Source organism: Ipomoea nil, unplaced genomic scaffold (genome assembly GCF_001879475.1).
Source record: "Ipomoea nil cultivar Tokyo-kokei standard unplaced genomic scaffold, Asagao_1.1 scaffold1099, whole genome shotgun sequence".
Taxonomy (NCBI): Eukaryota; Viridiplantae; Streptophyta; class Magnoliopsida; order Solanales; family Convolvulaceae; genus Ipomoea; species Ipomoea nil.
Genome location: NW_017617527.1, coordinates 189,611 through 257,020, shown reverse-complemented (window position 1 = coordinate 257,020; position 67,410 = coordinate 189,611). Strand labels below are relative to the sequence as shown.

Below are 67,410 nucleotides of genomic sequence, written 5' to 3'. Positions count from 1 at the left end.
TGAAGATTAGTGTTTAGTTTACAACTTTTTTAAAAACAACTCTGGATGTTAATTACTTTCGACGTTTAAAATCTCATTCCTCATTAAAAAAATAATAAAAATGTTGTTTGTAAATTTGCTTCTAACTCTTCGTTTTTACAAGGAGAATTCTGTTTAGTTGACAACTTTGTTAAAAACACACCTCTGGGTTTAATTAACTTCTCGAATTTAAAATTCTCATCTCCATCATTAAAAAAAAATAAAAAAATGTATGTTGTCGGTGGTGTGTTTGTTATCACGCAATCTAACACATTCAGTGGTCCCTAGTGCAAACCTGGGCTCAAACATCGTTATTATTTGCTTTCCACCTGTGTTTTTACCAGAATGTTTTTGAAATTATATTGTAAGTATTTTCCTTTCTTAATATACTTGATGATTTTAGGTATGTTTCGTACATGTTTACACATTGAGAAATAGAATAAAAATCAAGTTAGGTTGGGTTGACAACTTTATAAACACAAGTATGGATTTGATTAACCCTACAATTAAAAATCATATTCCCTATTATAAACCGGTAACATTTCGATTGTAGATTTTCTAATAAGAGAAGTTAGAAAAGTAGCTCCTTGTTGGTGTTGTGTGTGTAGTGGGTTATCAACTTAGTCTCAGATGCGAGTCCCCCAATTCAAACCTGGTCAGACATGTAATTGGCTTAAGCGCCTCTTTTTTTTTTTTACCTGAAATTATGTTTGGTTGACGACTTAATTAAACATACACTATGATTTAATTACTCCGACATTGAAATAATCGTATCATTCTAATTAGTAGTTAAAAAGAAAAAAAAATGTATGTTGTGGGTGTGCAGTTGGTATCACGCAATCTAAACCATTAGTTGTCCTAGTGCAAACCTGGCTTCAAGCATTTATTTGCTTTCACCTTGTGTTTTGACCAGGAGATGCTTTTGAAATTATATTGGTAAGTATTTTCACTTTCTTAATGTATACTTGAAGATTTATGTATGTTCCGTACATGAGTTTAAAACATTAGAATGAGCAATAAAAAATCAAAGTTAGTGCCTTGGTTGACAACTTTATAAACACAAGTATGGATTTGATTACCCTACAATTCAAAAATCATATTTCTCTAATTATAAACTGGTAACATTCTGATTAGATTTCTTAATAAGAACGTCTAGAAAAGAGCTTGTCCTGTGTGGTGTTTTGTTATCACACTAGTTCATTAGATTTGGAGGTCCCCAATTCCAACCTGGAGCTCAGACATGTAAATCTTGTTTCTAAACTCTTCGTTTTTTTAAAAGGAAATTAGTGTTTAGTTGACAACTTTTAAAAACACACCTTGATTTAATACTTCTCGAGTTAAAAATCTCATTCCATTCATAAAAAAATAAAAAAATTTTGTAAATATGCAAGCTCTTCGTTTTTTTACAAGGAAATTTCTGTTTAGTTACAACTTTTTAAAAACACCTCTGGATTAATTACTTCTCAGAATAAAAATCTCATTCCATCATTTAAAAAAAAATAAAAAATTAGTTGTCTGGGTTGTGTTGTTGGTTATCACGCAAATCTAACACATTAGTTCCCTGTGCAACCTGGCCTCAAACATGTATTTTGCTTTCCAGCCTGTTGTTTTTACCAGAGGATCGTTTTGAAATTATATGGTAAGTTTCCTTTCTTAATTATACTTTGATTAGATTTTATGTATGTTTCGTACAGAGTTTACCACATTAGAAATGAGAATAAAATCATAGTTAGTGTTTTGCGTTGACAACTTTATAAACACAAGTATGATTTGATTAATCCCTACAATAAAAATCATATTCCCTAATTATAAACGTAAATTTCATTAGATTCTATAAGAAGTAGAAAATGTAGCTGTCTGGGTGGTGTGTAGTTGTTATCACACTAGTCTCATAGCATTGATCCCAATTCAAACCCTGGAGTCAGACATGTAAATTTGCTTATAAGCTCTTCTTTTTTTCTTTTTTACCTGGAATTAGTGTTTGGTTGACCGACTTATTAAAACATAACTATGATTTAATACTTCTGAATTAAAAATCTCATATCCATCATTAAAATCGTATAATTCTAATTTAGTAAGTAAAAAAAAATAAAAAATGTACTTTTCTGGTGTGTTGTTGTTATCACGCAAATCTAACACATTAGTGGCCTTAGTGCAACCTGGGCTCAACAGCTTATTTTGCCTTTCCACCTGTGTTTTACAGGAGATGTTTTGAATTATACTTGCGTAAGTATTTTTCCTTTCTTAATTATACTTTGATAGATTTTAGGTCTGTTCGTACATCAGTTTACAATAGAAATGAGAATAAAATCATACTTAGTGTTTGGTTGCAACTTATAAAACACAAGTATGGATTGATTACCCCTGCATTAAAAAATCATATTCCCTAATTATTAAACCGTTAACTTTCGATTTAGATTTTAATAAAGAAAGCTAGAAATGTTAAGTTTCTGGTGTTGTTGGTTATCACACTAGTCTCCATTAATTGGAGGTCCCAATCCAACCTTGCGGCTCAGACATGTAAATTTTTGTTTCTAAACTCTTCGTTTTTTTACAATGGAAATAGTGTTCTAGTGGACAACTTTTTTAAACACACTCTGGAGTTAATTACTCTCGATGGTTAAAATCTCATTCATCATAAAAAAATAAAAAAATTGTTGTGTAAATTTGCTTCTAAGCTCTTCGTATTTTTACAAGAAATTCTGTTTGGTTGACAACTTTTTAAAACACACTCTCGATTTAATTACTTCTCGATTATAAAATCTCATTCATCATTAAAAAAAATAAAAAAATTATTGTCTGGGTATGGTGTTGTTGGTTAGATCACGCAATCTAACACATTAGTGGTCTAGTGAAAACCTGGGCCAACAGTATTTTGCTTTCACTGTTTTTACCAGAGATGTTTTGAAATTATATTGGTAAGTATCTTTTTCTTAATTATACTTTGATAGATTTTAGGTATGTTTCGTACATGAGTTTACACATTAAAATGAGAATAAAAATCATATTAGTGTTTGGTTGACAACTTATAAACACAAGCTATGGATTTGATTAACCTACATTAAAAGTCATATTCCCTAATTATAAAACCGAACATTATCGATTAGATTCTAAATGAAAGTAGAAAATGTAGCTTGTTCTGTGTGTAGTTGAGTTATTCACACTAGTCTCATAGATGGAGTCCCAATTCAAACCTGGGCTCGACATTTAAATTTGCTTATTAAGCTCTCTTTTTGTTTTTTTTTTACTGGAAATTAGTGTATTGGTGTACGACTTATTAAACACAACTATGGATTTAATTACTTTCATCGAATTAAAAATCTCATTTCCATCATTAAATGTATAATTCTAATTTAGTAAGTAAAAAGAAATAAAAAATACATTTCTGGGTGGTTTGTTGCGTTATCACGCAAATCTACACACATTAGTGGTCCCTAGTGCAAACCTGGGCTCAAACATGTTATTTCTTTCCCACTTGTGTTTTACCAGGAGATGTTTTGAAATTATATTGGTAAGTATTTTCCTTTCTTAAATACTTGATAGATTTTAGTGTATGTTTGTAATCAGTTTATTACAATTAGACAATGAGAATAAATCATAGTGTAGTGTTTGGTGACAGCTTTAACAACACAAGTATGGATTTGATTAACCCCTGCATTAAAAATCATATTCCCTAATTATAACCGATAACATTTCGATTAGATTTCTAATAAAAAAAAAAATAAAAAGTAGAAAATGTAGCTTGTCTGGGTGTTGAGTTGGTTATCACACTATCTCATAAGACTGAGGTCCCAATTCAAACCTGGGCCAGACATGTAAATTTGCTCGTAAGCCTCTTTTTTTTTTTTTTTTTTTTTACCTGGAAATTAGTGTTGATGTTTGACGACTTAAAAACATAACTATGGATTTAATTTACTTCTCGAATTTTAAAAATCTCTTTCCATCATTTAAAAATCGTATAATTCATTAATTTTAGTAAGAAAAAGAAAATAAAAGATGTAGTTGTCTGGTGTGTGTTGGTTATCAGCAATCTAACACATTAGTGGTCCCTAGTGCAAACCTGGGATCAACATGTTATTTCTTTCACTGTGTTTTACCAGGAGGTGTTTATGAAAATTAATTCGTAAAGTATTTTCCTTCTTATGTATACTTTCATAGATTTTATGTGTATGTTTCGTCACATCAGTTTACACATAGAAATGAGAATAAAAATCATAGTTAGTGTTTGGTGAAACTTTATAAAACAAAGTATGGATTTATTACCCCTATTATTAAAAAAGACACGATCCTATTATTAAACGGTAAACATTCCGATTAGAGTTTTAATAAGAAAGTTAGAAAGTAACTTGCTTGGGTGTGTAGTTGGCTTATCATGTCTTGTCTCACACACTACGAGTCCCCAGTTCAAACCTGGCTCAGACATGTTTATTTACTTTTAACGCTCTTCATTTTTACAAGGAAATTATGTGATTGGTGACACTGTTTTAAAACACACCTCCTGGATTTAGTATTCTCGAATTAAAAATCGTATCATCTAATTTACGTTAGTAAAAAGAAAAAAAAATGTATGTTGTCTGGGTGTGCAGTGGTTAATCACGCAAAATCTAACAATTAGTCCCTAGTGCAAACCGGGCTCACAGATTATTTTGCTTTCCACCTATGTTTTTACCAGAGATGTTTTGAAATTATATTGCTTAAGATATTTTCCTTTTCTTAATTATACTATTGATAGATTTTAGTGTATGTTTCCGTACATCGAGTTTACACCATTAGAAATGAGAATAAAAATCATAGTTAGTGCTTGTTGACAACTTTAATAAAACACATATGATTTGTTACCCCAATTAAAAATCATTTCTCCAATTATAAACGGTAACATTATCGATTAGATTTTCTATAAGAAGGTAAAAAGTAGCTTGTCTGGTGGTGTAGTTGGTATCACACTAGTTCAGATTGGAGGTCTCCATTCAACCTGGTCAGACATGTAAATTTGCTTTTCTAAACTCTATCGTTTTTGTACAAGTGAAATTAGTGTTTAGTCACAACTTTTGTAAAAACACACCTCTGGATTTAATTACTTCTCGAGTTTAAAAATCTCATTCCATCATTTAAAAAAAATAAAAATGTTTGTTGTAAATTGCTTCTAACTCTTCGTTTTTTACAAGGAATTAGTGTTTAGTTTGACAAATTTTAAAACACACTCTGGATTTAATTACTTCTCGAATTAAAATCTCATTCCATCATTAAAAAAAAATAAAAAATGTAGTTGTCGGTGTGTTGTTGGTTATCACGCCAAATCTAAACATTATTGTCCCTAGGCAAACCTTGCTCAAAAATGTTATTTTCTTTCCACCTGTGTTTTTACCAGGAGATGTTTTGAAATTAATATTGATAGTATTTCCTGTTCTTAATTATACTTTGATATTTAGTATGTTTCGTACATGAGTTTACACATTAGAAATGAGAATTAAAAATACATAGTTAAGTGCTTCACCTTTGACAACTTTATAAAACGACAAAGCTATGGAATTTGATTACCCTACAATTAAAAATCATTCTCAAATTATAAAACGGTAACATTTCGATTAGATTCTAATAAGACGTAGAAAACGTAGCTTTCTGTGGGCATGTAAGTTGGTATACACAGCTTCATAGATTGGAGATCCCAATTCAAACTGCCTCGACATTAAATTTGTTTTCAAACTCTTCGTTTTTTTACAAGAATTAGTGTTTAGTTGATAACTTTTTAAAACACACCTCTGGATTTAATACTCTCGATATTAAAATCCATTCCATCATTTTAAAAAAAATAAAAAAATTTGTTTGTAATTTGCTTCTAAGCTCTTTCGTTTTTTACAGGAAATTGTGTTTAGTTGAGAACTTTTAAAACACACCTCTCGGTTTAATTACTTCTCGAAACTTAAAATCTCATTCCATCTTCTTAAAAAAAAAAATAAAACACTTATTGTCTGTGTGGTTGTGTTGTTATCACGCAAATCTAACCATGAGTGGTCCCTAGTGCAAACCTAAGGCGTCAAATCATGTTATTTGCTTTCACCTGTGTTTTTACCCAGATATGTTTTTTTTGGAAAAAAAATTTATATTGGTAATATTTTCTTTGCTTAATCATACTTGATAGATTTTATGTATGTTTCGTACATCAGTTTACACATTTAAATGAGAATAAAAAATCATGTTAGTGTTTGTTGCAACTTTATAAACAAAAGTATGGATTTGATAACCCTACAATTGAAAATATATTCCTAATTATAAACGGGTACATTCGATTAGATTTCTAATAAAGAAGATAGAAAATGTATAGCTTGTCTGGGTGGATGTATTGGTTATCACATTAGCTCTCATAGACTGGAGCCCTAATTCAAACTTGGGCTCAAAAACATGTAAATTTAGTTCTAAGCTCTTCTTTTTTTTTTTTTTTTTACTTAAGAATCTACTGTGTTTCGAGTACGCACTTATTATAAAACATAATAACTGGATTTAATTTACTTCACGAATTAAAAATCTATTCCATCATTAAAAATCGTATCATTCTAATTAAGTAGTAAAAAGAAAAGATGTAGTTGTGCGGTGTGTTGTTGTTTCACGCAATCTGAAACATTGAGACGGTCCCTAGTGCAACCTGGCCTCAACATTTATGTTGCTTTCACATGTGTTTATACAGGAGAGTTTTGAAATTATATTGTAAGTATTTCCTTCTAATTATACTTGATAGATTTAGTGTCTTTGTACATGAGTTTTACACATCTGAAATGAGAATAAAATCATAGTTAATTTTGCCTGTGACACTTTATAAAACCAAGTATGATTTATTACCCTATATTAAAATAATACCATTCCCTATTTATTAAACGGTAACATTTCGATTAGCATGTATAAAAAGTAGATAAGTGTAATTTTTGAGGTGGTACGTTTTTGTTATCACGGTACATCTCACCACTAGAGTCCCCAGTTCAAACTTGGGCTCAACAATGCTTAATTTTTAATTTAAGTCTTCGTTTTTTAAGGAAATTAGTGTTTGGTGACAACTTTTTAAAATACACCTCTGCATTTAATACCTTCTCAATTTAAAAATCGTATCATTCTAATTAGTTAGTAAAAGAAAATAGAGAATGTAGTTGTCTGGGGTGGTGTAGCTTGCCGTTATCACTGCAAATCTAACTCATTAGTGGTCCAATGCAAACTAGTCAAACATGTTATCTTGTTATCAACCTTGTTTTATTACCAGGAGATGTTTTGAAATTTTATTGTAAGTACTTTTCCTTCTTAATTATACTTGATAAGATATTAGATGTAAATGTTTGTACATCAGTTTACAATTAGAATCTGAATAAAATCATAGTTAGTGTTTGGTGACAACTTTATAAAACACAGTATGGATATGATTCACCCTGTCTTAAAATCATATTCCCTAATGATAAACGGTAACATTTCGATAGATTCTAATAAGAAAGTAGAAATGTAGCCTTGTCTGGATCGTGTATTTGTTATCACACTAGTCTCATTAGACTGAGGTCCCCAATTCAAACCGTGGTAGACATTAAATTTTTATAAGCGCTTTCTTTTTTTCTTTTTTTTTTTTACCTGCGAAATTAGTGTTGGTTGACGACTTATTAAAACATAATATGGATTTAATTAACTTCCTCGAATTAAAAATTCATTCACATCATTAAAACGTATAATTCTAATTTAGTAAGTAAAAAGAAAATAAAAATGTAGTTTTCGTGGTGGTGTTGTTGGTATCACCAATCTAAACACATTATGAGTCCTAGATGCAAAACACGCTCAAACACATTTATTTTTTGCTTATCCACCGTGTTTTTACCAGGAGATGTTTGATAATTAATTGCGTAAGTATTTCGTCTTAATTATACTTGATAATTTTAGGTATGTTTCGTACATCAGTGTTTACTCATTAGAAGTGAGATAAAAAATCAAAGTACTGTTTGTCTGAAAAACTTTTATAACACTAAGTATGGATTATGATACCCCTGCAATAAAATCATCTTTCCTAATTATAAACCGTTAACATTTCGATTAATTTTAATAAGAAAGTGAAAATGTAGCTTGTCTGGTGTTGTACGTTGGTTATGCCAACTCAGTCTCACTAGACTGAGGTCTCCCATTCAACTTGGGCTAAATGTAAATTTGCTTCTAAGCTCTCTTTTTTTTTTTTTTTTTTACCTGGAAATTAGTGTTTTTGCTGTGCACATCTTATTAAAACAACTAGGATTTAAGTACTTCTCGCAATTAAAAATCTATTCCATCATTAAAATCTATAATTATAATTTAGTAAGCTAAAAGAATAAAAAAGGTAGTTTTATGGTGTGTGTTGGTTATCACGCAAATCCAACACATTAAGTGGTCCTAGCTGCAAACCTGGGCTCAAACATTTATTTGCTTCCACCCATGTTCTTTACAGAGAGTTTTGAAATTTATGGTAAGTATGTTCCTTTCTTAATTATAACTTTGATGATTTTAGTGTATGTTTCGTACATCAGTTTAACATTAGAAATCGAGAATAAAAATCAATACTATGTTGGTTGACACTTATAAAACACACCAGTATGCATTTGAATACCCCTACAATTAAAATCATATTCCCATAATTATAACAGTAACATCGATCTAGATTTCTTAAGGGGGGGTTTTAAGAAAGTAAAAAAATGTTGACTTGTCTGTGTGTCGTAGGTGCTTATCACACTAGTTCATACGACTGAGATCCCCAATTCAAACTTGGCCTTAGACATCTAAAATTTGCTTTCTAAGCTTTTTTTTTTATTTTTTTTTTTTTTTTTTTTTATAGCGAATAGTGTTTTGTGTTGCACTTATTAAACATAACTATGGATTTAATTATTCTCGAATTAAATATCTCATTTCCATCATTAAAAATCGCTATCATCTCTATTAGTGTTGAGTACAAAAGAAAATAAAAATGTAGTTTTTCTGCGTGGTTGGTGTTATCACTGCAAATCTAACACATTAGTCGTCCCTAGTGCAAACTGGATCAAACATGTTATTTTCTTGTCCACCTGTGTCATTTACCAGGAGTGTTTTGAAATTACGATGGTAAGTTATTTTCCTTTCTTAATTCTTATTTTGATAGATTTTGTGTATGTTTCGTACATCAGTTTACACATTAGAAATGAGTAATAAAATCCATGTTATGTCTTGAAGTTTGACAACTATAAAAAAAAGATATGAATTTTTGATTACCCCTATTATTAAAAAATTACATTCCCTATTTCAGTAAACGGTAACATTACGATTTTAGATTCTGTAAAAGAAAGTAGAAAGTGTAAACTTGTTGGTGTGTATTGGTTATCATGCTGATCTCACACACTAGACGTCCCCAGTCCAAAACCCGCATTAGACAGTTATTTACTTTTAAGCTCTCATTTTTTACAGGAAATTCAGTGATTGGTTGACAACTTTTTAAAACACACCTCGGATTTAGTTACTTCTCGACATTAAAATTCGTATCATTCTAATTTAGTTAGTAAAAAGAAAAAAAATTGTATTGTCTGGGTGGATGCAGTTGTTTATCACGCAAATTAACACTATTAGTGGTCCCTAGTCGCAAACCTGGGCTCAAGCATTTATTGCCTTCTCACCTGTGTTTTTACCAGAAGATGTTTTGAAATTACTATGGTAAGTATTTCCTTTCTTAATTTATACTTTGATAATTTTAGTGGAGTGTTTCGCTACATGAGTTAAACACATTAGAAATGAGAATAAAAAATCATAGTTAGTTGCTGTCGTTGACAACTTTATAAACACAAGTATGGATTATGATTACACCCTAAATAAAAATCATATCTCCAAATTAATAAACGGTAACATTCGATTAATTTCTAATAGAACTATAAAATGTGCTTTCTGTGTGTTAGTTGTTATCAACTAGTCTCATAGATTGGAGTCTCAATTCCAACCTGGCTCACGACATGTAAATTTGTTTCTAAACTTTCGTCTTTTTTACAAGGAAATAGTTGTTTAGTTCACAACTTTTTAAACACACACCTCTGATTTAATTACTTCTCGAGTAAAAAATTCATTCCATCTATTAAAAAAAATAAAAAATGTTGTTGTAATTTAGCTCAAGCTCTTCGTTTTTTTACAAGAAAATTAGGTTTATTGACAACATTTTTAAAACACACCTCATGATTTAATTACTTCTCAGAATTAAAAATCTCATCCATCATTAAAAAAAAAATAACAAAATGTAGTGTCTGGTGGTCGTTGTTGTTGATCCACGCAAAGATTCAACACATTTAGTGGTCCCTTAGTGCCAAACCTGGGCTCAAAATGTTTATTTTGCTTTCCACCTGTGTTTTACAGGAGAGTTTTGAATTATATTATTTGGTAAAAGTATTTTCTTTCTTAATATACTTTGATAGATTTAGTGTATGCTTTTCGTACATGAGTTTACCATTTAGAAACTGAGAATAAAAACATCATTAGTAGTGCTGGTTGACAACTTTATAAAACCAATATGCATTTGATTACCCCACAATTATAAATCATAATCTCAATTATAAACGCTAACATTTCGATCTAGATTTTAAATAAGAACGTAGAAAACTAGCTTGTCTGTGTCGCGTAGTGGGTTATCACACTTAGTCTCATAGATTTGAGGCCCCTTAATTCAAACCTGGCTCAGACATGTAAATTGCTTCTAAACTCTTCGTTTTTTACAAGGAAATTGATGTAGTTATAACTTTTAAAAACCACACCTCTGGTTTAATTACTTACTCGGCAATTAAAAATCTCATCTCCATATCATTAAAAAAAATAAATAAATGATTGTATTGTAAATTTGCTTCTAAGCTCTTCGTTTTTTTACAAGGAAATTAGTCGTTTAGGTGAGAATTTTAAAACACACTCTCGTTAATTACTTCTCGAATTAAAAATCTCATTCCATCTTTAAAAAAAAAAATAAAAAAATTAGTTTGTCTGGTGTTTGTTGGTTATCACGCAAATCTAACACATTAGTGGTCCCAGTGCGAAACCTGCTCAAACATGTTATATTGCTTCCACTTTTTTACCAGGATATGTTTTAATTATATTGGAATATTTTCCTTTCATTAATTATACTTTGATAGTTTTGTGTATGTTTCGTAACATCAGTTTACACATTAGAATAGAGAATAAAATCATAGTTAGTGTTTGGTTGACAACTTTATAAAACAAAGTATGGATTTGGATTAACCCTACAATTACAAAATAATTATTCGCCTAATTATAAACGTAACAGTTTCGATTAGATTTCTATAAGCAGTAGAAAATTAGCTGTCGGTAGTGTAGTGGCTTATCACATTAGTCTCATAGACTGGGAGTCCTAATTCAAACTTGGGCCTCAAACATGTAAATTTGTTTCTAAGCTCTTCTTTTTTTTTTTTTTTTTACTAAGAAATTAGTGTTTGTTGACACTATTAAAACATAACTATGGATTTAATTACTCACGAATTAAAAATCTCATTCCATCATTAAAATCGTATTCATTCTAATTTAGTTAGTAAAAGAAAAGAAAAAATGTAGATTGTCTGGGTGTTGTTGGGGTATCACGCAAATCTAACACATTAGAGTCCTAGTCAAACTGGGCTCAAATGTATTTTGCTGTTCCACATGTGTTTTACCAGCAGATGTTTTGAAATTATATTGATAAGTATTTTCCTTTCTTAATTATACTTTGATAGATTTATTCTGTTTGTACATGAGTTTACACATAGAAATGAGAATAAAAATCATGTTAGGTTTGGTGACAACTTTATAACAACACAAGTATGAGATTTGATTACCTTATTATTAAAAATGACATTCCCATATTTATAACGTAACATTCGAATTAGATTAGTAATAAGAAAGTAGAAAGTGTAACTTGTTTGGGTGGCTGTACGATTGTTATCACGGTAATCTCACACACGAGAGTCCCCAGTTCAAACCTTTGGGCTCAACATGTATAATTTAATTTTAAGCTCTCTCGTTTTTTTACAGGGAAATTAGTGTTGTTTGACAAACTTTTAAAACACACCTCTGCTTTAATTACTTCCTCGAATTAAAAATCCAGTCTATCATTCTAATTTTAGTTAGTAAAAGAAAATAAGAAATGTAGTTTCTGGGTGTGTAGTTAGTATCACGCAAATCTAACTCATAGTGGTCCCAAGTCAAAAACCCTAGTGTCAAACATCTTATTCTTTCCACCTGTTGTTTTTACCAGGAGATTGTTTTTGAATTTTATTGCTGTAAGTATTTCCTTTCTTAATTATACTTTTATAGAATATTAGTGTATGTATCGTACATCATAGTTTACACATTAGAAATGAGAAATAACAATCATAGTTAGTGTTCGTTGCGTGACAACTTTATAAAACCAAGATGGATGGATTACCCCTGTCATTAAAATCATATTCCCTAAATTATAAACGTAACAGTTCGATTAGATTCTAATAAGAAAGTAGAAAATGTAGCTTGTCTGGACTGGTGTAGTTTTTATCACACTAGGTCTCAAGACTGGAGGTCCCCATTCAAACCTGGCCAGACATGTAGAATTTTCTTATAAGCTCTCTTTTTTTTTTACTTGAAATTAGTGTTTGATTGACGACTTATAAAAAAACTATGGATTTTAATTACTTCTCGAAATAAAAATCTCAGTCCATCAATTAAAAATCGTATAATTCTAATTTAGTAAGTAAAAGAAAATAAAAATGTAGTTTTCTGGTCGGTGTTGTTGGTTATCACGCAAATCTAACACAATTAGTCGTCCCTAGTGCAAAACCTGGGCTCAAACATGTTATTTGCTTTTCCACCTGTGTTTTTACCAGGAGATGTTTTGAATAATATTGGTAAGTATTTTCGTTTTCTAATATATCTTGATAGATTTTACTGTTATTTTCGTACATCAGTTACTCATAGAAATGAGAAGAAAAATCAAAGTTATGTTTGTTTGAAAACTATAAAACACAAGTAGGGATTTGATTATCCCTGCCAATTAAAAAATCATATTCCCTAATTATAAACCTAACATTTTCGATTAGATTTCTAATAAGAAGTAGAAAATGTAGCTTGTCTGGTGTTCGTTAGTTCGTTATCACCACTAGTCTCATAGCATGGCAGCCCTCCCCAATTCAAACTTTGGGCCAGACATGTAAATTTGCTTCTAGCTCTCTTTTTTTTTTTTTTACCTGCGAAATTAGTGTTTGGTTGACGACCTTATTAAACTATAACTATGATTTAGTACTTCCTCGAATTAAAAAACTCCTCATTCCATCATTCAAAAATCGCTATAATATATTTAGTAAGTAAAAAGAAAATAAAACGTAAGTTTTAATGGTGGTCTTGTTGAGTTATCACGCAAATCTAACACATTAGTGTCCCTAGTGCAAACCTGCCTCAAGCATGTATTTTGCTTCCACCTGTGTTTTTACCAGGAGATGTTTGAAATTATAGTTGTAAGTATTTTCCTTCTTAATTATACTTGATAGATTTTAGTGTATTGTTTCCGTACATGAGTTTACAACATTAGAAATGAGAATAAAAATCATAGTTACGTGGCTTGGTTGACAACTTTATAAAACACAATATGGATTGATTACCCCACAATTAATCATATGTCTCTAATTATAAACGGTAACATTTCGATTAGATTTCTAATAAGAACGCTTAAAAATGCTAGCTTGTCTGTGTGGTGTATTGCGTTATTCACACTAGTTCATAGATGGAGGCTCCCCAATTAACAACTTGGCTCAGACATGTAAATTTGCTTCTAAACCTCTTCCGTTTTTTTTACAAGAAATTAGTGTTTAGTTGACAATTAATAAAAAAATGTTGTGTAAATTTGCTTCTGCTCTTCGTGTTTTTACAAGGAAATTCGTGTTTAGTTGACAACTTTTTAAAACACACTCTGGATTCAATTACTTCTCGAATAAATAATCTCAGTTCCATCCATTAAAAAAAATAAAAATGTATCTGTCTGGTGTGTGTTGTTATCACGCAAATCTAACCACAGTAGTGGTCCTAGTGCAAAACCTGGGCTCGAACATGTTTTTTGCATTTCACCTATGTTTACCAGGAGATGTTTGAAATTATATTGGTAAGATATTCCTTCTTCCCCCCCCCCCCTAATTATATACTATGATAGATATTAAGTGTATGTTTTTTTTTTTGTTGTTTTTTTTTAATTTTTTTTTTTTTCTTTCTACATGAAGTTTACACAATTAGAAATGAGCAATAAAAATCATAGTTATGTTGGTGACAACTTATATAAAGACACAATATGGATTGATTAACCCAACAATTAATAAATCACTATTCCCTAATTATAAACGGTAACAATTTCGATTAGATTTCTAATAAGAAAGCTAGAAAATGTAGCTTGTTTGGGTGTTGTAGTTGGTTATCACCTAGTCTCATAGCATTGGAGTCCCCAATTCAAACCTGGAGGCTTAGAATGTGAAATTTTCTATATTAAGTTCTTCTTTTTTTTTTTTTATTTTACCTGAAATTATGTATTGGTTGACGACTTATTAAAACATAAACTACTGATTTAATTCACTTCCGAATTAAAATTTATTTCCATCATAAAATCTAGTTATAATTATAGATTTAGTAAGTAAAAAAGAAAATAAAAAATGTATAGTTTTATGGGTGGTCGTTGTGGTTACACGCCAAATCTACACATATATGCGTCCCTAGTGCAAACCTGCGCTCAAACATGTTATTTTGCTTTCCACCTGTGTTTTTACCAGGAGATGTTTTGAAATTATATTGGTAAGTATTTTCTTTCTTAATTATACTTTGATAGATTTTAGTGTATGTTTCGTACATCAGTTTACACATTAGAAATGAGAATAAAAATCATAGTTAGTGTTTGGTTGACAACTTTATAAAACACAAGTATGGATTTGATTACCCCTACAATTAAAAATCATATTCCTAATTATAAACGGTAACATTTTTCGATTAGATTTCTAATAAGAAGTAGAAAAATGTAGCTTGTCTGGTGGTGTAGTTTGTTATCACACTAGTCTCATAGACTGGAGGTCCCAATTCAAACTGGGCTCAGACATGTAAATTTTCTTATAAGCTCTTCTTTTTTTTTTTTTACCTGGAAATTAGTGTTTGGTTGACACTTTTAAACATAACTCTGGATTTAATTACTTCTCGAATTAAAAATCTCATTCATCATTAAAAAATAATTCTAATTTAGTAGTAAAAAGAAAATAAAAATGTAGTTTTCTGGGTGGTGTTGTTGGTTATCACGCAAATCTAACACATTAGTGGTCCCCTAGTGCAAACCTGGCTCAAACATGTTATTTTGCTTTCCACCTGTGTTTTTACCAGGAGATGTTTTGAAATTATATTGGTAAGTATTTCGTTTCTTAATTATACTTTGATAGATTTTAGTGTATGTTTCGTACATAGTTTACATTAGAAATGAGAATAAAAATCATAGTTAGTGTTTGGTTGACAACTTTATAAAACACAAGTATGGATTTGATTACCCTGCAATTAAAAATCATATTCCCTAATTATAAACGTAACATTTCGATTAGATTTCTAATAAGAAAGTAGAAAATGTAGCTTGTCTGGGTGTTGTAGTTGGTTATCACACTAGTCTCATAGACTGGAGGTCCCCAATTCAAACTTGGGCTCAGACATGTAAATTTGCTTCTAAGCTCTTCTTTTTTTTTTTTTTTTATGGAAATTAGTGTTTGGTTGACACTTATTAAAACAACTATGGATTTAATTACTTCTCGAATTAAAAATCTCATTCCATCATTAAAATCGTATAATTAAATTTAGTAAGTAAAAAAAATAAAAAAGGTAGTTTCTGGGTGGTGTTGTTGGTTATCACGCAAATCTAACACATTAGTGGTCCCTAGTGCAAACCTGGGCTCAAACATGTTATTTTGCTTTCCACCTGTTTTTACCAGGAGATGTTTTGAAATTATATTGGTAAGTATTTTCCTTTCTTAATTATACTTTGATAGATTTTAGTGTATGTTTCGTACATCAGTTTACACATTAGAAATGAGAATAAAAATCATAGTTAGTGTTTGGTTGACAACTTTATAAAAACACAAGTATGGATTTGATTACCCCTACAATTAAAAATCATATTCCCTAATTATAAACGGTAACATTTCGATTAGATTTCTAATAAGAAAGTAAAAAATGTTGCTTGTCTGTGTGGTGTAGGTGGTTATCACACTAGTCTCATAGACTGGAGTCCCCAATTCAAACTTGGGCTTAGACATGTAAATTTGCTTCTAAGCTTTTTTTTTTTTTTTTTTTTTTTTTTTTTACTGAAAATTAGTGTTTGGTTGACACTTATTAAAACATAACTATGGATTTAATTACTTCTCGAATTAAATATCTCATTCCATCATTAAAAATCGTATCATTCTAATTTAGTTAGTAAAAAGAAAATAAAAATGTAGTTGTCTGGGTGGTGTTGTTGGTTATGCAAATCTAACACATTAGTGGTCCCTAGTGCAAACCTGGGCTCAAACATGTTATTTTGCTTTCCACCTGTGTTTTTACCAGGAGATGTTTTGAAATTATATTGGTAAGTATTTTCCTTTCTTAATTATACTTTGATAGATTTTTGTGTATGTTTCGTACATCAGTTTACACATTAGAAATGAGAATAAAAATCATAGTTAGTGTTTGGTTGACAACTTTATAAAACAAAAGTATGGATTTGATTACCCCTATTATTAAAAATCACATTCCCTATTTATAAACGGTAACATTTCGATTAGATTTGTAATAAGAAAGTAGAAAGTGTAACTTGTCTGGGTGGTGTAGTTGGTTATCATGCTAGTCTCACACACTAGAGGTCCCCAGTTCAAACCGGGCTTAGACATGTTTAATTTACTTTTAAGCTCTTCATTTTTACAAGGAAATTAGTGATTGGTTGACAACTTTTTAAAACACACCTCTGGATTTATTACTTCTCGAATTAAAATCGTATCATTCTAATTTAGTTAGTAAAAAGAAAAAAAAATGTAGTTGTCTGGGTGGTGCAGTTGGTTATCACGCAAATCTAACACATTAGTGGTCCCTAGTGCAAACCTGGGCTCAAACATGTTATTTTGCTTTCCACCTGTGTTTTTACCAGGAGATGTTTTGAAATTATATTGGTAAGTATTTTCCTTTCTTAATTATACTTTGATAGATTTTAGTGTATGTTTCGTACATGAGTTTACACATTAGAAATGAGAATAAAAATCATAGTTAGTGCTTGGTTGACAACTTTATAAACACAAGTATGGATTTGATTACCCCTACAATTAAAAATCATATTCTCCAATTATAAACGGTAACATTTCGATTAGATTTCTAATAAGAACGTAGAAAATGTAGCTTGTCTGTGTGGTGTAGTTGGTTATCACACTAGTCTCATAGATTGGAGGTCCCAATTCAACCTGGGCTCAGACATGTAAATTTGTTTCTAAACTCTGTTTTTTACAAGGAAATTAGTGTTACAACTTTTTAAAACACACCTCTGGATTTAATTACTTCTCGAGTTAAAAATCTCATTCCATCATTAAAAAAAATAAAAAAATGTTGTTGTAAATTTGCTTCTAAGCTCTTCGTTTTTTTACAAGGAAATTAGTGTTTAGTTGACAACTTTTAAAACACACCTCTGGATTTAATTACTTCTCGAATTAAAAATCTCATTCCATCATTAAAAAAAATAAAAAATGTAGTTGTCTGGGTGGTGTTGTTGGTTATCACGCAAATCTAACACATTAGTGGTCCCTAGTGCAAACCTGGGCTCAAACATGTTATTTTGCTTTCCACCTGTGTTTTTACCAGGAGATGTTTTGAAAATTAATTGCGTAAGTATTTTCCTTTCTTAATTATACTTTGATAGATTTTAGTGTATGTTTCGTACATGAGTTTACACATTAGAAATGAGAATAAAAAATCATAGTTAGTGCTTGGTTGACAACTTTATAAAACACAAGTATGGATTTGATTACCCCTACAATTAAAAATCATATTCTCAAATTATAAACGGTAACATTTCGATTAGATTTCTAATAAGAAAGTAGAAAACGTAGCTTGTCTGTGTGGTGTAGTTGGTTATCACACTAGTCTCATAGATTGGAGGTCCCAATTCAAACCTGGGCTCAGACATGTAAATTTGTTTCTAAACTCTTCGTTTTTTACAAGGAAATTAGTGTTTAGTTGATAACTTTTTAAAACACACCTCTGGATTTAATTACTTCTCGAATTAAAAATCTCATTCCATCATTAAAAAAAATAAAAAAATGTTGTTGTAAATTTGCTTCTAAGCTCTTCGTTTTTTTACAAGGAAATTAGTGTTTAGTTGAGAACTTTTTAAAACACACCTCTCGGTTTAATTACTTCTCGAATTAAAAATCTCATTCCATCTTTAAAAAAAAAATAAAAATGTAGTTGTCTGGGGTGGTGTTGTTGGTTATCACGCAAATCTAACACATTAGTGGTCCCTAGTGCAAACCTGGGCTCAAACATGTTATTTTGCTTTCCACCTGTGTTTTTACCAGGATATGTTTTGAAATTATATTGGTAAGTATTTTCCTTTCTTAATTATACTTTGATAGATTTTAGTGTATGTTTCGTACATCAGTTTACACATTAGAAATGAGAATAAAAATCATAGTTAGTGTTTGGTTGACAACTTTATAAAACACAAGTATGGATTTGATTAACCCTACAATTGAAAATAATATTCCCTAATTATAAACGGTAACATTTCGATTAGATTTCTAATAAGAAAGTAGAAAATGTAGCTTGTCTGGGTGGTGTAGTTGGTTATCACATTAGTCTCATAGACTGGAGGTCCCTAATTCAAACTTGGGCTCAAACATGTAAATTTGGTTCTAAGCTCTTCTTTTTTTTTTTTTTTTTTTTACTAAGAAATTAGTGTTTGGTTGACGACTTATTAAAACATAACTATGGATTTAATTACTTCACGAATTAAAAATCTCATTCCATCATTAAAAATCGTATCATTCTAATTTAGTTAGTAAAAAGAAAAGAAAAAATGTAGTTGTCTGGGTGGTGTTGTTGGTTATCACGCAAATCTAACACATTAGAGGTCCCTAGTGCAAACCTGGGCTCAAACATGTTATTTTGCTTTCCACATGTGTTTTTACCAGGAGATGTTTTGAAATTATATTGGTAAGTATTTTCCTTTCTTAATTATACTTTGATAGATTTTAGTGTCTGTTTTGTACATGAGTTTACACATTAGAAATGAGAATAAAAATCATAGTTAGTGTTTGGTTGACAACTTTATAAAACACAAGTATGGATTTGATTACCCCTATTATTAAAAATCACATTCCCTATTTATAAACGGTAACATTCCGATTAGATTAGTAATAAGAAAGTAGAAAGTGTAACTTGTTTGGGTGGTGTAGTTGGTTATCACGGTAATCTCACACACTAGAGGTCCCCAGTTCAAACTTGGGCTCAGACATGTTAATTTAATTTTAAGCTCTTCGTTTTTTTACAGGGAAATTAGTGTTTGGTTGACAACTTTTTAAAACACACCTCTGCATTTAATTACTTCTCGAATTAAAAATCGTATCATTCTAATTTAGTTAGTAAAAAGAAAATAAGAAATGTAGTTGTCTGGGTGGTGTAGTTGGTTATCACGCAAATCTAACTCATTAGTGGTCCCAAGTGCAAACCTAGGTTCAAACATGTTATTTTGCTTTCCACCTGTGTTTTTACCAGGAGATGTTTTGAATTTTATTGGTAAGTATTTTCCTTTCTTAATTATACTTTGATAGATATTAGTGTATGTTTCGTACATCAGTTTACACATTAGAAATGAGAATAAAAATCATAGTTAGTGTTTGGTTGACAACTTTATAAAACACAAGTATGGATTTGATTACCCCTGTCATTAAAAATCATATTCCCTAATTATAAACGGTAACATTTCGATTAGATTTCTAATAAGAAAGTAGAAAATGTAGCTTGTCTGGATGGTGTAGTTTGTTATCACACTAGTCTCATAGACTGGAGGTCCCCAATTCAAACCTGGGCTCAGACATGTAAATTTTCTTATAAGCTCTTCTTTTTTTTTTTTTTACCTGGAAATTAGTGTTTGGTTGACGACTTATTAAAACATAACTATGGATTTAATTACTTCTCGAATTAAAAATCTCATTCCATCATTAAAAATCGTATAATTCTAATTTAGTAAGTAAAAAGAAAATAAAAAATGTAGTTTTCTGGGTGGTGTTGTTGGTTATCACGCAAATCTAACACATTAGTGGTCCCTAGTGCAAACCTGGGCTCAAACATGTTATTTTGCTTTCCACCTGTGTTTTTACCAGGAGATGTTTTGAAATTATATTGGTAAGTATTTTCGTTTCTTAATTATACTTTGATAGATTTTAGTGTATGTTTCGTACATCAGTTTACTCATTAGAAATGAGAATAAAAATCAAAGTTAGTGTTTGGTTGAAAACTTTATAAAACACAAGTATGGATTTGATTACCCCTGCAATTAAAAATCATATTCCCTAATTATAAACCGTAACATTTCGATTAGATTTCTAATAAGAAAGTAGAAAATGTAGCTTGTCTGGGTGTTGTAGTTGGTTATCACACTAGTCTCATAGACTGGAGGTCCCCAATTCAAACTTGGGCTTAGACATGTAAATTTGCTTCTAAGCTCTTCTTTTTTTTTTTTTTTTTTACCTGGAAATTAGTGTTTGGTTGACGACTTATTAAAACATAACTATGGATTTAAGTACTTCTCGAATTAAAAATCTCATTCCATCATTAAAATCGTATAATTATAATTTAGTAAGTAAAAGAAAATAAAAAAGGTAGTTTTATGGGTGGTGTTGTTGGTTATCACGCAAATCCAACACATTAGTGGTCCCTAGTGCAAACCTGGGCTCAAACATGTTATTTTGCTTTCCACCCATGTTTTTACCAGGAGATGTTTTGAAATTATATTGGTAAGTATTTTCCTTTCTTAATTATACTTTGATAGATTTTAGTGTATGTTTCGTACATCAGTTTACACATTAGAAATGAGAATAAAAATCATAGTTAGTGTTTGGTTGACAACTTTATAAAACACAAGTATGGATTTGATTACCCCTACAATTAAAAATCATATTCCCTAATTATAAACAGTAACATTTCGATTAGATTTCTAATAAGAAAGTAAAAAATGTTGCTTGTCTGTGTGGTGTAGGTGGTTATCACACTAGTCTCATAGACTGGAGATCCCCAATTCAAACTTGGGCTTAGACATCTAAATTTGCTTCTAAGCTTTTTTTTTTTTTTTTTTTTTTTTTTTTTTTTACTAGGAAATTAGTGTTTGGTTGACAACTTATTAAAACATAACTATGGATTTAATTACTTCTCGAATTAAATATCTCATTCCATCATTAAAAATCGTATCATTCTAATTTAGTTAGTAAAAAGAAAATAAAAAATGTAGTTGTCTGGGTGGTGTTGTTGGTTATCACGCAAATCTAACACATTAGTGGTCCCTAGTGCAAACCTGGGATCAAACATGTTATTTTGCTTTCCACCTGTGTTTTTACCAGGAGGTGTTTTGAAATTATATTGGTAAGTATTTTCCTTTCTTAATTATACTTTGATAGATTTTTGTGTATGTTTCGTACATCAGTTTACACATTAGAAATGAGAATAAAAATCATAGTTAGTGTTTGGTTGACAACTTTATAAAACAAAAGTATGGATTTGATTACCCCTATTATTAAAAATCACATTCCCTATTTATAAACGGTAACATTCCGATTAGATTTGTAATAAGAAAGTAGAAAGTGTAACTTGTCTGGGTGGTGTAGTTGGTTATCATGCTTGTCTCACACACTAGAGGTCCCCAGTTCAAACCCGGGCTTAGACATGTTTATTTACTTTTAAGCTCTTCATTTTTTACAAGGAAATTAGTGATTGGTTGACAACTTTTTAAAACACACCTCTGGATTTAGTTACTTCTCGAATTAAAAATCGTATCATTCTAATTTAGTTAGTAAAAAGAAAAAAAAATGTAGTTGTCTGGGTGGTGCAGTTGGTTATCACGCAAATCTAACACATTAGTGGTCCCTAGTGCAAACCTGGGCTCAAGCATGTTATTTTGCTTTCCACCTGTGTTTTTACCAGGAGATGTTTTGAAATTATATTGGTAAGTATTTTCCTTTCTTAATTATACTTTGATAGATTTTAGTGTATGTTTCGTACATGAGTTTACACATTAGAAATGAGAATAAAAATCATAGTTAGTGCTTGGTTGACAACTTTATAAAACACAAGTATGGATTTGATTACCCCTACAATTAAAAATCATATTCTCCAATTATAAACGGTAACATTTCGATTAGATTTCTAATAAGAACGTAGAAAATGTAGCTTGTCTGTGTGGTGTAGTTGGTTATCACACTAGTCTCATAGATTGGAGGTCTCCAATTCCAACCTGGGCTCAGACATGTAAATTTGTTTCTAAACTCTTCGTTTTTTTACAAGGAAATTAGTGTTTAGTTCACAACTTTTTAAAACACACCTCTGGATTTAATTACTTCTCGAGTTAAAAATCTCATTCCATCATTAAAAAAAATAAAAAAATGTTGTTGTAAATTTGCTTCTAAGCTCTTCGTTTTTTTACAAGGAAATTAGTGTTTAGTTGACAACATTTTAAAACACACCTCTGGATTTAATTACTTCTCGAATTAAAAATCTCATTCCATCATTAAAAAAAAATAAAAAATGTAGTTGTCTGGGTGGTGTTGTTGGTTATCACGCAAATCTAACACATTAGTGGTCCCTAGTGCAAACCTGGGCTCAAACATGTTATTTTGCTTTCCACCTGTGTTTTTACCAGGAGATGTTTTGAAATTATATTGGTAAGTATTTTCCTTTCTTAATTATACTTTGATAGATTTTAGTGTATGTTTCGTACATGAGTTTACACATTAGAAATGAGAATAAAAATCATAGTTAGTGCTTGGTTGACAACTTTATAAAACACAAGTATGGATTTGATTACCCCTACAATTAAAAATCATATTCTCAAATTATAAACGGTAACATTTCGATTAGATTTCTAATAAGAACGTAGAAAACGTAGCTTGTCTGTGTGGTGTAGTTGGTTATCACACTAGTCTCATAGATTGGAGGTCCCCAATTCAAACCTGGGCTCAGACATGTAAATTTGTTTCTAAACTCTTCGTTTTTTTACAAGGAAATTAGTGTTTAGTTGATAACTTTTTAAAACACACCTCTGGATTTAATTACTTCTCGAATTAAAAATCTCATTCCATCATTAAAAAAAATAAAAAAATGTTGTTGTAAATTTGCTTCTAAGCTCTTCGTTTTTTTACAAGGAAATTAGTGTTTAGTTGAGAACTTTTTAAAACACACCTCTCGGTTTAATTACTTCTCGAATTAAAAATCTCATTCCATCTTTAAAAAAAAAAATAAAAAATGTAGTTGTCTGGGTGGTGTTGTTGGTTATCACGCAAATCTAACACATTAGTGGTCCCTAGTGCAAACCTGGGCTCAAACATGTTATTTTGCTTTCCACCTGTGTTTTTACCAGGATATGTTTTGAAATTATATTGGTAAGTATTTTCCTTTCTTAATTATACTTTGATAGATTTTAGTGTATGTTTCGTACATCAGTTTACACATTAGAAATGAGAATAAAAATCATAGTTAGTGTTTGGTTGACAACTTTATAAAACACAAGTATGGATTTGATTAACCCTACAATTGAAAATAATATTCCCTAATTATAAACGGTAACATTTCGATTAGATTTCTAATAAGAAAGTAGAAAATGTAGCTTGTCTGGGTGGTGTAGTTGGTTATCACATTAGTCTCATAGACTGGAGGTCCCTAATTCAAACTTGGGCTCAAACATGTAAATTTGGTTCTAAGCTCTTCTTTTTTTTTTTTTTTTTTTTACTAAGAAATTAGTGTTTGGTTGACGACTTATTAAAACATAACTATGGATTTAATTACTTCACGAATTAAAAATCTCATTCCATCATTAAAAATCGTATCATTCTAATTTAGTTAGTAAAAAGAAAAGAAAAAATGTAGTTGTCTGGGTGGTGTTGTTGGTTATCACGCAAATCTAACACATTAGAGGTCCCTAGTGCAAACCTGGGCTCAAACATGTTATTTTGCTTTCCACATGTGTTTTTACCAGGAGATGTTTTGAAATTATATTGGTAAGTATTTTCCTTTCTTAATTATACTTTGATAGATTTTAGTGTCTGTTTTGTACATGAGTTTACACATTAGAAATGAGAATAAAAATCATAGTTAGTGTTTGGTTGACAACTTTATAAAACACAAGTATGGATTTGATTACCCCTATTATTAAAAATCACATTCCCTATTTATAAACGGTAACATTCCGATTAGATTAGTAATAAGAAAGTAGAAAGTGTAACTTGTTTGGGTGGTGTAGTTGGTTATCACGGTAATCTCACACACTAGAGGTCCCCAGTTCAAACTTGGGCTCAGACATGTTAATTTAATTTTAAGCTCTTCGTTTTTTTACAGGGAAATTAGTGTTTGGTTGACAACTTTTTAAAACACACCTCTGCATTTAATTACTTCTCGAATTAAAAATCGTATCATTCTAATTTAGTTAGTAAAAAGAAAATAAGAAATGTAGTTGTCTGGGTGGTGTAGTTGGTTATCACGCAAATCTAACTCATTAGTGGTCCCAAGTGCAAACCTAGGTTCAAACATGTTATTTTGCTTTCCACCTGTGTTTTTACCAGGAGATGTTTTGAAATTTTATTGGTAAGTATTTTCCTTTCTTAATTATACTTTGATAGATATTAGTGTATGTTTCGTACATCAGTTTACACATTAGAAATGAGAATAAAAATCATAGTTAGTGTTTGGTTGACAACTTTATAAAACACAAGTATGGATTTGATTACCCCTGTCATTAAAAATCATATTCCCTAATTATAAACGGTAACATTTCGATTAGATTTCTAATAAGAAAGTAGAAAATGTAGCTTGTCTGGATGGTGTAGTTTGTTATCACACTAGTCTCATAGACTGGAGGTCCCCAATTCAAACCTGGGCTCAGACATGTAAATTTTCTTATAAGCTCTTCTTTTTTTTTTTTTTACCTGGAAATTAGTGTTTGGTTGACGACTTATTAAAACATAACTATGGATTTAATTACTTCTCGAATTAAAAATCTCATTCCATCATTAAAAATCGTATAATTCTAATTTAGTAAGTAAAAAGAAAATAAAAAATGTAGTTTTCTGGGTGGTGTTGTTGGTTATCACGCAAATCTAACACATTAGTGGTCCCTAGTGCAAACCTGGGCTCAAACATGTTATTTTGCTTTCCACCTGTGTTTTTACCAGGAGATGTTTTGAAATTATATTGGTAAGTATTTTCGTTTCTTAATTATACTTTGATAGATTTTAGTGTATGTTTCGTACATCAGTTTACTCATTAGAAATGAGAATAAAAATCAAAGTTAGTGTTTGGTTGAAAACTTTATAAAACACAAGTATGGATTTGATTATCCCTGCAATTAAAAATCATATTCCCTAATTATAAACCGTAACATTTCGATTAGATTTCTAATAAGAAAGTAGAAAATGTAGCTTGTCTGGGTGTTGTAGTTGGTTATCACACTAGTCTCATAGACTGGAGGTCCCCAATTCAAACTTGGGCTCAGACATGTAAATTTGCTTCTAAGCTCTTCTTTTTTTTTTTTTTTTTTTTTACCTGGAAATTAGTGTTTGGTTGACGACTTATTAAAACATAACTATGGATTTAAGTACTTCTCGAATTAAAAATCTCATTCCATCATTAAAAATCGTATAATTATAATTTAGTAAGTAAAAAGAAAATAAAAAAGGTAGTTTTATGGGTGGTGTTGTTGGTTATCACGCAAATCTAACACATTAGTGGTCCCTAGTGCAAACCTGGGCTCAAGCATGTTATTTTGCTTTCCACCTGTGTTTTTACCAGGAGATGTTTTGAAATTATATTGGTAAGTATTTTCCTTTCTTAATTATACTTTGATAGATTTTAGTGTATGTTTCGTACATGAGTTTACACATTAGAAATGAGAATAAAAATCATAGTTAGTGCTTGGTTGACAACTTTATAAAACACAAGTATGGATTTGATTACCCCTACAATTAAAAATCATATTCTCTAATTATAAACGGTAACATTTCGATTAGATTTCTAATAAGAACGTAGAAAATGTAGCTTGTCTGTGTGGTGTAGTTGGTTATCACACTAGTCTCATAGATTGGAGGTCCCCAATTCCAACTTGGGCTCAGACATGTAAATTTGTTTCTAAACTCTTCGTTTTTTTACAAGGAAATTAGTGTTTAGTTGACAGTTAATAAAAAAATGTTGTTGTAAATTTGCTTCTAAGCTCTTCGTTTTTTTACAAGGAAATTTGTGTTTAGTTGACAACTTTTTAAAACACACCTCTGGATTCAATTACTTCTCGAATTAAAAATCTCATTCCATCATTAAAAAAAAATAAAAAATGTAGTTGTCTGGGTGGTGTTGTTGGTTATCACGCAAATCTAACACAGTAGTGGTCCCTAGTGCAAACCTGGGCTCGAACATGTTATTTTGCTTTCCACCTATGTTTTTACCAGGAGATGTTTTGAAATTATATTGGTAAGTATTTTCCTTTCTTAATTATACTTTGATAGATTTTAGTGTATGTTTCGTACATGAGTTTACACATTAGAAATGAGAATAAAAATCATAGTTAGTGTTTGGTTGACAACTTTATAAAACACAAGTATGGATTTGATTAACCCAACAATTAAAAATCATATTCCCTAATTATAAACGGTAACATTTCGATTAGATTTCTAATAAGAAAGTAGAAAATGTAGCTTGTTTGGGTGTTGTAGTTGGTTATCACACTAGTCTCATAGATTGGAGGTCCCCAATTCAAACCTGGGCTTAGACATGTAAATTTTCTTATAAGTTCTTCTTTTTTTTTTTTTTTTTTACCTGGAAATTAGTGTTTGGTTGACGACTTATTAAAACATAACTATGGATTTAATTACTTCTCGAATTAAAAATTTATTTCCATCATTAAAAATCGTATAATTATAATTTAGTAAGTAAAAAGAAAATAAAAAATGTAGTTTTATGGGTGGTGTTGTTGGTTATCACGCAAATCTGACACATTAGTGGTCCCTAGTGCAAACCTGGGCTCAAACATGTTATTTTGCTTTCCACCCATGTTTTTACCAGGAGATGTTTTGAAATTATATTGGTAAGTATTTTCCTTTCTTAATTATACTTTGATAGATTTTAGTGTATGTTTCGTACATCAGTTTACACATTAGAAATGAGAATAAAAATCATAGTTAGTGTTTGGTTGACAACTTTATAAAACACAAGTATGGATTTGATTACCCCTACAATTAAAAATCATATTCCCTAATTATAAACGGTAACATTTCGATTAGATTTCTAATAAGAGAGTAAAAAATGTTGCTTGTCTGTGTGGTGTAGGTGGTTATCACACTAGTCTCATAGACTGGAGGTCCCCAATTCAAACTCGGGCTTAGACATCTAAATTTGCTTCTAAGCTTTTTTTTTTTTTTTTTTTTACTAGGAAATTAGTGTTTGGTTGACAACTTATTAAAACATAACTATGGATTTAATTACTTCTCGAATTAAATATCTCATTCCATCATTAAAAATCGTATCATTCTAATTTAGTAAGTAAAAAGAAAATAAAAAATGTAGTTTTCTGGGTGGTGTTGTTGGTTATCACGCAAATCTAACACATTAGTGGTCCCTAGTGCAAACCTGGGCTCAAACATGTTATTTTGCTTTCCACCTGTGTTTTTACCAGGAGATGTTTTGAAATTATATTGGTAAGTATTTTCCTTTCTTAATTATACTTTGATAGATTTTAGTGTATGTTTCGTACATCAGTTTACACATTAGAAATGAGAATAAAAATCATAGTTAGTGTTTGGTTGACAACTTTATAAAACACAAGTATGGATTTGATTATCCCTGCAATTAAAAATCATATTCCCTAATTATAAACCGTAACATTTCGATTAGATTTCTAATAAGAAAGTAGAAAATGTAGCTTGTCTGGGTGTTGTAGTTGGTTATCACACTAGTCTCATAGACTGGAGGTCCCCAATTCAAACTTGGGCTCAGACATGTAAATTTGCTTCTAAGCTCTTCTTTTTTTTTTTTTTTTTTTTTACCTGGAAATTAGTGTTTGGTTGACGACTTATTAAAACATAACTATGGATTTAAGTACTTCTCGAATTAAAAATCTCATTCCATCATTAAAAATCGTATAATTATAATTTAGTAAGTAAAAAGAAAATAAAAAAGGTAGTTTTATGGGTGGTGTTGTTGGTTATCACGCAAATCCAACACATTAGTGGTCCCTAGTGCAAACCTGGGCTCAAACATGTTATTTTGCTTTCCACCCATGTTTTTACCAGGAGATGTTTTGAAATTATATTGGTAAGTATTTTCCTTTCTTAATTATACTTTGATAGATTTTAGTGTATGTTTCGTACATCAGTTTACACATTAGAAATGAGAATAAAAATCATAGTTAGTGTTTGGTTGACAACTTTATAAAACACAAGTATGGATTTGATTACCCCTACAATTAAAAATCATATTCCCTAATTATAAACAGTAACATTTCGATTAGATTTCTAATAAGAAAGTAAAAAATGTTGCTTGTCTGTGTGGTGTAGGTGGTTATCACACTAGTCTCATAGACTGGAGATCCCCAATTCAAACTTGGGCTTAGACATCTAAATTTGCTTCTAAGCTTTTTTTTTTTTTTTTTTTTTTTTTTTTTTTACTAGGAAATTAGTGTTTGGTTGACAACTTATTAAAACATAACTATGGATTTAATTACTTCTCGAATTAAATATCTCATTCCATCATTAAAAATCGTATCATTCTAATTTAGTTAGTAAAAAGAAAATAAAAAATGTAGTTGTCTGGGTGGTGTTGTTGGTTATCACGCAAATCTAACACATTAGTGGTCCCTAGTGCAAACCTGGGATCAAACATGTTATTTTGCTTTCCACCTGTGTTTTTACCAGGAGGTGTTTTGAAATTATATTGGTAAGTATTTTCCTTTCTTAATTATACTTTGATAGATTTTTGTGTATGTTTCGTACATCAGTTTACACATTAGAAATGAGAATAAAAATCATAGTTAGTGTTTGGTTGACAACTTTATAAAACAAAAGTATGGATTTGATTTCCCCTATTATTAAAAATCACATTCCCTATTTATAAACGGTAACATTCCGATTAGATTTGTAATAAGAAAGTAGAAAGTGTAACTTGTCTGGGTGGTGTAGTTGGTTATCATGCTTGTCTCACACACTAGAGGTCCCCAGTTCAAACCCGGGCTTAGACATGTTTATTTACTTTTAAGCTCTTCATTTTTTACAAGGAAATTAGTGATTGGTTGACAACTTTTTAAAACACACCTCTGGATTTAGTTACTTCTCGAATTAAAAATCGTATCATTCTAATTTAGTTAGTAAAAAGAAAAAAAAATGTAGTTGTCTGGGTGGTGCAGTTGGTTATCACGCAAATCTAACACATTAGTGGTCCCTAGTGCAAACCTGGGCTCAAGCATGTTATTTTGCTTTCCACCTGTGTTTTTACCAGGAGATGTTTTGAAATTATATTGGTAAGTATTTTCCTTTCTTAATTATACTTTGATAGATTTTAGTGTATGTTTCGTACATGAGTTTACACATTAGAAATGAGAATAAAAATCATAGTTAGTGCTTGGTTGACAACTTTATAAAACACAAGTATGGATTTGATTACCCCTACAATTAAAAATCATATTCTCTAATTATAAACGGTAACATTTCGATTAGATTTCTAATAAGAACGTAGAAAATGTAGCTTGTCTGTGTGGTGTAGTTGGTTATCACACTAGTCTCATAGATTGGAGGTCCCCAATTCCAACTTGGGCTCAGACATGTAAATTTGTTTCTAAACTCTTCGTTTTTTTACAAGGAAATTAGTGTTTAGTTGACAGTTAATAAAAAAATGTTGTTGTAAATTTGCTTCTAAGCTCTTCGTTTTTTTACAAGGAAATTTGTGTTTAGTTGACAACTTTTTAAAACACACCTCTGGATTCAATTACTTCTCGAATTAAAAATCTCATTCCATCATTAAAAAAAATAAAAAATGTAGTTGTCTGGGTGGTGTTGTTGGTTATCACGCAAATCTAACACAGTAGTGGTCCCTAGTGCAAACCTGGGCTCGAACATGTTATTTTGCTTTCCACCTATGTTTTTACCAGGAGATGTTTTGAAATTATATTGGTAAGTATTTTCCTTTCTTAATTATACTTTGATAGATTTTAGTGTATGTTTCGTACATGAGTTTACACATTAGAAATGAGAATAAAAATCATAGTTAGTGTTTGGTTGACAACTTTATAAAACACAAGTATGGATTTGATTAACCCAACAATTAAAAATCATATTCCCTAATTATAAACGGTAACATTTCGATTAGATTTCTAATAAGAAAGTAGAAAATGTAGCTTGTTTGGGTGTTGTAGTTGGTTATCACACTAGTCTCATAGATTGGAGGTCCCCAATTCAAACCTGGGCTTAGACATGTAAATTTTCTTATAAGTTCTTCTTTTTTTTTTTTTTTTTACCTGGAAATTAGTGTTTGGTTGACGACTTATTAAAACATAACTATGGATTTAATTACTTCTCGAATTAAAAATTTATTTCCATCATTAAAAATCGTATAATTATAATTTAGTAAGTAAAAAGAAAATAAAAAATGTAGTTTTATGGGTGGTGTTGTTGGTTATCACGCAAATCTGACACATTAGTGGTCCCTAGTGCAAACCTGGGCTCAAACATGTTATTTTGCTTTCCACCCATGTTTTTACCAGGAGATGTTTTGAAATTATATTGGTAAGTATTTTCCTTTCTTAATTATACTTTGATAGATTTTAGTGTATGTTTCGTACATCAGTTTACACATTAGAAATGAGAATAAAAATCATAGTTAGTGTTTGGTTGACAACTTTATAAAACACAAGTATGGATTTGATTACCCCTACAATTAAAAATCATATTCCCTAATTATAAACGGTAACATTTCGATTAGATTTCTAATAAGAGAGTAAAAAATGTTGCTTGTCTGTGTGGTGTAGGTGGTTATCACACTAGTCTCATAGACTGGAGGTCCCCAATTCAAACTCGGGCTTAGACATCTAAATTTGCTTCTAAGCTTTTTTTTTTTTTTTTTTTTTTACTAGGAAATTAGTGTTTGGTTGACAACTTATTAAAACATAACTATGGATTTAATTACTTCTCGAATTAAATATCTCATTCCATCATTAAAAATCGTATCATTCTAATTTAGTTAGTAAAAAGAAAATAAAAAATGTAGTTGTCTGGGTGGTGTTGTTGGTTATCACGCAAATCTAACACATTAGTGGTCCCTAGTGCAAACCTGGGATCAAACATGTTATTTTGCTTTCCACCTGTGTTTTTACCAGGAGGTGTTTTGAAATTATATTGGTAAGTATTTTCCTTTCTTAATTATACTTTGATAGATTTTTGTGTATGTTTCGTACATCAGTTTACACATTAGAAATGAGAATAAAAATCATAGTTAGTGTTGGGTTGACAACTTTATAAAACAAAAGTATGGATTTGATTACCCCTATTATTAAAAATCACATTCCCTATTTATAAACGGTAACATTCCGATTAGATTTGTAATAAGAAAGTAGAAAGTGTAACTTGTCTGGGTGGTGTAGTTGGTTATCATGCTTGTCTCACACACTAGAGGTCCCCAGTTCAAACCCGGGCTTAGACATGTTTATTTACTTTTAAGCTCTTCATTTTTTACAAGGAAATTAGTGATTGGTTGACAACTTTTTAAAACACACCTCTGGATTTAGTTACTTCTCGAATTAAAAATCGTATCATTCTAATTTAGTTAGTAAAAAGAAAAAAAAAGGTAGTTGTCTGGGTGGTGCAGTTGGTTATCACGCAAATCTAACACATTAGTGGTCCCTAGTGCAAACCTGGGCTCAAGCATGTTATTTTGCTTTCCACCTGTGTTTTTACCAGGAGATGTTTTGAAATTATATTGGTAAGTATTTTCCTTTCTTAATTATACTTTGATAGATTTTAGTGTATGTTTCGTACATGAGTTTACACATTAGAAATGAGAATAAAAATCATAGTTAGTGCTTGGTTGACAACTTTATAAAACACAAGTATGGATTTGATTACCCCTACAATTAAAAATCATATTCTCTAATTATAAACGGTAACATTTCGATTAGATTTCTAATAAGAACGTAGAAAATGTAGCTTGTCTGTGTGGTGTAGTTGGTTATCACACTAGTCTCATAGATTGGAGGTCCCCAATTCCAACCTGGGCTCAGACATGTAAATTTGTTTCTAAACTCTTCGTTTTTTTACAAGGAAATTAGTGTTTAGTTGACAGTTAATAAAAAAATGTTGTTGTAAATTTGCTTCTAAGCTCTTCGTTTTTTTACAAGGAAATTTGTGTTTAGTTGACAACTTTTTAAAACACACCTCTGGATTCAATTACTTCTCGAATTAAAAATCTCATTCCATCATTAAAAAAAATAAAAAATGTAGTTGTCTGGGTGGTGTTGTTGGTTATCACGCAAATCTAACACAGTAGTGGTCCCTAGTGCAAACCTGGGCTCAAACATGTTATTTTGCTTTCCACCTATGTTTTTACCAGGAGATGTTTTGAAATTATATTGGTAAGTATTTTCCTTTCTTAATTATACTTTGATAGATTTTAGTGTATGTTTCGTACATGAGTTTACACATTAGAAATGAGAATAAAAATCATAGTTAGTGTTTGGTTGACAACTTTATAAAACACAAGTATGGATTTGATTAACCCTACAATTAAAAATCATATTCCCTAATTATAAACGGTAACATTTCGATTAGATTTCTAATAAGAAAGTAGAAAATGTAGCTTGTCTGGGTGTTGTAGTTGGTTATCACACTAGTCTCATAGATTGGAGGTCCCCAATTCAAACCTGGGCTCAGACATGTAAATGTTCTTATAAGTTCTTCTTTTTTTTTTTTTTTTTTTACCTGGAAATTAGTGTTTGGTTGACGACTTATTAAAACATAACTATGGATTTAATTACTTTTCGAATTTAAAATTTATTTCCATCATTAAAAATCGTATAATTATAATTTAGTAAGTAAAAAGAAAATAAAAAATGTAGTTTTATGGGTGGTGTTGTTGGTTATCACGCAAATCTAACACATTAGTGGTCCCAAGTGCAAACCTGGGCTCAAACATGTTATTTTGCTTTCCACCCATGTTTTTACCAGGAGATGTTTTGAAATTATATTGGTAAGTATTTTCCTTTCTTAATTATACTTTGATAGATTTTAGTGTATGTTTCGTACATCAGTTTACACATTAGAAATGAGAATAAAAATCATAGTTAGTGTTTGGTTGACAACTTTATAAAACACAAGTATGGATTTGATTACCCCTACAATTAAAAATCATATTCCCTAATTATAAACGGTAACATTTCGATTAGATTTCTAATAAGAGAGTAAAAAATGTTGCTTGTCTGTGTGGTGTAGGTGGTTATCACACTAGTCTCATAGACTGGAGGTCCCCAATTCAAACTCGGGCTTAGACATCTAAATTTGCTTCTAAGCTTTTTTTTTTTTTTTTTTTTACTAGGAAATTAGTGTTTGGTTGACAACTTATTAAAACATAACTATGGATTTAATTACTTCTCGAATTAAATATCTCATTCCATCATTAAAAATCGTATCATTCTAATTTAGTAAGTAAAAAGAAAATAAAAAATGTAGTTTTCTGGGTGGTGTTGTTGGTTATCACGCAAATCTAACACATTAGTGGTCCCTAGTGCAAACCTGGGCTCAAACATGTTATTTTGCTTTCCACCTGTGTTTTTACCAGGAGATGTTTTGAAATTATATTGGTAAGTATTTTCCTTTCTTAATTATACTTTGATAGATTTTAGTGTATGTTTCGTACATCAGTTTACACATTAGAAATGAGAATAAAAATCATAGTTAGTGTTTGGTTGACAACTTTATAAAACACAAGTATGGATTTGATTACCCCTGCAATTAAAAATCATATTCCCTAATTATAAACCGTAACATTTCGATTAGATTTCTAATAAGAAAGTAGAAAATGTAGCTTGTTTAGGTGTTGTAGTTGGTTATCACACTAGTCTCGTAGACTGGAGGTCCCCAATTCAAACCTGGGCTCAGACATGTAAATTTGCTTCTAAGCTCTTCATTTTTTACAAGGAAATTAGTGATTGGTTGACAACTTTTTAAAACACACCTCTGGATTTAGTTACTTCTCGAATTAAAAATCGTATCATTCTAATTTAGTTAGTAAAAAAAAAAAAATGTAGTTGTCTGGGTGGTGCAGTTGGTTATCACGCAAATCTAACACATTAGTGGTCCCTAGTGCAAACCTGGGCTCAAGCATGTAATTTTGCTTTCCACCTATGTTTTTACCAGGAGATGTTTTGAAATTATATTGGTAAGTATTTTCCTTTCTTAATTATACTTTGATAGATTTTTGTGTATGTTTCGTACATGAGTTTACATATTAGAAATGAGAATAAAAATCATAGTTAGTGCTTGGTTGACAACTTTATAAAACACAAGTATGGATTTGATTACCCCTACAATTAAAAATCATATTCTCTAATTATAAACGGTAACATTTCGATTAGATTTCTAATAAGAACGTAGAAAATGTAGCTTGTCTGTGTGGTGTAGTTGGTTATCACACTAGTCTCATAGATTGGAGGTCCCCAATTCCAACCTGGGCTCAGACATGTAAATTTGTTTCTAAACTCTTCGTTATTTTACAAGGAAATTAGTGTTTAGTTGACAACTTTTTAAAACACACCTCTGGATTTAATTACTTCTCGAGTTAAAAATCTCATTCCATCATTAAAAAAAATAAAAAAATGTTGTTGTAAATTTGCTTCTAAGCTCTTCGTTTTTTTACAAGGAAATTAGTGTTTAGTTGACAACTTTTTAAAACACACCTCTGGATTTAATTACTTCTCGAATTAAAAATCTCATTCCATCATTAAAAAAAAATAAAAAATGTAGTTGTCTGGGTGGTGTTGTTGGTTATCACGCAAATCTAACACATTAGTGGTCCCTAGTGCAAACCTGGGCTCAAACATGTTATTTTGCTTTCCACCTGTGTTTTTATCAGGAGATGTTTTGAAATTATATTGGTAAGTATTTTCCTTTCTCAATTATACTTTGATAGATTTTAGTGTATGTTTCGTACATGAGTTTACACATTAGAAATGAGAATAAAAATCATAGTTAGTGTTTGGTTGACAACTTTATAAAACACAAGTATGGATTTAATTAACCCTACAATTAAAAATCATATTCCCTAATTATAAACGGTAACATTTCGATTAGATTTCTAATAAGAAAGTAGAAAATGTAGCTTGTCTGGGTGGTGTAGTTGGTTATTACACTAGTCTCTTAGAGTGGAGGTCCCTAATTCAAACCTGGGCTCAAACATGTAAATTTGGTTCTAAGCTCTTCTTTTTTCTACTAAGAAATTAGTGTTTGGTTGACGACTTATTAAAACATAACTATGGATTTAATTACTTCTCGAATTAAAAATCTCATTCCATTATTAAAAATCGTATCATTCTAATTTAGTTAGTAAAAAGAAAATAAAAACTGTAGTTGTCTGGGTGGTGTTGTTGGTTATCACGCAAATCTAACACATTAGTGGTCCCTAGTGCAAACCTGGGCTCAAACATGTTATTTTGCTTTCCACCTGTGTTTTTACCAGGAGATGTTTTGAAATTATATTGGTAAGTATTTTCCTTTCTTAATTATACTTTGATAGATTTTAGTGTATGTTTCGTACATGAGTTTACACATTAGAAATGAGATAAAAATCATAGTTAGTGCTTGGTTGACAACTTTATAAAACACAAGTATGGATTTGATTACCCTACAATTAAAAATCATATTCCCTAATTATAAACGGTAACATTTCGATTAGATTTCTAATAAGAAAGTAGAAAATGTAGCTTGTCTGGGTGGTGTAGTTGGTTATTACACTAGTCTCATAGAGTGGAGGTCCCTAATTCAAACTTGGGCTCAAACATGTAAATTTGGTTCTAAGCTCTTCTTTTTTTTTTTTTTTTTTACTAAGAAATTAGTGTTTGGTTGACGACTTATTAAAACATAACTATGGATTTAATTACTTCTCGAATTAAAAATCTCATTCCATCATTAAAAATCGTATCATTCTAATTTAGTTAGTAAAAAGAAAATAAAAACTGTAGTTGTCTGGGTGGTGTTGTTGGTTATCACGTGAATCTAACACATTAGTGGTCCCTAGTGCAAACCTGGGCTCAAACATATTATTTTGCTTTCCACATGTGTTTTTACCAGGAGATGTTTTGAAATTATATTGGTAAGTATTTTCCTTTCTTAATTATACTTTGATAGATTTTAGTGTATGTTTTGTACATGAGTTTACACATTAGAAATGAGAATAAAAATCATAGTTAGTGTTTGGTTGACAACTTTATAAAACACATGTATGGATTTGATTACCCCTATTATTAAAAATCACATTCCCTATTTATAAACGGTAATATTCCGATTATATTAGTAATAAGAAAGTAGAAAGTGTAACTTGTTTGGGTGGTGTAGTTGGATATCACGCTAGTCTCACACGACTAGAGGTCCCCTATTCAAACCTGGGCTCAGACATGTAAATTTGGTTCTAAGCTCTTCTTTTTTTTTTTTTTACTAAGGAAATTAGTGTTTGGTTGACGACTTATTAAAACATAACTATGTATTTAATTACTTCTCGAATTAAAAATCGTATCATTCCTATTCAGTTAGTAAAAAAAATAAAAATGTAGTTGTCTGGGTGGTGTAGTTGGTTATCACGCAAATCTAATCACATTAGTGGTCCCAAGTGCAAACCTAGGGCTCAAACATGTTATTTTGCTTTCCACCTGTGTTTTTACCAGGAGATGTTTTGAAATTATATTGGTAAAGTATTTTCCTTTCTTAATTATACTTTGATAGATTTTAGTGTATGTTTCGTACATGAGTTTACACATTAGAAATGAGAATAAAAATCATAGTTAGTGCTTTGGTTGACAACTTTATAAAACACATGTATGGATTTGATTACCCCTATTATTAAAAATCACATTCCCTATTTATAAACGGTAATATTCCGATTATATTAGTAATAAGAAAGTAGAAAAGGTGTAACATTGTTTGGTGTGGTGTAGTTGGATTATCACGCTAGTCTCACACACTAGAGGTCCCTAGTTCAAACCTGGGCTTAGACATGTAAATTTGGTTCTAAGCTCTTCTTTTTTTTTTTTTTTTTACTAAGAAATTAGTGTTTGGTTGACGACTTATTAAAACATAACTATGTATTTAATTACTTCTCGAATTAAAAATCGTATCATTCTAATTTAGTTAGTAAAAAGAAAATAAAAAATGTAGTTGTCTGGGTGGTGTAGTTGGTTATCACGCAAATCTATCACATTAGTGGTCCCAAGTGCAAACCTGGGCTCAAACATGTTATTTTGCTTTCCACCTGTGTTTTTACCAGGAGATGTTTTGAAATTATATTGGTAAGTATTTTCCTTTCTTAATTATACTTTGATAGATTTTAGTGTATGTTTCGTACATGAGTTTACACATTAGAAATGAGAATAAAAATCATAGTTAGTGCTTGGTTGACAACTTTATAAAACACAAGTATGGATTTGATTACCCTACAATTAAAAATCATATTCCCTAATTATAAACGGTAACATTTCGATTAGATTTCTAATAAGAAAGTAGAAAATGTAGCTTGTCTGGGTGGTGTAGTTGGTTATCACACTAGTCTCATAGACTAGAGGTCCCAAATTCAAACCTGGGCTCAGACATGTAAATTTGGTTCTTAGCTCTTCTTTTTTTTTTTTTTTACTAAGAAATTAGTGTTTGGTTGACGACTTATTAAAACATAACTATGGATTTAATTACTTCTCGAATTAAAAATCTCATTCCATCATTAAAAATCGTATCATTCTAATTTAGTTACTAAAAAGAAAATAAAAAATGTAGTTGTCTGGTTGGTGTTGTTGGTTATCACGCAAATCTAACACATTAGTGGTCCCTAGTGCAAACCTGGGATCAAACATGTTATTTTGCTTTCCACCTGTGTTTTTACCAGGAGGTGTTTTGAAATTATATTGGTAAGTATTTTCCTTTCTTAATTATACTTTGATAGATTTTTGTGTATGTTTCGTACATCAGTTTACACATTAGAAATGAGAATAAAAATCATAGTTAGTGTTTGGTTGACAACTTTATAAAACAAAAGTATGGATTTGATTACCCCTATTATTAAAAATCACATTCCCTATTTATAAACGGTAACATTCCGATTAGATTTGTAATAAGAAAGTAGAAAGTGTAACTTGTCTGGGTGGTGTAGTTGGTTATCATGCTTGTCTCACACACTAGAGGTCCCCAGTTCAAACCCGGGCTTAGACATGTTTATTTACTTTTAAGCTCTTCATTTTTTACAAGGAAATTAGTGATTGGTTGACAACTTTTTAAAACACACCTCTGGATTTAGTTACTTCTCGAATTAAAAATCGTATCATTCTAATTTAGTTAGTAAAAAGAAAAAAAAAATGTAGTTATCTGGGTGGTGCAGTTGGTTATCACGCAAATCTAACACATTAGTGGTCCCTAGTGCAAACCTGGGCTCAAGCATGTTATTTTGCTTTCCACCTATGTTTTTACCAGGAGATGTTTTGAAATTATATTGGTAAGTATTTTCCTTTCTTAATTATACTTTGATAGATTTTTGTGTATGTTTCGTACATGAGTTTACACATTAGAAACGAGAATAAAAATCATAGTTAGTGCTTGGTTGACAACTTTATAAAACACAAGTATGGATTTGATTACCCCTACAATTAAAAATCATATTCTCTAATTATAAACGGTAACATTTCGATTAGATTTCTAATAAGAACGTAGAAAATGTAGCTTGTCTGTGTGGTGTAGTTGGTTATCACACTAGTCTCATAGATTGGAGGTCCCCAATTCCAACCTGGGCTCAGACATGTAAATTTGTTTCTAAACTCTTCGTTTTTTTTACAAGGAAATTAGTGTTTAGTTGACAACTTTTTAAAACACACCTCTGGATTTAATTACTTCTCGAGTTAAAAATCTCATTCCATCATTAAAAAAAATAAAAAAATGTTGTTGTAAATTTGCTTCTAAGCTCTTCGTTTTTTTACAAGGAAATTAGTGTTTAGTTGACAACTTTTTAAAACACACCTCTGGATTTAATTACTTCTCGAATTAAAAATCTCATTCCATCATTAAAAAAAATAAAAAATGTAGTTGTCTGGGTGGTGTTGTTGGTTATCACGCAAATCTAACACATTAGTGGTCCCTAGTGCAAACCTGGGCTCAAACATGTTATTTTGCTTTCCACCTGTGTTTTTACCTGGAGATGTTTTGAAATTATATTGGTAAGTATTTTCCTTTCTTAATTATACTTTGATAGATTTTAGTGTATGTTTCGTACATGAGTTTACACATTAGAAATGAGAATAAAAATCATAGTTAGTGTTTGGTTGACAACTTTATAAAACACAAGTATGGATTTTTTTTTTGAATGCTACTAGCTCTATTACATTGTAGTATCTGTTCATATACTTTCTCAACCTACTGAAACACAGAGAGCTAATAACGCCTCCACTGAGGCTTGAATTTACAACCTTCCAAATGGAAGTCCAACCCGGATACCATTAGACCACAAGTATGGATTTAATTAACCCTACAATTAAAAATCATATTCCCTAATTATAAACGGTAACATTTCGATTAGATTTCTAATAAGAAAGTAGAAAATGTAGCTTGTCTGGGTGGTGTAGTTGGTTATTACACTAGTCTCATAGAGTGGAGGTCCCTAATTCAAACCTGGGCTTAAACATGTAAATTTGGTTCTAAGCTCTTCTTTTTTTTTTTTTTTTTTTACTAAGAAATTAGTGTTTGGTTGACGACTTATTAAAACATAACTATGGATTTAATTACTTCTCGAATTAAAAATCTCATTCCATCATTAAAAATCGTATCATTCTAATTTAGTTAGTAAAAAGAAAATAAAAACTGTAGTTGTCTGGGTGGTGTTGTTGGTTATCACGTGAATCTAACACATTAGTGGTCCCTAGTGCAAACCTGGGCTCAAACATATTATTTTGCTTTCCACATGTGTTTTTACCAGGAGATGTTTTGAAATTATATTGGTAAGTAGTTTCCTTTCTTAATTATACTTTGATAGATTTTAGTGTATGTTTTGTACATGAGTTTACACATTAGAAATGAGAATAAAAATCATAGTTAGTGTTTGGTTGACAACTTTATAAAACACATGTATGGATTTGATTACCCCTATTATTAAAAATCACATTCCCTATTTATAAACGGTAATATTCCGATTATATTAGTAATAAGAAAGTAGAAGGTGTAACTTGTTTGGGTGGTGTAGTTGGATATCACGCTAGTCTCACACACTAGAGGTCCCTAGTTCAAACCTGGGCTCAGACATGTAAATTTGGTTCTAAGCTCTTCTTTCTTTTTTTTTTTTTACTAAGAAATTAGTGTTTGGTTGACGACTTATTAACACATAACTATGTATTTAATTACTTCTCGAATTAAAAATCTCATTCCATCATTAAAAATCGTATCATTCTAATTTAGTTAGTAAAAAGAAAATAAAAAATGTAGTTGTCTGGTTGGTGTTGTTGGTTATCACGCAAATCTAACACATTAGTGGTCCCTAGTGCAAACCTGGGATCAAACATGTTATTTTGCTTTCCACCTGTGTTTTTACCAGGAGGTGTTTTGAAATTATATTGGTAAGTATTTTCCTTTCTTAATTATACTTTGATAGATTTTTGTGTATGTTTCGTACATCAGTTTACACATTAGAAATGAGAATAAAAATCATAGTTAGTGTTTGGTTGACAACTTTATAAAACAAAAGTATGGATTTGATTACCCCTATTATTAAAAATCACATTCCCTATTTATAAACGGTAACATTCCGATTAGATTTGTAATAAGAAAGTAGAAATTGTAACTTGTCTGGGTGGTGTAGTTGGTTATCACGCTTGTCTCACACACTAGAGGTCCCCAGTTCAAACCTGGGCTTAGACATGTTTATTTACTTTTAAGCTCTTCATTTTTTACAAGGAAATTAGTGATTGGTTGACAACTTTTTAAAACACACCTCTGGATTTAGTTACTTCTCGAATTAAAAATCGTATCATTCTAATTTAGTTAGTAAAAAGAAAAAAAATGTAGTTGTCTGGGTGGTGCAGTTGGTTATCACGCAAATCTAACACATTTGTGGTCCCTAGTGCAAACCTGGGCTCAAGCATGTTATTTTGCTTTCCACCTATGTTTTTACCAGGAGATGTTTTGAAATTATATTGGTAAGTATTTTCCTTTCTTAATTATACTTTGATAGATTTTTGTGTATGTTTCGTACATGAGTTTACACATTAGAAATGAGAATAAAAGTCATAGTTAGTGCTTGGTTGACAACTTTATAAAACACAAGTATGGATTTGATTACCCCTACAATTAAAAATCATATTCTCTAATTATATACGGTAACATTTCGATTAGATTTCTAATAAGAACGTAGAAAATGTAGCTTGTCTGTGTGGTGTAGTTGGTTATCACACTAGTCTCATAGATTGGAGGTCCCCAATTCCAACCTGGGCTCAGACATGTAAATTTGTTTCTAAACTCTTCGTTTTTTTACAAGGAAATTAGTGTTTAGTTGACAACTTTTTAAAACACACCTCTGGATTTAATTACTTCTCGAGTTAAAAATCTCATTCCATCATTAAAAAAATAAAAAATGTTGTTGTAAATTTGCTTCTAAGCTCTTCGTTTTTTTACAAGGAAATTAGTGTTTAGTTGACAACTTTTTAAAACACACCTCTGGATTTAATTATTTCTCGAATTAAAAATCTCAATCCATCATTAAAAAAAATAAAAAATGTAGTTGTCTGGGTGGTGTTGTTGGTTATCACGCAAATCTAACACATTAGTGGTCCCTAGTGCAAACCTGGGCTCAAACATGTTATTTTGCTTTCCACCTGTGTTTTTACCAGGAGATGTTTTGAAATTATATTGGTAAGTATTTTCCTTTCTTAATTATACTTTGATAGATTTTAGTGTATGTTTTGTACATGAGTTTACACAATAGAAATGAGAATAAAAATCATAGTTAGTGTTTGGTTGACAACTTTATAAAACACAAGTATGGATTTAATTAACCCTACAATTAAAAATCTTATTCCCTAATTATAAACGGTAACATTTCGATTAGATTTCTAATAAGAAAGTAGAAAATGTAGCTTGTCTGGGTGGTGTAGTTGGTTATTACACTAGTCTCATAGAGTGGAGGTCCCTAATTCAAACCTGGGCTCAAACATGTAAATTTGGTTCTAAGCTCTTCTTTTTTTTACTAAGAAATTAGTGTTTGGTTGACGACTTATTAAAACATAACTATGGATTTAATTACTTCTCGAATTAAAAATCTCATTCCATCATTAAAAATCGTATCATTCTAATTTAGTTAGTAAAAAGAAAATAAAAACTGTAGTTGTCTGGGTGGTGTTGTTGGTTATCACGCAAATCTAACACATTAGTGGTCCCTAGTGCAAACCTGGGCTCAAACATGTTATTTTGCTTTCCACCTGTGTTTTTACCAGGAGATGTTTTGAAATTATATTGGTAAGTATTTTCCTTTCTTAATTATACTTTGATAGATTTTAGTGTATGTTTCGTACATGAGTTTACACATTAGAAATGAGATAAAAATCATAGTTAGTGCTTGGTTGACAACTTTATAAAACACAAGTATGGATTTGATTACCCTACAATTAAAAATCATATTCCCTAATTATAAACGGTAACATTTCGATTAGATTTCTAATAAGAAAGTAGAAAATGTAGCTTGTCTGGGTGGTGTAGTTGGTTATTACACTAGTCTCATAGAGTGGAGGTCCCTAATTCAAACCTGGGCTCAAACATGTAAATTTGGTTCTAAGCTCTTCTTTTTTTTTTTTTTTACTAAGAAATTAGTGTTTTGGTTGACGACTTATTAAAACATAACTATGGATTTAATTACTTCTCGAATTAAAAATCTCATTCCATCATTAAAAATCGTATCATTCTAATTTAGTTAGTAAAAAGAAAATAAAAACTGTAGTTGTCTGGGTGGTGTTGTTGGTTATCACGTGAAATCTAACACATTAGTGGTCCCTAGTGCAAACCTGGGCTCAAACATATTATTTTGCTTTCCACATGTGTTTTTACCAGGAGATGTTTTGAAATTATATTGGTAAGTAATTTCCTTTCTTAATTATACTTTGATAGATTTTAGTGTATGTTTGTACATGAGTTTACACATTAGAAATGAGAATAAAAATCATAGTTAGTGTTTGGTTGACAACTTTATAAAACACATGTATGGATTTGATTACCCCTATTATTAAAAATCACATTCCCTATTTATAAACGGTAATATTCCGATTATATTTAGTAATAAGAAAGTAGAAAGGTGTAACTTGTCTGGGTGGTGTAGTTGGATTATCACGCTAGTCTCACACACTAGGAGGTCCCTAATTCAAACCTGGGCTCAGACATGTAAATTTGGTTCTAAGCTCTTCTTTCTTTTTTTATTTTACTAAGAAATTAGTGTTTGGTTGACGACTTATTAAAACATAACTATGTATTTAATTACTTCTCGAATTAAAATTATCATTAAATCGTATCATTCTAATTTAGTTAGTAAAAAGAAAATAAAAAATGTAGTTGTCTGGGTGGTGTAGTTGGTTATCACGCAAATCTATCACATTAGTGGTCCCAAGTGCAAACCAGGGCTCAAACATGTTATTTTGCTTTCCACCTGTGTTTTTACCAGGAGATGTTTTGAAATTATATTGGAAAGTATTTTCCTTTCTTAATTATACTTTGATAGATTTTAGTGTATGTTTCGTAAATGAGTTTACACATTAGAAATGAGAATAAAAATCATAGTTAGTGCTTGGTTGACAACTTTATAAAACACAAGTATGGATTTGATTACCCCTAAAATTAAAAATCATATTCCCTAATTATAAACGGTAATATTTCGATTAAGATTTCTAATAAGAAAGTAGAAAATGTAGCATTGTCTGTGTGGTGTAGTTGGTTATCACACTAGTCTCATAGGACTGGAGGTCCCCAATTCAAACTTGCGTTCAGACATGTAAATTTGCCTCTAAGCTCTTCGTTTTTTTTACACGGAAATTAATGTTTTAGTTGACAACTTATTAAAACACACCTCATGGATTTAATTACTTCTTGAATTAAAAATCTCATTCCATCATTAAAATCGTATCATTCTAATTAGTAAAAAAAAAAATGTAGTTGTCTGGGTGGTGTTGTTGGTTATCACGCAAATCTAACACATTAGTGGTCCCTAGTGCAAACCTGGGCTCAAACATGTTATTTTGCTTTCCACCTGTGTTTTTACCAGGAGATGTTTTGAAATTATATTGGTAAGTATTTTCCTTTCTTAATTATACTTTGATAGATTTTAGTGTATGTTTCGTACATGAGTTTACACATTAGAAATGAGATAAAAATCATAGTTAGTGCTTGGTTGACAACTTTATAAAACACAAGTATGGATTTGATTACCCTACAATTAAAAATCATATTCCCTAATTATAAACGGTAACATTTCGATTAGATTTCTAATAAGAAAGTAGAAAATGTAGCTTGTCTGGGTGGTGTAGTTGGTTATCACACTAGTCTCATAGACTAGAGGTCCCAAATTCAAACCTGGGCTCAGACATGTAAATTTGGTTCTTAGCTCTTTTTTTTTTTTTTTTTAACTAAGAAATTAGTGTTTGGTTGACGACTTATTAAAACATAACTATGGATTTAATTACTTCTCGAATTAAAAATCTCATTCCATCATTAAAAATCGTATCATTCTAATTTAGTTAGTAAAAAGAAAATAAAAAATGTAGTTGTCTGGTTGGTGTTGTTGGTTATCACGCAAATCTAACACATTAGTGGTCCCTAGTGCAAACCTGGGATCAAACATGTTATTTTGCTTTCCACCTGTGTTTTTACCAGGAGGTGTTTTGAAATTATATTGGTAAGTATTTTCCTTTCTTAATTATACTTTGATAGATTTTTGTGTATGTTTCGTACATGAGTTTACACATTAGAAATGAGAATAAAAATCATAGTTAGTGTTTGGTTGACAACTTTATAAAACAAAAGTATGTATTTGATTACCCCTATTATTAAAAATCACATTCCCTATTTATAAACGGTAACATTCCGATTAGATTTGTAATAAGAAAGTAGAAATTGTAACTTGTCTGGGTGGTGTAGTTGGTTATCACGCTTGTCTCACACACTAGAGGTCCCCAGTTCAAACCTGGGCTTAGACATGTTTATTTACTTTTAAGCTCTTCATTTTTTACAAGGAAATTAGTGATTGGTTGACAACTTTTTAAAACACACCTCTGGATTTAGTTACTTCTCGAATTAAAAATCGTATCATTCTAATTTAGTTAGTAAAAAGAAAAAAAAATGTAGTTATCTGGGTGGTGCAGTTGGTTATCACGCAAATCTAACACATTAGTGGTCCCTAGTGCAAACCTGGGCTCAAGCATGTTATTTTGCTTTCCACCTATGTTTTTACCAGGAGATGTTTTGAAATTATATTGGTAAGTATTTTCCTTTCTTAATTATACTTTGATAGATTTTTGTGTATGTTTCGTACATGAGTTTACACATTAGAAACGAGAATAAAAATCATAGTTAGTGCTTGGTTGACAACTTTATAAAACACAAGTATGGATTTGATTACCCTACAATTAAAAATCATATTCCCTAATTATAAACGGTAACATTTCGATTAGATTTCTAATAAGAAAGTAGAAAATGTAGCTTGTCTGGGTGGTGTAGTTGGTTATCACACTAGTCTCATAGACTAGAGGTCCCAAATTCAAACCTGGGCTCAGACATGTAAATTTGGTTCTTAGCTCTTTTTTTTTTTTTTTTTACTAAGAAATTAGTGTTTGGTTGACGACTTATTAAAACATAACTATGGATTTAATTACTTCTCGAATTAAAAATCTCATTCCATCATTAAAAATCGTATCATTCTAATTTAGTTAGTAAAAGGAAAATAAAAAATGTAGTTGTCTGGTTGGTGTTGTTGGTTATCACGCAAATCTAACACATTAGTGGTCCCTAGTGCAAACCTGGGATCAAACATGTTATTTTGCTTTCCACCTGTGTTTTTACCAGGAGGTGTTTTGAAATTATATTGGTAAGTATTTTCCTTTCTTAATTATACTTTGATAGATTTTTGTGTATGTTTCGTACATGAGTTTACACATTAGAAATGAGAATAAAAATCATAGTTAGTGTTTGGTTGACAACTTTATAAAACAAAAGTATGTATTTGATTACCCCTATTATTAAAAATCACATTCCCTATTTATAAACGGTAACATTCCGATTAGATTTGTAATAAGAAAGTAGAAATTGTAACTTGTCTGGGTGGTGTAGTTGGTTATCACGCTTGTCTCACACACTAGAGGTCCCCAGTTCAAACCTGGGCTTAGACATGTTTATTTACTTTTAAGCTCTTCATTTTTTACAAGGAAATTAGTGATTGGTTGACAACTTTTTAAAACACACCTCTGGATTTAGTTACTTCTCGAATTAAAAATCGTATCATTCTAATTTAGTTAGTAAAAAGAAAAAAAAATGTAGTTATCTGGGTGGTGCAGTTGGTTATCACGCAAATCTAACACATTAGTGGTCCCTAGTGCAAACCTGGGCTCAAGCATGTTATTTTGCTTTCCACCTATGTTTTTACCAGGAGATGTTTTGAAATTATATTGGTAAGTATTTTCCTTTCTTAATTATACTTTGATAGATTTTTGTGTATGTTTCGTACATGAGTTTACACATTAGAAACGAGAATAAAAATCATAGTTAGTGCTTGGTTGACAACTTTATAAAACACAAGTATGGATTTGATTACCCCTACAATTAAAAATCATATTCTCTAATTATAAACGGTAACATTTCGATTAGATTTCTAATAAGAACGTAGAAAATGTAGCTTGTCTGTGTGGTGTAGTTGGTTATCACACTAGTCTCATAGATTGGAGGTCCCCAATTCCAACCTGGGCTCAGACATGTAAATTTGTTTCTAAACTCTTCGTTTTTTTTACATGGAAATTAGTGTTTAGTTGACAACTTTTTAAAACACACCTCTGGATTTAATTACTCCTCGAGTTAAAAATCTCATTCCATCATTAAAAAAAATAAAAAAATGTTGTTGTAAATTTGCTTCTAAGCTCTTCGTTTTTTTACAAGGAAATTAGTGTTTAGTTGACAACTTTTTAAAACACACCTCTGGATTTAATTACTTCTCGAATTAAAAATCTCATTCCATCATTAAAAAAAATAAAAAATGTAGTTGTCTGGGTGGTGTTGTTGGTTATCACGCAAATCTAACACATTAGTGGTCCCTAGTGCAAACCTGGGCTCAAACATGTTATTTTGCTTTCCACCTGTGTTTTTACCTGGAGATGTTTTGAAATTATATTGGTAAGTATTTTCCTTTCTTAATTATACTTTGATAGATTTTAGTGTATGTTTCGTACATGAGTTTACACATTAGAAATGAGAATAAAAATCATAGTTAGTGTTTGGTTGACAACTTTATAAAACACAAGTATGGATTTTTTTTTTTGAATGCTACTAGCTCTATTACATTGTAGTATCTGTTCATATACTTTCTCAACCTACTGAAACACAGAGAGCTAATAACGCCTCCACTGAGGCTTGAACTTACAACCTTCCAAATGGAAGTCCAACCCGGATACCATTAGACCACAAGTATGGATTTAATTAACCCTACAATTAAAAATCATATTCCCTAATTATAAACGGTAACATTTCGATTAGATTTCTAATAAGAAAGTAGAAAATGTAGCTTGTCTGGGTGGTGTAGTTGGTTATTACACTAGTCTCATAGAGTGGAGGTCCCTAATTCAAACTTGGGCTCAAACATGTAAATTTGGTTCTAAGCTCTTCTTTTTTTTTTTTTTTTTACTAAGAAATTAGTGTTTGGTTGACGACTTATTAAAACATAACTATGGATTTAATTACTTCTCGAATTAAAAATCTCATTCCATCATTAAAAATCGTATCATTCTAATTTAGTTAGTAAAAAGAAAATAAAAACTGTAGTTGTCTGGGTGGTGTTGTTGGTTATCACGTGAATCTAACACATTAGTGGTCCCTAGTGCAAACCTGGGCTCAAACATATTATTTTGCTTTCCACATGTGTTTTTACCAGGAGATGTTTTGAAATTATATTGGTAAGTAATTTCCTTTCTTAATTATACTTTGATAGATTTTAGTGTATGTTTTGTACATGAGTTTACACATTAGAAATGAGAATAAAAATCATAGTTAGTGCTTGGTTGACAACTTTATAAAACACAAGTATGGATTTGATTACCCCTACAATTAAAAATCATATTCTCTAATTATAAACGGTAACATTTCGATTAGATTTCTAATAAGAACGTAGAAAATGTAGCTTGTCTGTGTGGTGTAGTTGGTTATCACACTAGTCTCATAGATTGGAGGTCCCCAATTCCAACCTGGGCTCAGACATGTAAATTTGTTTCTAAACTCTTCGTTTTTTTACATGGAAATTAGTGTTTAGTTGACAACTTTTTAAAACACACCTCTGGATTTAATTACTTCTCGAGTTAAAAATCTCATTCCATCATTAAAAAAAATAAAAAAATGTTGTTGTAAATTTGCTTCTAAGCTCTTCGTTTTTTTACAAGGAAATTAGTGTTTAGTTGACAACTTTTTAAAACACACCTCTGGATTTAATTACTTCTCGAATTAAAAATCTCATTCCATCATTAAAAAAAATAAAAAATGTAGTTGTCTGGGTGGTGTTGTTGGTTATCACGCAAATCTAACACATTAGTGGTCCCTAGTGCAAACCTGGGCTCAAACATGTTATTTTGCTTTCCACCTGTGTTTTTACCTGGAGATGTTTTGAAATTATATTGGTAAGTATTTTCCTTTCTTAATTATACTTTGATAGATTTTAGTGTATGTTTCGTACATGAGTTTACACATTAGAAATGAGAATAAAAATCATAGTTAGTGTTTGGTTGACAACTTTATAAAACACAAGTATGGATTTTTTTTTTGAATGCTACTAGCTCTATTACATTGTAGTATCTGTTCATATACTTTCTCAACCTACTGAAACACAGAGAGCTAATAACGCCTCCACTGAGGCTTGAACTTACAACCTTCCAAATGGAAGTCCAACCCGGATACCATTAGACCACAAGTATGGATTTAATTAACCCTACAATTAAAAATCATATTCCCTAATTATAAACGGTAACATTTCGATTAGATTTCTAATAAGAAAGTAGAAAATGTAGCTTGTCTGGGTGGTGTAGTTGGTTATTACACTAGTCTCATAGAGTGGAGGTCCCTAATTCAAACCTGGGCTCAAACATGTAAATTTGGTTCTAAGCTCTTCTTTTTTTTTTTTTTTTTACTAAGAAATTAGTGTTTGGTTGACGACTTATTAAAACATAACTATGGATTTAATTACTTCTCGAATTAAAAATCTCATTCCATCATTAAAAATCGTATCATTCTAATTTAGTTAGTAAAAAGAAAATAAAAACTGTAGTTGTCTGGGTGGTGTTGTTGGTTATCACGTGAATCTAACACATTAGTGGTCCCTAGTGCAAACCTGGGCTCAAACATATTATTTTGCTTTCCACATGTGTTTTTACCAGGAGATGTTTTGAAATTATATTGGTAAGTAATTTCCTTTCTTAATTATACTTTGATAGATTTTAGTGTATGTTTTGTACATGAGTTTACACATTAGAAATGAGAATAAAAATCATAGTTAGTGTTTGGTTGACAACTTTATAAAACACATGTATGGATTTGATTACCCCTATTATTAAAAATCACATTCCCTATTTATAAACGGTAATATTCCGATTATATTAGTAATAAGAAAGTAGAAGGTGTAACTTGTTTGGGTGGTGTAGTTGGATATCACGCTAGTCTCACACACTAGAGGTCCCTAGTTCAAACCTGGGCTCAGACATGTAAATTTGGTTCTAAGCTCTTCTTTCTTTTTTTTTTTTTACTAAGAAATTAGTGTTTGGTTGACGACTTATTAAAACATAACTATGTATTTAATTACTTCTCGAATTAAAAATCGTATCATTCTAATTTAGTTAGTAAAAAGAAAATAAAAAATGTAGTTGTCTGGGTGGTGTAGTTGGTTATCACGCAAATCTATCACATTAGTGGTCCCAAGTGCAAACCAGGGCTCAAACATGTTATTTTGCTTTCCACCTGTGTTTTTACCAGGAGATGTTTTGAAATTATATTGGAAAGTATTTTCCTTTCTTAATTATACTTTGATAGATTTTAGTGTATGTTTCGTAAATGAGTTTACACATTAGAAATGAGAATAAAAATCATAGTTAGTGCTTGGTTGACAACTTTATAAAACACAAGTATGGATTTGATTACCCCTAAAATTAAAAATCATATTCCCTAATTATAAACGGTAACATTTCGATAAGATTTCTAATAAGAAAGTAGAAAATGTAGCATGTCTGTGTGGTGTAGTTGGTTATCACACTAGTCTCACGGACTGGAGGTCCCCAATTCAAACTTGCGTTCAGACACGTAAATTTGCCTCTAAGCTCTTCGTTTTTTTACAAGGAAATTAGTGTTTAGTTGACAACTTTTTAAAACACACCTCTGGATTTAATTACTTCTCGAATTAAAAATCTCATTCCATCATTAAAAAAAAAATGTAGTTGTCTGGGTGGTGTTGTTGGTTATCACGCAAATCTAACACATTAGTGGTCCCTAGTGCAAACCTGGGCTCAAACATGTTATTTTGCTTTCCACCTGTGTTTTTACCAGGAGATGTTTTGAAATTATATTGGTAAGTATTTTCCTTTCTTAATTATACTTTGATAGATTTTAGTGTATGTTTCGTACATGAGTTTACACATTAGAAATGAGATAAAAATCATAGTTAGTGCTTGGTTGACAACTTTATAAAACACAAGTATGGATTTGATTACCCTACAATTAAAAATCATATTCCCTAATTATAAACGGTAACATTTCGATTAGATTTCTAATAAGAAAGTAGAAAATGTAGCTTGTCTGGGTGGTGTAGTTGGTTATCACACTAGTCTCATAGACTAGAGGTCCCAAATTCAAACCTGGGCTCAGACATGTAAATTTGGTTCTTAGCTCTTCTTTTTTTTTTTTTTTACTAAGAAATTAGTGTTTGGTTGACGACTTATTAAAACATAACTATGGATTTAATTACTTCTCGAATTAAAAATCTCATTCCATCATTAAAAATCGTATCATTCTAATTTAGTTAGTAAAAAGAAAATAAAAAATGTAGTTGTCTGGTTGGTGTTGTTGGTTATCACGCAAATCTAACACATTAGTGGTCCCTAGTGCAAACCTGGGATCAAACATGTTATTTTGCTTTCCACCTGTGTTTTTACCAGGAGGTGTTTTGAAATTATATTGGTAAGTATTTTCCTTTCTTAATTATACTTTGATAGATTTTTGTGTATGTTTCGTACATCAGTTTACACATTAGAAATGAGAATAAAAATCATAGTTAGTGTTTGGTTGACAACTTTATAAAACAAAAGTATGGATTTGATTACCCCTATTATTAAAAATCACATTCCCTATTTATAAACGGTAACATTCCGATTAGATTTGTAATAAGAAAGTAGAAATTGTAACTTGTCTGGGTGGTGTAGTTGGTTATCACGCTTGTCTCACATACTAGAGGTCCCCAGTTCAAACCTGGGCTTAGACATGTTTATTTACTTTTAAGCTCTTCATTTTTTACAAGGAAATTAGTGATTGGTTGACAACTTTTTAAAACACACCTCTGGATTTAGTTACTTCTCGAATTAAAAATCGTATCATTCTAATTTAGTTAGTAAAAAGAAAAAAAAATGTAGTTGTCTGGGTGGTGCAGTTGGTTATCACGCAAATCTAACACATTAGTGGTCCCTAGTGCAAACCTGGGCTCAAGCATGTTATTTTGCTTTCCACCTATATTTTTACCAGGAGATGTTTTGAAATTATATTGGTAAGTATTTTCCTTTCTTAATTATACTTTGATAGATTTTTGTGTATGTTTCGTACATGAGTTTACACATTAGAAATGAGAATAAAAATCATAGTTAGTGCTTGGTTGACAACTTTATAAAACACAAGTATGGATTTGATTACCCCTACAATTAAAAATCATATTCTCTAATTATAAACGGTAACATTTCGATTAGATTTCTAATAAGAACGTAGAAAATGTAGCTTGTCTGTGTGGTGTAGTTGGTTATCACACTAGTCTCATAGATTGGAGGTCCCCAATTCCAACCTGGGCTCAGACATGTAAATTTGTTTCTAAACTCTTCGTTTTTTTACAAGGAAATTAGTGTTTAGTTGACAACTTTTTAAAACACACCTCTGGATTTAATTACTTCTCGAGTTAAAAATCTCATTCCATCATTAAAAAAAATAAAAAAATGTTGTTGTAAATTTGCTTCTAAGCTCTTCGTTTTTTTACAAGGAAATTAGTGTTTAGTTGACAACTTTTTAAAACACACATCTGGATTTAATTACTTCTCGAATTAAAAATCTCATTCCATCATTAAAAAAAATAAAAAATGTAGTTGTCTGGGTGGTGTTGTTGGTTATCACGCAAATCTAACACATTAGTGGTCCCTAGTGCAAACCTGGGCTCAAACATGTTATTTTGCTTTCCACCTGTGTTTTTACCTGGAGATGTTTTGAAATTATATTGGTAAGTATTTTCCTTTCTTAATTATACTTTGATAGATTTTAGTGTATGTTTCGTACAAGAGTTTACACATTAGAAATGAGAATAAAAATCATAGTTAGTGTTTGGTTGACAACTTTATAAAACACAAGTATGGATTTAATTAACCCTACAATTAAAAATCATATTCCCTAATTATAAACGGTAACATTTCGATTAGATTTCTAATAAGAAAGTAGAAAATGTAGCTTGTCTGGGTGGTGTAGTTGGTTATTACACTAGTCTCATAGAGTGGAGGTCCCTAATTCAAACCTGGGCTCAAACATGTAAATTTGGTTCTAAGCTCTTCTTTTTTTTTTTTTTTTACTAAGAAATTAGTGTTTGGTTGACGACTTATTAAAACATAACTATGGATTTAATTACTTCTCGAATTAAAAATCTCATTCCATCATTAAAAATCGTATCATTCTAATTTAGTTAGTAAAAAGAAAATAAAAACTGTAGTTGTCTGGGTGGTGTTGTTGGTTATCACGCAAATCTAACACATTAGTGGTCCCTAGTGCAAACCTGGGCTCAAACATGTTATTTTGCTTTCCACCTGTGTTTTTACCAGGAGATGTTTTGAAATTATATTGGTAAGTATTTTCCTTTCTTAATTATACTTTGATAGATTTTAGTGTATGTTTCGTACATGAGTTTACACATTAGAAATGAGAATAAAAATCATAGTTAGTGTTTGGTTGACAACTTTATAAAACACAAGTATGGATTTGATTAACCCTACAATTAAAAATCATATTCCCTAATTATAAACGGTAACATTTCGATTAGATTTCTAATAAGAAAATAGAAAATGTAGCTTGTCTGGGTGGTGTAGTTGGTTATCACACTAGTCTCATAGATTGGAGGTCCCTAATTCAAACCTGGGCTCAGACATGTGAATTTGGTTCTAAGCTCTTTTTTTTTTTTTACTAAGAAATTAGTGTTTGGTAGAAGACTTATTAAAACATAACTATGGATTTAATTACTTCTCGAATTAAAAATCTCATTCCATCATTAATAATCGAATCATTCTAATTTTGTTAGTAAAAAGAAAATAAAAAATGTAGTTGTCTGGGTGGTGTTGTTGGTTATCACGCAAATCTAACACATTAGTGGTCCCTAGTGCAAACCTGGGCTCAAACATGTTGTTTTTCTTTCCACCTGTGTTTTTACCAGGAGATGTTTTGAAATTATATTGGTAAGTATTTTCCTTTCTTAATTATACTTTGATATATTTTAGTGTATGTTTCGTACATCAGTTTACACATTAGAAATGAGAATAAAAATCATAGTTAGTGTTTGGTTGACAACTTTATAAAACACAAGTATGGATTTGATTACCCCTACAATTAAAAATCACATTCCCTATTTATAAACGGTAACATTCCGATTAGATTAGTAATAAGAATGTAGAAAGTGTAACTTGTCTGGGTGGTGTAGTTGGTTATCACACTAGTTTCATAGATTGGAGGTCCCTAATTCAAACCTGGGCTCAGACATGTAAATTTGGTTCTAAGCTCTCTTTTTTTTTTTTTTACTAGGAAATTAGTGTTTGGTTGACGACTTATTAAAACATAACTATGGATTTAATTACTTCTCGAATTAAAAATCTCATTCCATCATTAAAAATCGTATCATTCTAATTTAGTTAGTAAAAAGAAAATAAAAAATGAAGTTGTCTGGGTGGTGTTGTTGGTTATCACGCAAATCTAACACATTAGTGGTCCCTAGTGCAAACCTGGGCTCAAACATGTTATTTTGCTTTCCACCTGCGTTTTTAAAACACAAGTATGGATTTAATTACTTTTCGAATTAAAAATCTCATTCCCTAATTAAAAATATGAAATTTGCATTCTCTCAATTTAATGATATTAATTAAAAGATTGACGAAATAGTCTTACGAAATTCAGCGATGATATCCGTCAGATTGCTGGAACACTAATTAGCTTACGGAAAGAATAGACTAAGGCAGACAGCGAAAAGAACAACACACAAGATGTTTTCCCAGTTCGATACAGTGTGTATCTACATCTGGGGGACGATCACATAGGCGTCCAATCCACTAACAAATCATCAAATGTACAAAGGTAGAAAACAGTAATCTCACCCAAGTGCCCCACACAAGGTACATACCCAGTCTACACTGATTTAGTGGATTGTTGAAGATGGAGAGCCTTGCATACAGAAGTCCAATGAAATCCCTTCACTTGGAGAGCTAACTCTGATGCAGTCCACTTCAATGACGCTGTTCAATGTTGTTCCCACAACCGTGTGATCTTAGTGTCCTTTTCGTTTAAGCAATGATATCTCTTCTCAAGTTCTTCATCATAATCAACAAGAACAAACTGTCTTGAGAAGAGGCATGTTAATCAAAGATATGTTCTCTTAGTATGCGTCGGAGTGTTTCTTTCTTCTCAAAAGCGTAACCCTACTTCTTGATCGAATAAGAGTACTTATAGTTCCATAATCAGAACACTCTCCAAATATATCTCTGATTGTAGATGGTAGGACGATATAAGAAGAATGTAATCTTAAAGATCCGGTCCATACCTTTCCATGACAGATACGCTGATCTTCTTTCCAAAAACTGACTTCTTAAAACGCGTTCTGTAAAACGGAAACATCTTCTTAAAACAGATCTTCAGTGTTAGTCCCTCTGTTGCTGTATCTGATCAATCAGTCCTCTGTGGAACAAACCGACACCAAGCTAACCCTATCTTAGTTTGCCATAATAATATTGTCAATTATATGTTGGGGTTTTTTGACAAAATTAAAACACTAACAAACTCCCCCTTTGGCTATTATTTGGCAAAACAACTCGACTACTTATAAAAACACAAACTAGATAGGACAATATAGAAATGCATAGAAAACCAAATATCTGATTACAAAACATAACAAAAACACAGCATACAAGTTATGCTGGAACAGAGCAACATTCTTCATAAGGTGGTGCCATTACAATCAGTCGCCCAGACAAGACCAAAAAGGTACAAAAACATCAACAAAAACTCCCCCTGAGTTCCACACTCCCCCTTTTTGCCAATATTAGTCAAAGCACGGCTAAACATTGGAGGGGTTCTCACTGTCAGACTTAGCAGCATCAGCAGCAGTAGATTCAGTCAAGCTCAAGCGGAGAAGAACGGTAGCCAATTCAGTACGGGCCCCTGTCAGCTGCTTCGCAATGATTCCATGAACAGTCTCAAGTTCAGATACTCGGGCTTTTAGACGAAGAGAGAGTTGAACATCTTTCGCATGTGGCGAATCATCAGCCACCATATCAGCATCAGAAGTGGAAGGAGCAATCACCGGTGTAACGTCTCGGATGTGACCTCTAGTCAGAAGTCGAGGATCAACCGTATAAAGAAGAGTCGGACTGATCACTTCACTAGGCATTGGCTCAAGGCCCTGCGATGTTAGAACTCCAAATATCAGATTAGGGAATGGCAATCGTACCTTCTGCTCTCGAGGATGGATCAAAGAGAGGATATGATAATAAATCCAGGACCCCAGATCAATAGACATCTTTGTCCCAATTCGAAACAAGAGAGCTGCCAATTGCTTGCCGACCATATGAAAATGAGCTGATGGAAGCCAGTTGTGAAGTGAAAGACGGTGCAAGATGACATATTTTGTTGGTCCCGATAGGGTGGTAAAAAGTCTATTCACCCCCTAACCTCATCCTTCTAACATAAACTTCTCCAACTCCTTTCAAAGCAACCTAGAAATATCTCAAAAATTATTATATATTTAGGGGTTAGAAGTGAAACACACTCAAGAGAACAAGCATGGTTTATTGATAATACTTAATAAAAAAAAAATAACTCACTAGTTTTATCAAAAGTCAATGAACAAGACTTAACACCCTCACAAGGATTCAAAATTCACTCATTGCACTCATAGTGTTTAAGGTGTAGTGTATCAAACTCTCCATTCAAAACATAGCATGTAATCCCATAAGCTTGCAAGTAAATCAAATCTCCACCACTAACAAACATGAGTTAAACCATGAATCAAAGGGTCTTTATTGAAGGTTGTAACTTGGCTAGGGCAAAGGGATATGGTAAAAGGAATTTTTAGCTTATCAAGTTGAAGGAATCACATAAGCCTTTAACACACAATTTGACCCTAAGCAAATCACAAAGCCTTGAACAACTTTCATTCCTCCATTGCCTTCCCATTTTATTTTCATGCTTTTTTATTTTCTTCATCATTCAAACCATTTTGATGCCTCTAGTATATAGCTTTATTCAAACTCTTCCTTCTTTTTTTCTTTTTTTTTTTTCAAAATTTTTTTCTCTCAACACTTTTCCTCAATCCTCCTCATTCTTTAACTTTTGCAAACTTCCCAACTTTATTTCTCAATGAAGGAACATTACTTCAAATAAAAAGAATCATCACTTGGATAAATTAATTCAACTCCCAATAATAAGAGCTATAATTTCAGTTTCCAATTGCATCCTGAACCCACAGTAAACAATTTATTATCCATAAGAACAAGGAAAACTTTGTGTAGATAGTCCAATATGATTCCTTCAATTCAAGGGTTCAAAATTTATTCAGGGAAATTAACAAAGAAAGGGAAAAATGGCTTATAATGTGGTAATTAAAAGAAAAGAAAGGCTAAAAGCTCAAAGTGGCTCACTAAGAGTTAAAATGTAAGGTAAGCTTTCTGGCTAAAAGTGACTCAACCTAGGTGCCCTTTTCATCTTCATGTTCTAACTCACTTGAATGTGGTCTTAAAATGCATTTAAGAGCAAGTTCTAGCATACACAAGCCATGCCTGATATCACACAACAAATAAAATTGAGCAAAGTGTTGCTCTTTAGGCTCAAAAGCTCACCAAAAAGGTCAAATTGCATCAAGTCTTGCTCATTTTCAATCAATAAAACTAACAAGAATTTTTAAAATATAGGTTTTTTTGTATAAAAGAACAAGAAAAATTAAATAAAATCATGCTTGCTTCTCTCATGTGTTAAAACTCTAAACCAAAAATATATCCTAACTTAAGACATATACCTAAATAACAAGAAAGTAATCAAAACAAGTCATCAAGTCCAATACTACCATTGTTTACCCATCATCAGTGTGCAATACTCTTCCCCTCACTTAATTCACGCATTGTCCTCAATGTATGCACACATAAAAACTTCACATATTCACAAAGAAATTGAGCATATTCTAAGAAGACTTATTTGAAAAAAAAAATAAGTAAACAAATAAAGAAAAAACCGGATTATTGAATTGGGTTGCCTCCCAAGAGCGCATTTGTTTAACGTCGTTATGCCCGACGTAGACCTGAATGGCTCACAAAAACATCTTCAAAAACATCCTGCACTAGGGAATCCACATGATAAAGAGAATGATAATCATCAGGATACTTCACTGCATCCGAAATATTAAATTTAGCAATTTCTCCATTAAACTCAACAGAAAGAATACCCTTATCAACATCTATCTTTGTTTTAGCAGTTTTCATAAATGGTCTACCTAACAGAATTGGAGTTGATTGATCTATTGCATCATCATTCATTTTCAAAACATAAAAATCAACAGGAAAAACCAGTCCATTAACTTGCACTAAAACATCCTCTACGACTCCAACTGGATGCACACAAGAACGATCAGCTAATTGGACAACTATTCTAGTTTCTTGCAAAGAATTTATATTTAAAGCTTGATAAATGGAAAATGGCATGACATTTATTGATGCACCTAAATCTTACATGGCACGCTTAATCTCTTTATTACCAATTATACAAGGTAGGGTGAACATACCTGGATCCTTGCACTTTTTAGGTAGATCATTACTTATCATGGCTGAAACATTCTTACCCAATATGATGGTCTCCTTACTCTTCAACTTCCTCTTATTGGTACAAAGTTCTTTTAGAAACTTTGCATTCTTGGGAATTTGCTTTATTGCTTCTAGCAAAGGGATGTTGATTTCCACCTTTCTAAAGGTTTCCAAAATCTTATTTTCATGTTCTTCTTCTTTTGATTTTGCTAACCTTGAAGGAAAAGGGGATAGAGATGAATTATATTCACCAAAAGAGGATTCAAAACTTACCTTGGATTTTTCATTGACGATAAACTCACTTTCTTCCTTTAATTTTTCCACTTTTTCCTCTTCCACTGATAATGGAGATTCAGGTTGAAGTTGCTTACCACTCCTCAATGTGATTGCATTCACACTCTCTTTGGGGTTCACCTCCGTTTGTGATGGTAGTTTCCCCGAAGCTTGGGCTTCCAACTTGCTAACAGATGTGGCTAATTGGGAAATTTGATTGCCCAATTGTTGAATACTTGCTCTTGTTTCTCGTTGAAACTGTTGAGTGTTATTAGCAAGTGCTTTAACAATTTCATCTAGAGACGTACCAGAGTTTGAAGCTTGGGGTTGAGATTGCTGAGGTGCTTGGAATTGTCTAAAATTTTGACTTTGAAACCGTGGTTGCGCTCCTTGGTTACCATAGCTCAAGTTTGGATGATCTCTCCATCCGGGATTATACTGGTTTGAAAAGGGATCATATTTTCGGTTGGGTTGACCAGGAAATCCACCTATTGCATTCAACTCTTGATTTGGATTTTGCAATGTTGGGCACATGTCTGTGGGATGCCCAACAAATGAACATATTCCACATGCTCCCGTAGATTGCATTTGTCCTACAGCTATTTGGCGCACAAGAGTAGTCAAATCTGAAATTTTATTTTCAAGTTGAGAAGTACTTACCTCGTTAACTCTACAAATAGATCCATCCGCACGTGTCCCATATTGTTGAGAATTCTCTGCCATCGTTGATATTAATTGTCTAGCATCAGCAGGTGTTTTATCAGCCAAAGAACCACCACTAGCTGCATCTACCATACTTCTATCCGTAGGTAACAACCCTTCATAAAAGTATTGTATCAAGTGTTGGTCTGAGATTTGATGGTGTGGACAGCTAGAACACAACTCCTTGAATCTTTCCCAATACTCATACAATGTTTCACCTGTACATTGCCTTATCCCATATATTTCCTTCCTAATATTAGTTGCCCTAGATGCGGGGAAGAATTTTTCTACAAATAGTTTTTTCACATCATTCCACGTGTTAACCGAATCGGGGGGAAGATTATAGAGCCAATCTTTTGCTTTATCTTTTAATGAAAATGGGAATGCCCTAAGACTTATATGCTCATCAGTCACCCCACGTGGTTTCATACCTGCACAAACTACTTGAAACTCTTTCAAGTGTTTATGTGGGTCTTCACCAGCCAAACCTCGGAAAATAGGGAGTAAATGAATCGAACCAGATTTTAAAGCAAAATCAACCTAAAGATTTGGTATTGTTATACATAGAGGTTCTTGTTTTAGATTCGGTGCATCTAACTCCCTAAGTGTTCTATTATTTGGTTCAGCCATTTTACTTACAACCTCCTCGTTTATTGGATCACGGGTTGAATTTACCTCTTCAGAACTCGAGGAGCTATTTCTTTTCTTTGTTTCTTTCCTTAGTTTCCTTGCGATTTTCTCAATCTCAGGGATATAATGCAATTCTCCTGAATGAGAGGAACGAGTTATGCAACACTAAGGACAACAGAAACAATCACAAAGAAAAACTCAAGAAACGATTTTAGTTCCCCGGCAACGGCACCAAAATTTGGCAGGGTTGTCGAAGCCCTACAAATTTAATATTGGCTCACTCCAATAATTTGTAGTAGTGGCAAGACCAGGTCGAATCCCAAGAGAACTAATGAGTTTCGTTTCTTAAATTAAAATAAAATGACTCAAAGTAGGGAAAATTAGGGGATTTGAGAAGAATAAATAAAATAGACAATAATTAATAACGAGTTAAGAGATATAGAATTCTGATTCAAGGAAGAATGAATGTCAAAGATGCGACTCAGATCATCGGCCTCTTACAAGTAAAGTTCAAATTCAAATACTTAGCCAAAGACAAATTAGGATAGTCATAACTAGCCTTTGATCTCCCTAAATTAATTGATTCAAACCAAGCATTCAAACCAACCTCCGCTATTGAATAAACCGGGGACGATAGCATTCCATATTCACCCAATAACATCATTACACATTAATGGAAAATAACTAAGCCTAAATCACAGATTGAGATAGCTACAACCTGCAACTTAGTCTTTCTGTCCTTTGTGTACTAATCACAGCAATATACTTAATACAAGCTACTCGATCCAATTGTTTATGACAATTACGGATCATAAACTCATAGATAGCAATAGGATAAAAACAAATAAACTAAGTCGTCAATTTAATTTGTTATCAGTCTACCTGAAAAATTAACATTGAAAGAGCAGGAAGTACATGAATCCAACAAATTAATTAAATAAAGCCTCCTTAAATTCACAACTAAAACTTCAATCCCTTGAATCAGATTAAGAAAATTTAGCTAAACATAGATCAAACTATTCTAAAATATTAAGAATATGAAAGAAACAATCTGCCCAAAATACATCAGAATAGCTCTCCTTTTATAGGGTTCCAAATCAACAATCTTCCCTAAAATTTATGCTCTTACCGCATCTTTCTCTTCAACTTCATCTTCAAAAAGTTTTGTTTAATTTCCTCCAGAAATCTTCCGCGAAAAGAGCCGATAAAAAACTCTCTTGCTCCTTAGCCTCTCTGCCTCGCGTCCGATCCGCAACCTGCCGAAACAAAACAAAAGCATAAATAAAATATATGAATGTACAGCACATCAAACATATGAAGTAAAGTAAAATGTAATTAGGGAAAAAGCAAAATGGGACCCACTCACTTTATAATTTAATTTAATAACTAATAAACTTAACTACTCTTTGAATATATTAACTAAGTTATTTAATCCTAATATAACAAAATATACTAATAATAATGAAATATAAAATATAAATAATAAAATTAACCTATAAAATATTATTTAAATCAAGGTATAAAATATGCTCATCACCCCCCCCCCCACTAGACTTTTTACCACCCTATCGGGACCAACAATTGGTATCAGAGCAGTTGTCTATTTGAGTCAATTTTGACTGCTAGATAGATCTTGAAAAATCAAGATGATGAAAAGAGATATGGCTCTTGCCCAAAATTTATTATTTTCTCTAGAAAAATTTGATGATTGGAAAATTCGCATGCAGGTACATTTGTCTGCACTACATGATGAAATGTGGGAAGTAATCACTAATGGTCCAATTGAAATCTTGCAAGTGAACACTGCTTTCGTACAAACAAGTGATACTCCACAGTATGTTTCAAAGCCTAAAGTGGAATGGACTCATGAAGATAGAACATCAAATAACTTGGATAATATTGCCAAGGATATTTTGTTCAAATCTATCGATGATACGATATTCCCAAAGGTCCGAAAATGCCAATCAGCAAAAGAAGTTTGGGAGACACTCATCCAAATTGGTGAAGGTGACGAACAAGAAAAGGATAATAAACTCACCATAGCATTAAATAAATTTTAGGATTTCAAAATGCTAAGTGGCGAGAATATTACCGACATGGAAACAAGATTTGCCAAAATCTTGGGAGAAATTAATGATCTTGGAAAAGACATTAATCAAAAGGAAATCTCACTCAAAATCCTACGTGGTTTACTGTCAAGTTGGGACATGAAAGTCACTGCCATGCGTGATCATAGAGATCTAAAGACTCTATCAACTGATAAGCTTTTTAGTGATCTAAAAGCCTATGAGTTTGAAATGAAGTCAAGGACGGAGGAAGAACACGAAGAAAAGAACAATGCACTAGTTGCTGAACAACCGTCCACGTCAAGGTCAGTAGATAATAGTGAATTACTAAATAACGAAAACATTGCTTTGTTTGTCAGGAAATTCAAAAGGTTCATGAGGAAAAACAATCACAAAAGTTTTCCTAAAGCTAGCACATCACGAACGTATAAAAAGGAAACCTTGGAGGACAATTCGAATTAATGCTACAACTGTAGAAAGCCTGGACATTTTATGGTCGAATGTCCTTATCCCAAGGTAAGCAAAAATCAATCTAATACCGTGCAGAAGGAAACCAAAGTCAAGGATAGGAGATTCAACAAGAAAGACAAAGAAAAGCTCTTATTAGTGACCCACTAGAAACAAGTGAGTCTGAGGAATCTTCTAGAAACGAAAGTGACAGTTCTACAGATGATAATGCACTATTTGGAATGAGCATGTCAAGCAATTCAAATAGTCAAGATTTATGTCTTATGGCACACAAAACAGATGATGATGAGGTAACTTCTAAATCCTTTGATTCTGTAAGTTCATCTTTCTCTAAAGAGTCTATCTTTCATATGATGAAGGATTGTCAAAACATGATGGACACTTACTCGCAAATCAAGGAGCAATAATTTACTGATTCTTGAAAAAGATCAACTAAATGAAAAATTGCAAAGTGCTCTATCTGAGATACGAGACTTGGAAGCCGAAAATACTCGACTTCAAGAAGAGTGTAAAGCAAGGGAAGTGAGAGAACACAACCTAAGGGATGGTATAGCAACATTTACTCATTCATCCAAAATACTGGATAAAATGGTAAATATGCAAAAATCCTCTGGAGATAAAACTGGACTTGGTTATGATCCATCGTGTTCTTAAGCCTCCGAGAAATTGACCAATTCTACTACTGCTTTAAATAATAAAGTCCAAGTAGTAAAATTTGTAAAAAGTCAAGATAGCACAATGAGACAAGGAATTGGTTACTAAGCTAATGCCAAAAACGTTACTGCAAGGCCGAAGCCTCAAAGAAAATTTAATTCGCCAATGCAGTCAAATAATATTCAAAAGTTTGTTCCTAAATGGAAAAATACCAATGAGTCGAGTGCACAAAGTCCTCATAGGAGAACAGGAAGAACTTCAAGGATTGGGGCAAGGAGATTATATCCCTCTGAACAAGATTGGTTTGATGATATTAAACCATGGACTAAGTCCAGATTTAATGCCTTTCATAAGCTCAAACAAATCTCTTCCCAAGTGCCAAAAGATCGAGTAAATTTTCAAAACACGGCACCAAAAACCTTTTCAAAAATTAGGTATGATTATAATGTTTTCAATGGTTACGAATCACCTAATCTTGGATCAGTAAGAACTAGGTGGATTTGGATACCAAAAAGGACTAACACTCAAGGACCTAAATTAAGTTGGGTACCTAAAAATGCATAAATTGTTTGCAGGAAATTTGGTACTTCGATAGTGGATGCTCTCGACACATGACTGGAAATAAATCTAGCCTGGTGGATTTTAAATATATCGAAGGACCAAAAGTTTTGTTTGGAGGAAATGATCGATACGGTACAACAAAAAGGAATAGGAACAATATCCCACAATGGTCTAAAAATAGAAGACGTATCTTATGTTGAAGGATTTAAATTCAACTTGCTGAGCATAAGTCAATTTTGCGATAAAGGGTATCTTGTAGAGTTTTTCAAAGACAAGTGTCAAGTGAAGAACGGATCCACAGGCGAGATTGTTCTCGAAGGAATAAGAAAGAAAAATATGTATGTTGTAGAATGGAACACAACCAAAGACTCTGTGTGTCTTGTAGCAAAAAACTCAAGCAATGTGGGTTGGGAATGGCACAAAAAGTTGAGTCATCTCAACTTCAAAACCATTAACAAGCTCGTGACGAGAAATCTAGTCAAAGGACTACCCAACATCACCTACAGAAAGGATCAGATTTGTGATGCATGTCAAAAGGGAAAACAAATCAAATCATCTTTCAAGACAAAAACACACGAATCAAGTCAAAAACCTCTTAGTCTACTACATATGGATCTATTTGGTCCAGTGGAGCTAGTAAGTATGAGTGGTAAGAAATATACTCTTGTTGTTGTTGATGATTTTTCCAGGTACACATGGACGATATTTCTTGGCAAGAAAAATGAAGTAAAGAAGAAGCTACCAGAACTTCTCAAACAACTTCAAAATGAAAAGGAAGTCAACATTGTCAAAATTCGTACCGATAGAGGAACAGAGTTTGCGAATAGCGTAATTCAAAATTACTGCAATACTTAAGGAATTATGCATCAACTATCAGCCGCAAGAACTCCACAACAAAACGGAGTTGGTGAAAGGAGAAATCGAACGCTTAAAGAAGCCGCACGAGTAATGATAGCTGCAGCCGAGCTACCTAAACGCTTTTGGGCCGAAGCAATCAATACTGCTTGCTATACCCAAAATAGAAGTATAATCTACAAGCTGCACGATAAGACATCTTATGAATTGTGGAAAGGGAGAAAACCTAACCTTAGTTATTTTCATTCATTTGGTTGCAAATGTTTTGTTCTTAATAATGGCAAAATCTATCTAAGAACATTTGATGAACGTGCAGATGAAGCAATATTCTTAGGATACTATTCCACCAACGGAGCATTCAGAGTATTAAATAAATCAACAATGGTGGTTGAAGAATCCATTCATGTTGTATTTGATGAGTTCTAGAAAAGAAAGGAATCTCCAACAGTCAGTATCAATGTTCCTAAACACGTAGATAATGCTAATGAAATTTCTGAAGATATTTTGCAGGGAAATAGCAATCTAAACTGCTCTGGAACAGAAACCGATGTGGAAGATGAAATTAGGGAAGAAGTAAGGGAATGTGTTGGGGTTGGAGTTGGAACTAATTGCGAGGATCAACGAATGGATCAAACCGCAAATCCAAATCCTTCCACCTCACACGAACCCTCTACTTCTCAAAGCAATTTTCAACCGGATTTGAAGTGGCTATGAAATCATCCACAAGATCAAATCATTGGAGAAATTCATGATGGCGTGAGAACTATATCTGCATTACAAGAAACCTTATTTTCATATTTTCTTTCTCAGGTTAAACCGAAGGACATAGATGAAGCTTTAAAAGATCCTAGTTAGATTGAAGCAATGCAAGAAGAGCTAAATCAGTTCGAACGTAACGATGTTTGGGAGCTTGTTTCAAGACCATCTAATCACAACGTGATTGGAACAAAATGGGTCTTTAGAAATAAAGCAAATGAAGATGGAATCGTTGTTAGGAATAAAGCAAGGCTATTCGCAAAGGGCTACTCACCAGAAGAAGGAATAGATTTTGATGAGACATTTGCCCCGGTTGCAAGATTGGAAGCAATAAGAATTTTTCTAGCCTTTGCAGTTTACAAGAATTTTACAGTCTATCAAATGGACGTAAAAAGTGCATTCTTAAATGGCCTACTCGAAGAAGAAGTATATGTTGAGCAACCCCCAGGTTTCAAGGTAAAAGGTAATGTTGATAAGGTCTATAAACTAAAGAAGGCATTATATGGGTTAAAACAAGCACCGAGAGCTTGGTATGACACCTTATCAATGTTCTTAATTAGTTGTGGGTTTACCAAAGGCCTTGTTGACAAAACCTTATTTAAAATTCAAGAAAATGATCATATATTATTAGTACAAATTTATATTGATGATATTATCTTTGGAAGTACTAATAAATTATTATGTGAGAAATTTTCTAAGCTCATGCAGAACAAGTTTGAAATGAGCATGATGGGAGAGCTAAACTACTTCCTTGGACTGCAAGTAAAACAACTGAAGGAAGGAGTACTTATAAATCAGGCCAAATACACCAAAGATCTTATTAAAAGATTCGGTCAAGAAGGAAAGAGTTCAGTAAAAATTCCAATGAGCACATCAGTCAAATTAGACAAAGACGATGAAGGCAAAGATGTTGACGAGACGCAATATCGAGGAATGATTGGATCTTTATTATATCTCACTGCGAGTAGACCCGACATATCTTACTCAGTGGGTGTATGTGCAAGATTCCAATCTAAGCCAAAAGAAAGTCATCTACTTGCCGTCAAGAAGATTATACGATAGAAAATTATGGATTATGGTATCCTAAAGAAGAAAATTCTGAACTAACCGGTTTTTCAGATGCAGATTTTGCAGGGTGCAAAATTGATAGAAAAAGTACCTCAGGAATGTGCCAGTTCTTAGGGGGAAGGTTAGTTTCATGGTTTAGCAAGAAGCAAAACTCCATTGCAACAAGCACAGCCGAAGCCGAATATATCGCCGCAGGGAGTTGTTGCGCACAGATTCTATGGATGAAGCAACAATTAAAAGATTATGGAGTCAATTGCAATGAAGTTAGTATTTTCTCTGATAATACTAGCGCCATAGCAATTTCTCAAAACCCAGTACTTCATTCAAGAACAAAGCACATTGATGTCCAACACCATTTCATAC

At 31.6% G+C, this 67,410-nt stretch overlaps 1 protein-coding gene and 22 non-coding genes across 23 annotated transcripts; 22 read left to right on the top strand and 1 right to left on the bottom strand.

Moving 5' to 3' along the window:
• The first annotated feature begins 16,830 nt into the window (after positions 1-16,830).
• On the top strand, positions 16,831-16,903 carry TRNAV-CAC. The gene has a single exon. It is a non-coding gene; the product is annotated as a tRNA-Val (tRNA).
• A 2,536-nt stretch (positions 16,904-19,439) lies between these two features.
• TRNAV-CAC lies at positions 19,440-19,513 on the top strand. Its single transcript has one exon. It is a non-coding gene; the product is annotated as a tRNA-Val (tRNA).
• A 2,350-nt stretch (positions 19,514-21,863) lies between these two features.
• On the top strand, positions 21,864-21,937 carry TRNAV-CAC. The gene has a single exon. It is a non-coding gene; the product is annotated as a tRNA-Val (tRNA).
• Positions 21,938-23,158: 1,221 nt separating this feature from the next.
• On the top strand, positions 23,159-23,232 carry TRNAM-CAU. Its single transcript has one exon. It is a non-coding gene; the product is annotated as a tRNA-Met (tRNA).
• Positions 23,233-24,490: 1,258 nt separating this feature from the next.
• TRNAV-CAC lies at positions 24,491-24,564 on the top strand. Its single transcript has one exon. It is a non-coding gene; the product is annotated as a tRNA-Val (tRNA).
• Positions 24,565-29,408: 4,844 nt separating this feature from the next.
• TRNAV-CAC lies at positions 29,409-29,482 on the top strand. The gene has a single exon. It is a non-coding gene; the product is annotated as a tRNA-Val (tRNA).
• A 2,379-nt stretch (positions 29,483-31,861) lies between these two features.
• Positions 31,862-31,935, top strand: TRNAV-CAC. Its single transcript has one exon. It is a non-coding gene; the product is annotated as a tRNA-Val (tRNA).
• A 5,481-nt stretch (positions 31,936-37,416) lies between these two features.
• Positions 37,417-37,492, top strand: TRNAV-CAC. Its single transcript has one exon. It is a non-coding gene; the product is annotated as a tRNA-Val (tRNA).
• A 517-nt stretch (positions 37,493-38,009) lies between these two features.
• Positions 38,010-38,083, top strand: TRNAM-CAU. The gene has a single exon. It is a non-coding gene; the product is annotated as a tRNA-Met (tRNA).
• A 536-nt stretch (positions 38,084-38,619) lies between these two features.
• On the top strand, positions 38,620-38,693 carry TRNAV-CAC. Its single transcript has one exon. It is a non-coding gene; the product is annotated as a tRNA-Val (tRNA).
• Positions 38,694-40,692: 1,999 nt separating this feature from the next.
• Positions 40,693-40,766, top strand: TRNAV-CAC. Its single transcript has one exon. It is a non-coding gene; the product is annotated as a tRNA-Val (tRNA).
• Positions 40,767-41,304: 538 nt separating this feature from the next.
• On the top strand, positions 41,305-41,378 carry TRNAV-CAC. The gene has a single exon. It is a non-coding gene; the product is annotated as a tRNA-Val (tRNA).
• A 2,431-nt stretch (positions 41,379-43,809) lies between these two features.
• TRNAV-CAC lies at positions 43,810-43,885 on the top strand. Its single transcript has one exon. It is a non-coding gene; the product is annotated as a tRNA-Val (tRNA).
• Positions 43,886-45,007: 1,122 nt separating this feature from the next.
• On the top strand, positions 45,008-45,081 carry TRNAM-CAU. Its single transcript has one exon. It is a non-coding gene; the product is annotated as a tRNA-Met (tRNA).
• A 536-nt stretch (positions 45,082-45,617) lies between these two features.
• On the top strand, positions 45,618-45,691 carry TRNAV-CAC. The gene has a single exon. It is a non-coding gene; the product is annotated as a tRNA-Val (tRNA).
• A 505-nt stretch (positions 45,692-46,196) lies between these two features.
• On the top strand, positions 46,197-46,270 carry TRNAM-CAU. The gene has a single exon. It is a non-coding gene; the product is annotated as a tRNA-Met (tRNA).
• A 535-nt stretch (positions 46,271-46,805) lies between these two features.
• On the top strand, positions 46,806-46,879 carry TRNAV-CAC. Its single transcript has one exon. It is a non-coding gene; the product is annotated as a tRNA-Val (tRNA).
• Positions 46,880-50,365: 3,486 nt separating this feature from the next.
• TRNAV-CAC lies at positions 50,366-50,439 on the top strand. The gene has a single exon. It is a non-coding gene; the product is annotated as a tRNA-Val (tRNA).
• A 1,083-nt stretch (positions 50,440-51,522) lies between these two features.
• TRNAM-CAU lies at positions 51,523-51,596 on the top strand. Its single transcript has one exon. It is a non-coding gene; the product is annotated as a tRNA-Met (tRNA).
• Positions 51,597-52,132: 536 nt separating this feature from the next.
• Positions 52,133-52,206, top strand: TRNAV-CAC. The gene has a single exon. It is a non-coding gene; the product is annotated as a tRNA-Val (tRNA).
• Positions 52,207-54,037: 1,831 nt separating this feature from the next.
• Positions 54,038-54,111, top strand: TRNAM-CAU. The gene has a single exon. It is a non-coding gene; the product is annotated as a tRNA-Met (tRNA).
• A 531-nt stretch (positions 54,112-54,642) lies between these two features.
• Positions 54,643-54,716, top strand: TRNAM-CAU. The gene has a single exon. It is a non-coding gene; the product is annotated as a tRNA-Met (tRNA).
• A 1,564-nt stretch (positions 54,717-56,280) lies between these two features.
• Positions 56,281-61,280, bottom strand: LOC109183094. Its single transcript, XM_019333314.1, has 5 exons — positions 61,227-61,280; positions 60,629-60,784; positions 58,996-60,529; positions 58,529-58,821; positions 56,281-56,625 (listed from the first exon to the last, which is right to left on the bottom strand). Exons 1-5 carry the CDS (start codon positions 61,278-61,280, stop codon positions 56,281-56,283), a joined length of 2,382 nt encoding a protein of 793 aa, XP_019188859.1.
• Between the last annotated feature and the right edge of the window lie 6,130 nt (positions 61,281-67,410).

Excerpts from the sequence above, each read along its gene's own strand:
- LOC109183094 (XM_019333314.1), bottom strand. The coding sequence starts at position 61,280 with ATGTTATTGGGTGAATATGGAATGCTATCGTCCCCGGTTTATTCAATA. Across the intron at positions 60,530-60,628 it reads ATCCAATAAACGAGGAGGTT|GTTGATTTTGCTTTAAAATC; the intron begins GTAAGTAAAATG and ends CCAAATCTTTAG. Across the intron at positions 56,626-58,528 it reads ATGTTTTTGAAGATGTTTTT|GGCCTTGAGCCAATGCCTAG; the intron begins GTGAGCCATTCA and ends CTAACATCGCAG.